At 45.4% G+C, this 72,089-nt stretch overlaps 1 long non-coding RNA gene across 1 annotated transcript; it reads left to right on the top strand.

Annotated features, from left to right (window-relative positions):
• Window positions 1-52,861: 52,861 nt before the first annotated feature.
• Window positions 52,862-70,941, top strand: LOC146871745 (uncharacterized). Its single transcript, XR_014959600.1, has 4 exons — window positions 52,862-52,893; window positions 54,968-55,009; window positions 69,763-69,987; window positions 70,511-70,941. It is a non-coding gene; the product is annotated as an uncharacterized LOC146871745 (long non-coding RNA).
• Window positions 70,942-72,089: the final 1,148 nt, after the last annotated feature.

The raw sequence follows: 72,089 nt of genomic DNA, 5'->3' as shown, positions 1-72,089 counted from the left end.
CGCAGCCGTGTCACGGGTGACGGATGGCACTGCAGTCCTTGTTTGATGGGCGCTGTGTACATATCCCTGCGCGCACCACTTAATAACCTGCAGACGCCTTTAATGTCCGAGCGCTGCGCGAGGACATGTGCCCCCTGCGCGAGGACATGTGCCCCCCCCTCCTAATACGCAAATAATGAGAGTGAGCTCAGCAGAAGATTACTGCGAAAGGTTACTGTAGTATACTGGTACTTGTTGTTTACTCAGTTACGTTTATTTTTGTCCTTCTTATTTGTAGGCAGGCAAGCGTTTCACAAATTCCAGAGTATGAAAGTGCAGGCAGTACTTACACGAAACAGGCGCCATGTGAGGTCGGCGTCTGCCTCGGTTCAGAAACAGGTTTTGCCAGGCGCTTGGCTTCGTCTATAAAGGGCCTCTTCTGGTGGCAAGGGCGAGTGAGGTCCTGGCGAAGGCGCAGAGACCCGGAGGAAGTGCGGAAGCGAACGAGGGGTTGGAAGCGGGCGAGGTGAGGGCCAGGAACACCACAGCCTTTCTCCGAGGCAGAGCAGAAATGCCTCGGAGAAACGCAGCGTCCTTTTCGGATTCGGGGGCGTGTTTTGCTGTTGTCTCCTCCTTGAGACTTCTCGCAAAAAACACACCCCCCGATCCGAAAAGGACGGGGCCTAATCAGAGTGACTGACCTCTTCTCCAGTGGCTGGCCAGCATTTACGAGGCCAGCCAATGGAGAACAGGGGAGAAGAGGGGCTGGTTCAAGCCCCTCTTCTCCAAGTCATTAAATCTCCGACTTCCGGTTCTGCCTTTCGGCAGACCGGTAGTCCTCGACCTAAAAAAGAAGGTGACGATCAGGAAAGTTACCTCTTGAATCATGTTAAACAGTGAAACTTACACCATAAAAGATGCAGGGAATTGAGAGACCAAAAGGAAGACATGCAGATCCCAGCTCCATATTTGAATGAAACAAACGCGAAAAATAACATGTGATGAGAGAAGTATTTGAGAAAAGTAGTGAAACATAAAATAACAAGGATAAATTGCAAACAAAAAAAATAAAGGATCGACTGTCACGTACCCGTACAACGAACATGTGTACCAGAATGGAAACAAACTACACAAAACAACTTGGATCCACTGAACAAGGGTACATGACAACATATCAAGAATACAATCAAGGAAATTCAAAGATGAATCTGTAAGAGAGAGATATGTGAAAATATTATAAACAGTCAAGATAGGAATGCAGAGAAGAGAAAAAAACAATGTTTTAAAAAGTTCAACAACAGCAGAACACAATTAAACAATTAAACAATGAAGTGAGCCCCAATATCCATATCATCTGTTCAATGTCTTAGTAGGACATCCTTTAAAACTGCAAGGCAAGTATAAGTTGTGGTCTTACCTCTGTAGGCAACCTTGAAGAAACAAGGATGCACTAGTCCATATCTGTATTCAAAACCCGACGTTGAGGTCTTAAGTCAAGAAATTGCTTCCATCTAGTAGCAGTAGCATTAGAGACATCCTGAGAAATAAAGACGGTATTACCTGAAGAGATTTTTGCAATTTTGCAGCTGTAACAATCTCCATGAGGTCATACAATTGAAGAAATAATACAATAATGCCTCCAGGTTTAGCTCTTGAAGTTGAAGTGTAGTTTGGACCCAGATGGTGAGCTCTCTGAATACTTAAAGTTTTCAGATTGCAAACAATTTTTGGGAAGTATCATGTCTATGCAGTGTACTCTCTCTGTAATACCATAAAGTCTGTGGTTGTTTCCATTTTCTAAGACTTTGGTGGTTTTCTTAAGCATATCTATATCTTTGGTATTTGCTCAGATATTAGTAGGCCTGGGGGGTAAAGTTTGCTCCACTCGCGGAGTGTGCAGAATTTGGAGCACAGAGTTCCTGAATTCCACCTTGCCCAGTGCAAAGAAGAGGTTTTTTTTCCATTTGCGTGCTCAAGATTTGTTTTGGTGGTTGCAAGCGAGCGCCATGATAATTTTGGGCTTCTATGAGCTCACGCTTGAGCAGCTTTTGTTCTCGAGACGCTGCTGAGAGACTTTTTGAGTGGATTTTCTTCGGAGTTGTTTTTTTGTGCGAGAAACCATGTTTATTTTTTTTAACTTTTTTTTTCCAACTGGAAAGAAGTGCCCCACAGAATCTAACTTCCTGTTCCTGTGCAGCAGGCTCCTCCCAGTGCTTTGTCCATCTCCTGTTCACTTTTCTTTTGGATTTGAAGCTGGAAGGATCACTCTCCTTGTCTGCTGCTGCATATGTACTATTGGATTTAAGGACTTTGTATTTGAGATTTAACAGGTACATTCAAGAACTCTTGCATAAGCGTGTTTTTTGTTTGATAGAGGGCATGCACCAGTATTTATTTGTGCTTTTATTACATTTTTCAAAGTTATTGTGATGGGTTGCCTGCATTTTTTCAGTACAGGCCTAGTTATATATTTGTATTTAATTTTTCTTCTTTTGTAAAGGAACTAAGTACCATAGTTTAGTACATTTTCTTCATGTTTGTTAAATTTGCAATATTTATTTATTTAACTGTATTGTGGAGAACGCACCTCTGCACTCCAGAAAATTCCACTCTTGTCCACATAAATCCAAAGGAGTACAGGTAGTCAGAGGTAAAACACATCAGTTTATTCACACTTAAGCAGTGCAAAACCAACAAGGAAAAGCCCTGTTCCATGAAGGTAATGAACAACTGAAACAATTCTCCTTTCATATTTATACTATACTTCAAACAAGTCTGCATACAGACTCCACTCCCCCCCCCATCCATTGGAAATTTCCTTCCAGTTATACATACAAAAAGAATAGCTGACCACACTACATTTTCAGGGTAAATAATCACAGACTATCACTAATTGCAAATTGAATGGAAAAAAACTGTGTGGCTTTCCATCTCAAAGAAGCACAAATGATTAACAAAGTGTAAATATTCTAGCAACCTTTTAGTACTTTTCCAAGGGCATGGAGAAGAAAAGAATTACAATGTCAGCACATACATGGAAAATGTCCTCAGACAGCGTTGTACAAAGGCAGGCGAATTTAAAAAAATGCCTGCACTCATGTTCATATTATATAACCTTTTCCTCAAATGGTCCTAGAACATGAGTTTAACATTTACAAATTAGCTGCTATCACTAACCTATGGAATCAGTAATAGATACTTTGGATTGGCCCCTCATAGTATGACAGTAGTTTATTTTCAGATATTCTCCATTATGGGGTTGGTAACAGAGAAAATAAGAAACAAATGGGCCTTTGTAAGAAAGCTAATCTGTGAGGGCATTAACACTAATGTTCATTAAATCCCATATTTCTTCTTCTTGCACGTTAAGCATATTCTGTTGTGGAACAGAAACTGGAGGTGGCTTGCAGGCTGCAAGAAGCATGCTGCAACACATGGGAAGACAATTCACATATAGACAGCACCCTAAAATAATCCCTCCTATAACCAAGGCTAACACTAATAGTTTGCAACCCCATGTGAGCAGTACTTCTCTAAACCAACCTGACCAAGTCCAGTCTCCAGTATCCTGAGGTATTTCAACAGCAATTGTGTAACGTTTTTGAATGGCCATATTCAAATTAAGAGCATTATCTGGGATATAGAAACAGCAGGAACTATCAATTAAGTTGCAAACCCCCCCTTCTCTGCTAAAAGAATGTCTAAAAGAATACGATTTTGAAGGGAAGCAAGATGGGTAGCTTGCATTTCTACAATAATGTTACTGAGTGCACCAGCATTCTTATTAATAACAGCTTCCACTACTCTGATCAATCAGTGCACCTGTACACTATTGGCCATAGGACCCCAGAAAGGCACTGGACCCTTCATTGCATCAATAAATGTCAGCATGGTGGTATCTCTATGGGCAACCTGTACTTCCTGTTTATTAAGTCGATGTGCCCTGTGATAATCAAATGGTGCAAGGTAAGTGGGAGGGCAAATAAATGCAATATAACATCTTCCTGACCATCCTTTAGGGAGCCAGACATAAGCCTGATTATCACAAACAAAATAGGTGTTTTGCGAAGCCACAAATGATGGAGAACTAGTATAATTTAATATCACTGTAAGGGAGCAAATACTATTCCCAACAGCAAGGGGCCCTTCTCCTTGAACACAAACGGGGGTGTTATGGGCATGCACAGGTATGGGTATCATAGCCACCTTGGACAGTTTTCTCTCATTAAAGGATAATAACATAGAGGAGTTATCATAGCCTGTAAGTTCCTCCCTCTCCTCCATAATGCAATAGATTTTAACAGCATTTGGCCAGCATAGATAATAAAGGTGATCCCTAAGCTGGCTCTGTACTGTTTCATTAGTAACTTTGATATAAGAAGCAAAATTCAATTCCCATCAGACACCACAAGACACATTATAGGATAAAGGTAGAGGAATAAGAGTGCCTTCCATTTGACTGAAGATGGCAGGAAGCCACATATCCAACAATCTGCATCATTATATCCAAGATGGGCATTATGTAAAACTTGAATGAATGTATTATTCACATATTGCAAGTGGTGTGCTTGCTTATGAGGGGCAAGGGTTATGTACTGATGCTCTAGTATTGGTGTGGTGACTGACGCCACTGATTTAGAAACTGGGTGGTTTTCTTCTAACCACCAGAACAACCCTAACATTCCTAATATTATTATCAGAAGACACGGAAGCACAGCAATTTTCACTTTCTTGGTCCAAAATTGTTTTATACCAGGCACTGGAGTCTTCTCCTCCTGCCATAAATCAGACGGTGATTTCCCAAACGGTCTCAGTTCAATACTCCTAGTCTTACCCATGTTGTAAGGAGCGAACGGCAGTTGCTTTTAAGAATTTTAAGGGCTGTTTGCAGGATATAGCGCTGTGGATGAATTCTAACAAATTAAAGCTCAATGCCGGGAAAACTGAAATTTTGTTCTTCGGTAAGGGCTCAGCGCCAGATCCAGAGTTGTGGTGGCCGCCAGAGATGGGGTCACCACCGCCTCCTGCCTCGCGTATCCGTAATTTAGGAGTAAAATGGGAGGCGGATCTCTCCTTTTCAGCTCAAATACAGCAGGTCTTGTCAAGCTGTTTTAGTACATTAAAAAACCTTCGGAAAGTCCTTCATTTCTTACCGGAGGATTACCGTAAACTAATAGTACATGCCACAGTCACATCCAGGCTTGACTATGCAAACAGCTTATACCTTGGTCTCCCCAAATATGCCATTGGTCATCTCCAAATGATACAGAATGCGGCTGCGAGACTGGTTCTACGTATCCCCTTCCGACACCATGTCTCTCCGCGGATCACTGACGAAATATCGAGAAGGAGAATATCGAATTGCCAAAATAACGAAGTAAAAATATAGAATGCCAAAATATCGAAGCCCTATCTCCTAACAGGTAAGTACAAAAATATAGAATCCGAAATATCGTTGTAAAAAATATAGTTAGTCAAAATATCTAATTTTTTAAATGTCTTAAAATTAATGTAAAATTAATGAAATAATACATATAATTAACTGAAACATACTTACAAATACTTAAATTACTTTAAAATTAATAAATAATTAATGTAAGTAAAAAAAAAAATTATACAGTTATATTAAAGTAATATTAATTTAAAATATGCAATATTTTTTGCGTAGGGTAGCGGGCGGGTAAAATTTACTATTACCACTCCAGTAAGTGCAATAGTAGGGAAAGCGTTGGATAGCGGGAGGGTAAAAATTACTATTCCCACTCCAGAGAGTGCAACAGTAGGGAAAGCGTTGGATAGCGGGAGGGTAAAAATTTGTATTCCCACTCCAGACAGTGCAATAATAGGGAAAGCATTGGACAGCGTAGGGGTAAAAATTAATATTCACACTCCAGAGAGTGCAACAGTAGGGAAAGCGTTGGATAGCGGGAGGGTAAAATTTACTATTCCCACTCCAGTGAGTGCAACAGTAGGGAAAGCGTTGGATAGCGTAGGGGTAAAAATGACTATTCCCACTCCAAAGAGTGCAACAGTAGGGAAAGCATTGGATAGAGTAGGGCTAAAAATTACTATGCCCACTCCAGAGACTGCAACAGTAGGGAAAGCGTTGAATAGCGTAGGGGTAAAAATTACTATTCCCACTCCAGAGAGTGCAACAGTAGGGAAAGCGTTGGATAGCGTAGGGGTAAAAATTACTATTCCCACTCCAGAGAGTGCAACAGTAGGGAAAGCGTTGGATAGCGGGAGGGTAAAATTTACTATTCCCACTCCAGTGAGTGCAACTGTAGGGTAAGCGTTGGATACCGTAGGGGTAAAAATTATTATTCCCACTCCAGTGAGTGCAATAGTAGGGAAAGCGTTGGATAGCGTAGGGGTGAAAATTACTATTCCCACGCCAGTGAGTGCAATAGTAGGGAAAATAATAATTTAATATTTTATTAAAAATAAATAAATTATTAATACCAAAAAAAGTATTAAAATTAATTACCAAGCACACAATATTTAATAATTAATTAATTATAAATACAATTTTATTTAATTAATTACCTATTAATAATTAATTAACAACCAATTAATTTTCGATACCAAAAATTAATAAATAAAATGAATACCAATTAATAATTAATTAAGATTAAATTAATTAGCAATATACAAAAATTATTTCAATAGTTAATTATTTACAAATAAATTAATTCCCACCATATTCCCCTATAAACCCACAACCCACTACAAATAATAAATTAATACATTTAACATAATTATCAATTAAACAATTAATACAAATTAATTACCAATTAATACAAATTATTTACCAATTAATAATTAATCAACAACCAATTAATTTTCAATACCAATTAATAATTACCTAATAACAATTAAATTACTTCCCACCCTATTCCCCTATAAATCCACAACCCGCTACAGAAGTAAAACGCAAAATTAAATTAAAAATAATTAATAATTCCTAAAACTTCTTATTTAATGTACTATAATTAAATTACTTCCCACCCTAATCCCCTATAAACCCTCAACCCGCTACGGAATTAAATTACACAAAAATTAAATAACATAAAATTCATTACTTTAAAAATATTCAAACATACATTCCAAAATTATTACATACTTTTAACACATATACTAACACTTAAAACACTATAAAAAAAATCGATATTTTTAACAACTATATTATGACTGTCGATATTACTTACTTCTATATTATTTAAATCGATATTTCTTACCTGATTTTCGATATTCTTCACCACTATATTTTGGCAATTTTGATATTCTGTCCATTCTATATTAAAAACTCGATATTCTGTCCTGGCGATATTTTTTATTAGATATTATGTCTGTTTACCCTCTCCGCACTTACAGAAGCTTCATTGGCTGAAAGTGGAGAAAAGAATTAAATTTAAGGCCTTGATTCTGGCTTACCGAGCCCTTAAGGGAAAATGCCCTGGTTACCTGAAGGATAGGCTGAGTTTATATAAGCAAAATCGCGTGCTGCGATCAAATTCTCAGATCTTGCTGCAGATCCCCCGCTTTGCGAAGGCTCGTCTAGGAGGGAGAACCTTCACAGTTGGTGCAGCCGCACTGTGGAATGCCCTACCAGATGCCCTGCGGCAGGCTAACACTGAATCCTGTTTTAGGAAAGCTTTAAAAACTTGGCTCTTCTAGGGCAGTTTAACTTGAACTATTGGTCCATTATTCTCTGGCCGTAATTCACCTGCTGGTTTTTTAGCGCCGGGACACCCCTATTTGGGGTAGCTGTCGCGCTCTATAAGCTCTCGTATTATTATTATTATTATTATTATTGTATTATTTGTGTGTGATGTACAAATACCTGTTCTTGATGAGTGATGCTTTTCCTAATATTTGTCTTTATACTCAGACCATTCTCCTTTTTTCTCTTTTTTACCCTTCCTTTCCTTGGATAGATATCCTTGTTTCTGCAGGCCTCTTCTTTTTTCTTTTCAAAAAGAGAAACAAATCAAACACACCTAACAGCCAAAAGCAAAGTAATGTGGCTAAGACCTCCTAAAAATCCCTATCTATTCTACCAAAGAACACCAAGAGTTCCCAGTGTCCTTTACTTCAAAGCCTCACTGGCAAGCTTAGGTCCAGACAAGCTTAGGTACAGACATTGGTGGTCTTGACCACCAGCATGGGTTGCTATCTCTCCAAAGATAGTTTTTTCATTCAAAGTCCATAGTTTTTGACAATCCTAGGTCTCAAATTATACCTGGGCAAATCACAATCCGGATGCTCAGATTGAGGTAGTGGTATCAATTTGGGCTCAACAGGAGTGGAGTTGATAAGTGGATGCGCTACTTCTTCTTCTTCAACCAGCTTACCATCATTAAAAGATACTTGCTGTGGAATGTGTTGACTTTCCAAATCAGGAATTCCTTGCTTCACACATTGATCATGGAACAAAGGCAATGGAGCTTTCTTAATGTGATTGGCATGAAGCCACTGTTTGTGTCCCATGCACTTAACAGCAGTCTTAGTGGCGAGTAGCACTTGCTCTGGTCCTTTCCAGCGTGGCTCAAGACTGGATTTCCTCTGAGAGTGCCAGGTGAAGACCCAGTCTCTAGGCTTCAGATTATGACCTGAACCTTCAAGACGAGGAGGGAGACTGGCCTTCACCTGTGAATGAATCGAACGCAAATCTTTAGTCAAATAGTCACAATAATTAACAAGCAGAGGATATTCAATTTCACAAAACATTTTCTTTAATGGTACACCCCATACATTTGCAGGCCTCCCCATGACTACCTGAAATGGAGATAAACCCATTTTCGAGTGTTCAGTATTGTGCATTGAAAACAAAGCTATGGGTAAAGCATCAGGCCATTTTAATTTTGTTTCAGCACATATCTTTCCCAGTTTTCCTTTCAAGATACCATTGTATCTTTCCACTAGGCCTGCAGCATGTGCATGGTGGGCAGCATGGAACGTGTTCCCTATCTGCAAGCCCTTGCAGACCAGGTCCATCACTTGGCCAACTAAGTGTGGCCCATTGTCACTCCAAAGAACTCTGGGCAAGCCAAATCTTGGGAAGTACTCCTTCAGGAGTACAGTACTTGGGGCTATGTTATCTCGTAGAGGGTAAGACTCCACCCACCTACTAAAGGTGCAAACCACCATTAAGACATACATAAGCTTGTCCACTCGTTCCATTTCTATGAAATCCATTTGCAGGACTTCAAAGGGCAAATTTGGGGGTGCAAAATGGCCTGTTGGGACTGGGATACCTTTTCCTAGATTATAAGGAGCGCATATCATGCATCTTTTGACATGGGAATCAGTCTGTGAACCATACATGGTTTAATGTTCTCACTATTCTTTTGGCACTAATGTGAGCCGGGCTATGTGCCATAGTAACAAGAGCGTTAAGATAACAATTAGGAAGCATCCATCTTTGTTTCTCTGATAGATCTATCCAACATCCGGTATCATCTAATCTACCATACATTTGCCATTTCTTTCTCTTCCATGATAGCTTCCTGTTGTATCTCTCTAACACATTCTAAGATATTGTTAAACATTGGTACTTCAGGGACCCATCTATCTGGTCCTGTAATCTCCATTAAAATATATTCTGATCTGGCTGTTTGCTTGGCTGTTTCATCTTCAAAGGCATATCCCTGACCTAACTCATCAATAACCTTTTTATGGGCACTGCATTTAACAATGGCAACTTTTATTGGTAACATCAGAGCATCCAATAACTTTACTAATAATTCCCCATGCTGTATTTTAGTACCATGTAAGATCTAAAAAACCTCTTTCTTTCCATAATCGCACAAATCAGTGGGCAACACCAAAGGCGTACTGACTGTCAGTATAAATATTTAAAGTCCGATCTTTATACAATTCACATGATTGTGTAAAAGCAATTACTTCTGCTGCTTGTGCTGACATTTGCGATATTTTACATGACTCTACCACTGTTTTCAAAGTTGTAATAGCATATGCAGCAGTGTTTGTACCATCGGGTAATTTGAAACATAAACCATCCACAAGCAACTCTCACTGTGGGTCAGATATGAGAGTATCTGTTAGGTCTACCTGTCCCTTGGTCACTTGTTCAGTGGTGAACACACAATCATGGTGTTCTTCCACTGAATCACTGGGGAGGGGTAGTACTGTGGCTGCGTTCAAAACATTTCATTGTTTCAGAATGATATTTGGAGCAAAAAATGTCAACTTATACCCTGGTAAGCGTGCACTGGTCATGTGCTGGTTCTGAGTTTTCTTTAGTAGCACATCCACAATGTGTGGTCCCATAACTGTCAAATTGTGACCTAGAATGTATATTTCAGATTGTCTGACTGCAGCAGCAGCAGCTGCTACTGAGCGCAAACAATTTGCCAAAGCCTTAGCTACATGATCCAATGTGGAGGCAAAATAGGCACAAGGTTTGTTCCTCCCCCCATGGGATTTTGTTAAAACAGATAGATCACAGCCATCTTTCTCATGGACAAACAAACAAAATTCCTTAGAATAATCAGGGCTAGAGCAAAAGCTGAAGGAGGTGTCATAAATGCACGCAGGTGTGGATGACAAAGTAGATGCATATTATTTGGCAGACACCTTAGTCGCTCGCTTATCAGGGCGGGCATATTATCAAGACAGGCGATAAAATTATCGCCGCTTTAGCAGCAGAAAACTGCCACTAAAACCGCGATAATGGGCTTGATAATATGCTCTATGGGATTCCAATTGAAGCTCATGTTAGATGTGAAGGACATCTAACATGGGCTTCAATTGGAATTCCATAGAGCATATTATCAAGCCCATTATCGCCGTTTTAGTGGCAGTTTTCTGCTGCTAAAGCGGCGATAATTTTATCGCCTGTCTTGATAATATGCCCCCCCTGTTGCTTCCTGTTTAGGTTCGTTCTATATAAATACCAATACATACCTTCCCATACGCACATCGGAGTACTGCTTGTTAAGAGGTGGACTGTAAGGTAGCTTGTGCCCAGGTGAACAACCAGGATTACACTATTTTAACAGCTCTGCGGGTCTGGAAGACATTCATGTAGGACTGAGATAAAGTATAAGAGTGACTGCAATGTGTGGGTAAGTGATTGAGGGCAGACTTGGTAAGTACAGAGTCTTTCCTGATTTGCCATTGAGGTGAACAGGACTGTACAAGGAGGTGGTTCAGACAGCAGACAAAAATCACTTCAGGCTAAAATAATCACGAACATACATTTTTTGTACAGTGTCATGGGTTCACTTTTATGTACTGTCACATTCACTTGAGCACTACGTCGTTTGCACTTTGTATATATTGAGTACACAGATGAATACTGAGATCTGTTGAGAGACTATATATCAGCAAAATAAACCCTTGCCAGACCTTTCTTGTTTGTGTTGTTCCTGAGAAATTTTCTCTGTATGTAGTAGTTATTACATTAATTGAGGGATCACTTACTGAGGATGTGATAACTACCTATTGAATGATGCTCACTGCACTCATCAAGAAGTATCATGTTTTAAACAGTACAAATGTGAGATGAACCTGTCACATCTATACCCTTTATTTGAATAATTTCTGACGTGTCATGCCAGATTAAGTGTCTTTGACCTATATGTTATACTCTGTTCCATGTTCTAAAAACATAATACGCAATAAAATGCTTTACACCCACCTTATGAAGGGATTAGCATTTTATCCATATTGTAGGGAGCCCGGCTCCAGGGTATAGACACACTTGATGACTTTAGGGCTGGTAAGTGAAATCCGAGTAATGGGATTACCAATAAATTGTCAAAGCATTCAACACTGATCCCATTGCTGCATTAGCATGCACACAGGAACTGAGCCACTTCACTATATCTGCACTCAGAAACTGAGCTATTACTGTGCCTAGCAACCAAGCTAGTCCTGCATATCTACACTGAGTAAAGTAGCCTGTGTAATGCATCTGCACTCATCAATGGATGATGCATCTGTGCTCTGAAACAGAGCCAGTTCAGTGTAACTGCATTCAGAAATGAAGTCAACTAGACACATCCATGTGTGTGTAGGAACTGAGCCAGCTTAGTGCATCTTCAATCAGAAACTGGGCCAGATCAGTGCATCTTCAAGTCTTCATGCAGAAACTGGGCCAGCTCAGTGCATCTTCATGCAGAACCAGGGCCAGCTCCGTGCATCTTTTTGCAGAAACTGGGCCAGCTCAGTGCAGCTTCATGCAGAACCAGGGCCAGCTCAGTGCATCTTCATGCAGAAACTGGGTGTAGGAGAGTAGGATCTGCTTCATATGGGTACCCCCACTTTTTGCTGGTGTATCACTGTTTTTCGACCTTAGTCTGGCTGTGGCCCTGCTAATCAGGACCCCAGCCTAGCTGCTTCCTCTCTAAAATGGTTTCCATGTACATTAGGTACTTTTCTAATTGGATTCTGGAGTGCCTTATAAGCCCCTAGTATATGGTATACTAGGTACCTAGGGCATAGGTACCTCAGAGGCCTACAAGGGGCTGAAGCATGTATTATGCCACCCCTGGGAAGCACTCCAAAATGACACCACAGGTCTGCTACTGCAGCCTGGGTAAGGTGGTGCTTGCACCCCTTACTGTGGTATAGGCTACCTATATCACTACCATTGCCCACACATATAAAACCTATAAGTCACTCCTATGGCAGGCCTTAACAATCCTGAAGGCAGAGTGCTTGGTTTTTATGTGAGAGGCTGACCCTGCATGAGCAGAGCCCCTCTGCAGCGTTCGGAGTACCTCCTCTGATGCTGTTTGTGGTGCAGCCTGACCATATACTCTTAAGTGCATTATAACCTGGCTGCACGGAAACATGTTGTGTTTGGTGTCAAACACTTTGGAATACTACCCCCCGCCAGTTCTGGCGGCGGGGGGTAGAATTCCACCCTTCTAGAGGGAGAGACATGTTCACACTGGTCTACCCGGTAAAGACTTTCTACAGCCCTGGCATCACAAAATGGATGCCACTGCCACAGACACGGGTCTGGCCTCCTGCTGCTGACCGTAAATCCGGCAGGGGAGGCCTGGACAATAGGTTTCCTGTCCCAGGGAGGTGTAACCACCTCCCCAGACAGGCAGATGAGTGTTGGGGCTGGGCGGTGGCACTCTCTGGTGGTTTGAGGTCCTGCACTGGGAGCACAATTGGTGTCCCTGTGCATAGTCCAGTTCAAACCGGTTGCAGGGGCTACCTGTCCCTGCTCTGGCGTGAAACTGGACAAAGGAAATAGGTGTAACCACCCCTCTTTCCAAGCCCTCCCATAGGTGGGTCCCTAGAGTATGTCCAACCCCCAAACTTTGTATAAGTATGGGAACCCAGTCCTTGCGACTTTAGATTACCCTGGACGAAACTCTGCAACATATATCCTGGACCTTCGACATTCTATTTCAACTAGAAGACTGAAGAAATCTCCCTTGGGGTCAAGGAGTGACTCCCCTGCTTGGCAGGCACCAAAGAAGCAACTGTCTGGTCTGCAATTCTGAAGCTCCCATCGGACGCCGAAGTCTCTGCATCCCCAGAGGTAGATTTCCAGACTTTCCCGAGGCTACCCTGAGCCCACAGCAAAGCTTAGGCCCGTGGCTATCGTGGGTGATGTGGAACCGTGACCCCTGGACACCAAGATCTTTTGCTGATTCATCATCTTCCTGGTCCTCCTCGAAGTTGTGCTTTAGGCTCCGAGTAGCCCCATCCTTGAGCACCTCCTGCACTAAAGATCTCTGTCCTCTACTCCACGAGTGACCCGTAGGCTGGTTTCAAGTGTGACCGCTTGAGGCTACTTTGCGATCGCTAGCCCATTGGCTAGTGGGTCCCCACAAAGGTGACTTCTCTTCTGATTGGGCTTTCCTGGTTGCTTCAGACATGCCCCGACTTACCCTTGCTGGGTGAGTCCCCCAGACCTTGCTGGTCTGCACCGACGTCCTTTCTCTGTTTCCAAGTGACTTGCCGTTGCCAAGGCTTGTTGGGTCCAATCTGGTCACTGACACCGTAGCACTCGACCAACTTTATGGGATAGCTCGAATCCAGCTCCTGGTCATCGTCGACACCTCCTGGACCTTGTGGCTGAAGAGTCAAGACACCCGTCAACTCACCTGAAGCACCCGACATCTGTGGGCATTGGACTATTGTGCCCTTGGTCACTGGTAAGTGACCCAGACTCTGTCTCCTCTGCTTTCAGGTTCCTTCCATCCTAGATCCAGGCTTGTATCTCTCCGGACGCTTCTCCTCTTCACGGCAGCAGCACTTCCTGAGCAGCTTCCATTGAAAACAGCGACGCGACCCGACACCATTTAACACCTATGCACCCAGCTTCCCTGGGTGAGGTAACTCAAGTACTCCGGTGCTCCCATGAGTGTTGGCCCTAGATACCTCTAAGTCCAAAAGGGTTCGCTCGTAGTCATCCTCTAAGTGTCCTTAAACTCTTTAATTTCCAACCGCGACTTTCCCCTAGAAGTTAATGGTGATTCGCGGCTGTGTTCTCACACTGCACGCGTCCCCCGTTGGTCTCCTGTGTCACTACCTTGGGTGGTTCCTTGTGGTCCAAGCACTTCTACAGGCACTAGGCCTTGTGTCTAGCTCAGTCGTGGTTCTTATACCACTTTATTGGTATATGGTTTGGTACGCCCCTAGGACTCAAACGTATATTCGTGCTTTTACTGTTGCATACTGACTTGTAACTTAAGTACTTCGAACTCCAGCCTCATAAAGAGACTAGAGGGGTATGTTTTATCTTAAATACTTATATTTTAAATATATTCCTTGTGTGGTTGTCTTTTCATTTGATCATTCAAGAGATTATAGACTGGTAAAGGTATCAGGGTCTCTTCCTCGAAACAAAAGAAAAGGAGACTTCCCTGTAGTGGTATGCGGAGCAAAACAATACACACACACCCTTTTTAAAACATCATCCTGCCAATTGAGCCCATTTGCTTTTGCTAAAGATACAGTTTCCTTCAAGACTCTATTAAACCTTTTAACAGTGCCATTGGATTCAGGGTGATACAAAGCACATCTTTTATGAATAATACCACAATCACTGAGAAAGATCTCCATGTCTCTAGAAACAAGTTGTACCCCATTATCTGTGAGTAAGGTCTCAGGAATACCTTCCCTGACAATGATGTCTTTTAAGCAATTAATAACCGTATTGGTATTTATATTCTTTACAAAAAATACTTCTGGCCACCTTGAGAATAAATCCATGACAACAATAATAAATGTGTCCGAACCTTCTCCATGAATAGGCCCTAAAATACCAAGAGCAGTGTCCTTCCAGGGGCCACACGGACGAGTTCTTTTCTCCATGGGCTGTGTCCTAGTTTTCAAAACCTTCTCGCTAAGAGACCATTGGACGCACTCCCTAACCAAATGTTCAATCTGTGTATCAAGTCCCGGCCACCAATAGCTAGAGCGTACTTTCTCCTTAGTTTTGGATATGCCTAAGTGTGCCTCATATGCTAAATCCAAAATCTCCTTCCTTAAAGAAACCAGAGGTACTAGCCTGTGCCATCTCAACAAAAAACCGTCCCAACTTGAAAGTTGATCCTTAACTAACCAGAAATCCCTCACAGAATCACCACCTTGTCCTTTATGGTGCCAACCTTCACAAATCAATTTAGAAACATCCTGAATGATAGAATCACTCTTGCAAGCATCCAACCACCGCTCACGAGAAATCACTTTATAATCTACTCCACAAACAAAATCCTGAGGATGATCAAAAGATGGATCTGAATTTGTGTCTATGTCTGGTTGATTAGCTGGAACTAACCTCGAAAGAGTATGTGCAATAATGTTATCTGAACCAGGATCATGTTTAACAATAAAATTAAACCCCTGTAAACCAACCACCCACTTTGATATTCTAGGAGATACAGAGTCAATGCCTTTATTAGTCAGTACCTCACAAAGAGGTTTGTGATCAGTTCTTATGACAAATGACGTGCCCCACAAGAATTTTTTTAATTTCTTGATAGCCCAATATACAGCAAGGGCTTCACGTTCAATTACAGAATATCGACAGTCAGCGCCCTTCAAACACCTAGAAATAAACATAATGGTGTTATCAGGCAAGACACCCCCTTGATACAGGACCGCACCAATCCCCTTCAGACTTGCATCTGTAGAAATGATAGAGCCTTTGCTTGGGTCAAAGTGCTTGAGATTAGGTGCATTCTGTAATTTCATTTTTATGTCATTAAATTCCCTGTCACACAAATTATCCCAAATAAATTTCTCTCCCTTCTTTAATAAATTTCTCATGTTGAACGTGACCTCAGCAAAATTCTTTATGAACTTATTGTAGTACTCGGCCATTCCTAAAAATCGCATGAGCTCCTCCTTGGAAGAGGGAACCACAAGGTCTTTAATGGTGTTTACAAGATCAGCTTTTGGAACAACTCCATCAGCACTTATGGTATGACCCAGATAATCAATTTTACTGAAACCAAATCTACATTTCTCTCATTTGATAGTTAAATTGTGAGTAGTAAGCCTATCCAGCACTTGTCTAACCCTTGTTTCATGTTCAGCCACACTAGGCCCATATATCAAAATGTCATCCTGGTACACACAAACCCCAGGGATGTTGACTAAAACCTTATCCATGACACGTTGAAAAACTGAGGCAGCAAAAACCAACCCAAACGGGAGTCTAATGAATCGAAATGTTCCAAACGGCGTGATAAAAGCAGTCAGATCCCTTGAGGACTCATCAAGCAAAATCTGGTGGTACGCTGATGTCAGATCAATGGTACTGAATTTTTTCACCTCCCCCACCATACTCAACAGTTCTGATATGTTTGGAAGGGGATACTTGTCCACCAGCACACATTTATTGAGCTGTCTGAGATCAACACAGAGCCTCAAAGAACCGTCAGGCTTCCTCGCGGCCAACCCCGGGGCGAGCCATGATGTTCCTTCTACCTCCTCAATAATTCCTTGGGACTTTAGTTTATTCAATTCTTTGAGCATATCTTCTTTGACAGTGAACTGAACATTACGGACTTTAGAGGATACTGGAATTGAACCAGGAGAAAGTTTAATCCTATGACAGTAGCCCTTAAGACAGCCAAGCTTATCGCCAAACACTTGTGGATATTCACTTATTAAAAGAGTTTGTAGCGAAGAACTCTCCACCACAGACTCTACGCTTTCTCTCTCTTTGATAATGATGGGAGGAGTACTGTTTGGGTCTAACATGACACCAAGATCTTTTTGGTGCCACTAGCTGATAATGCTATCACCTTTTTTAGAAACGTAAACTTTCCCAGGAGTGAAACGCTCTCCATACTCAATTAGCCCATTAAAATACCCCCTTAATTGAATGGGATCCCCACCATATATAGTGGGACGAATGTCTGGTTTTAATAATTTGACTTTCCCACACAATTTATCATCAAAGAATTTACTAGAAACAATGGTAATCTTAGCCCCAGAATCAAACAACACTTTAGTTTTGTGGCTTCCACAAAAATGAAATCAAGGGGTCCCTCACCACCAACCTGGACCACAATTTGTCCACACTCGAAATCATGGTGATCAGATAAGTTACCATCAGAAACTTCACTCACATTTTTTTAAAGAGTTTTGAACCTGCAAGCACTCACAAAATGCCCCTTCTTTTTACAATGAGAGCATGTAACATTTAAAGCAGGACACAACTTGTCATTGGCCCAGTGTGAAGTGCTATTGCACCTATAGCACTTGCCACCTTTGTTAAGATTGTTACGAGATTTACTAGCACTCTTCTCTTTAAATTGTGACTTCGCCTGAGAGTCACCACTACTTGTTTCTTTTTTTGAATTAATATTGGTATTGATTACCGACATCTCTTTATTGAGATCTTTTTTGATCACTTTTACACATTGAAGAGAGTGTTCTATTTTCTTTGCTACTACTAAAACCTCATCTAAAGATGGTTTGTCTTTCAGCCAGAGCTCATCACGTACGTTCTCAGATACACAACCAAGCATAAACTGATCTCGTATCCTTTCATCCACTAGGGCATCAAATTTACAAGTGGACGCCAAGCGTCTAAGCTCTGTTATGTAATTCTCTATGCTTTCCTCCTCTTTCTGCATACGCTTGCCAAAATGATAACGCTCCAAAATTGTGCTAACCTTTGGCAAGTAATGAGCATCAAGTTTATAAATACATTGTTCATACTCGTTAAGACCAGAACCAGTACCGTTGGGGACGTCAGGCAAATGGTCAAAGACATCTTGTCCCTCAGACCCAAGACAGTGCATCAATAAAGCTGTCTTCCTCTCAACACTTAGAGAGGTACCACAAACACGAGCATAGCGCTCGAAAACCTTCTTCCATTTGGACCATTTGATGGGAGGGTCACCTGGGGATTGCAGAAAGAACGGAGCTGCTGTGACGTTTTGCATGGTAAAATATTTGAAAAGTTTAGCAAAAATAAGACAAAATCAAATCAAACGAGTACAAAGAATTGCAGAAACAGCATTAAAAAAACCAGTATTAATGCACAAACCATATAAACCTATTATGCTGATTGAATGTATGTGCAATCAGAAAAACACACCTGAGTACCTCTGAATGTATCACAAGTACAAGTAAAACATACTATATTCTGTAACAGTCCATCAAAGTCGAATAAGTGTAAGAAAATTGTACTTTGTTCAAAGCTTTATGGGAAACAGCTGTGCGTGTCAGCGCTGTTAAGTAGAAGACAGTTGACATGCAAAACTTTATGAGGAATAGCTGTGTGTGACAGCGCTGTGCTGTGCGTGTCAGCGCTGTAGAGTAAATTGACAGTTGACATGCAAACTCTATGAGAAATGGCTGTGCATGTCAGCGCTGTAAGGTAGATGTCGATTGACCCGCTTGCAATAACAAAAACTTGAACTGTGCGTCAGTGATAAAACCATAAGTAAACATGCAGCGTTATTTCACTTGAGAACCCCAAAGAATTGACACACTTGAGCAAGGAAATTCAAAAGGTTATGTCCAAAAGTGAATAGGTATCTTTAAATCTAAGTCCGAGCATGTCAGCGTTAGATGCTCTGAAAAAAAATAAAGTTACAAAGAGCATTCAGCGCTGTTCCGCCTTTAGAGACACTGCGCGAATTGTTAGGGTAGTGTTGCCCAGCAACGGCCAAACTCCATTATTGCCGCGTTTACCATGCGCCTCAGCGAATCAGAATAAGGTGTGCCTGATAACTAGACTTCCAGCCAATCAGGGCAAAGCTTCTTCAGTATCCAATCAAGCACAAGCACAGAAAACGAGCAAAGATGCGTGCCATACCTCGTTGCAGTCACAATGCGTTCCAGATAAGCGTATCCTGGCAAGTGACGAGAGAGGCATTCAGGACGTTAGAGCGTCATGGCAACATCATGTAGGAGATCGCGCAGGAGAAAACGAAGATGCGCGCGTGGCAGTGCGAGGGCTAACGTGAGTTTTTCTTCTTCGCTTTTAAAAAAAAAAACGTGAAGATGTTACAAAAGGGGAAGCATGACACGCTACACGTTATACTCCCTTAATTCTATGATAGGAAAAGAAGAGAGAAAAAAAAATAACGCTACGGCAATTGTCTCATGAAGCGCAAAAGGTTCAATTCAGAGTTTGAAGGTAGCAGTCTGATCAATAAAGTATCAGGATAGGGTTAGAATAGTAGCGCTATGTAGAGCCGAAGCAGGAATAATGATAAATGTCTTTTTGAGCGAAATTTAAGTAAGGAAAGTTCTTACTTGATGTAATAGTCCCCGTGAAGGTAAAAGATGAACTTTGTTGATTTTACCAGAGAAAAATGAGAGTTGGAGTTGAGCTGATGATGATCCCATTTGTCGCCAGTGTTAAAAAGTGATTTCTTGAAGTGAAGTAGGATGCTGAGGCTTGAAGTAAGAAGTCTTAGGTTTATTCTTAGTTGTAGGTACAAACAGCTCATCCACCCAACTGTCAGCAGGTTAATGATATCACTGCCCTCTAACATTCTACAGCTGGCTTGGTCCTGACATTCCAGGACACCAAGCATCCCAAAGTGAAATATACAGATACACCTTAGCACAAAAGAAGAAAGCCATTACAACAGTTGTCTTTTCATTTGATCATTCAAGAGATTATAGACTGGTAAAACAAGCTGCTTTACATTCCTTCAAGACTTAGCCTGAAGGCTGCTCTCCATAGCTAACACTAGGATAGCTTTCAATAAACGTTGTCTTTAACCTATCACCATAAGGGGTTGTTTGGACTAATACAAGGTGCCCACTATAACTAGTGGACAGCATATATCAGTCCAACTTCTCACATTGGTGTGCAGCGTGTGGGATTCCAGCTTGCTATTGTTTTACCAGATAATCTCAATTGAATTGATCAACTGAAAACCACTAAAGGTACCTTAGGTACCTATAATATCAAGTTTAGTATATAGTAAGTTCTACTGAACTTAGAGTTGTGTGTTAAGGGATAGCACACCCTTTCTACAACTCAAGAGAGTTAAGTAGGCCACACTAGTGTAGGTAGTGCAATACACCACACCACACTAGTAATGTCTAATCAGCCAGGAAGCAGTGGGTCCTTGCCAGACGCCAGTGGGCTTCTCCCCTATAAATATGAGGATCTCACCTTTGCACAGCTTAGGGCCTTATGTTCCATTAGGAAGCTGAAGACAGGCAAAAGCCAAACCACCTAGCATATTTTACAGATACTCAGGCTGGATGATCTCTCAGGGCCTAGTGGGCCTGAAGGGGTTGGCAGAGTGGGTGGGGCAGCAGCTGAGGGTGGAACCCCCCCTGGCCCAAACTCTGCTGCTGACCAAACTGATGACAATGATCAGGATCTGGTGACCACAGCTCAACTGGAGGAGGATGATGAGGATGAGCCCAATGCTCCCCTCTTTGTCCCTCCAGGAAGTGTTGAAAGTAGGGTTAGAAGGAATAGATCTCTCTCAAGGGAGTCTGTTCAGTCTACCTAATCTGTAGGGACCTCTGTTTCTTCTCACAGAGGGAGGGAAACCTCCCAGGAGAGGAGAGAGAGACTGCTGAAGCATGAGCAAGATAAGTTTAACCTCAGAAAGCAGCAGATGGCCCTAGATAGGGAAGCCCTAGAGCTCTACAGAACTAGCAAAAAGAAGGGACTAGAGTCCCTTGGTGGCAGAAATTTCCCTAGAGATAGGGAGAGGTCTTATGACCATAGAAACTTAAGTAAGATTGTCCCTCCCTATCAGAGTGGGGATGACATCCACAAATGGATAACTTCCTTGGAGAGGGCCTCTAAAGTACAGAAGGTCCCCCAAGGGCAGTGGGCAGCAATCTTATGGCTCTCCTTTGCAGACAAAGGTAGAGACAAGCTCCTCACTGTAAGAGAAGAGGATGCTGATGATTACCAGGTCTTGAAAAGTGCACTGATAGATGGGTTTGGCCTAACCACTGAACAATACAGGTTAAAGTTCAGGGATACCCAAAAAGCACAAAATCAAGACCGGGTGGACTTTGTTGACTGTGCTGCTAAGGCTCTGGAAGGTTGGTTATTGGGCATCAAAGTGTGTGACTTCATAGGATTGTACAATCTGATAATAAGGGAGCAGATTCTTAATAACTGTCAAAATCAGCTGTTGCACCAGTACCTGGTAGACTCCGACCTGACCTCTCTCCAAGAATTGGGAAAGAAGGCAGACAAATGGGTCAGAACCAGAGTGAGGTAGAAGGTACAGAACCAAGGTGGTGACCCAAAGAAACAAGATTCTAAGAACTCTGACAAGGGTGGGGTCAAGGGTAAAGTCCAGAAGTCTTCTCAAGGGCCCCAACAATCTTCTTCAGGTGGGGATTCACAGCCCAACAAAGGGAAAGGCCAAAAGAAACCATGGTGCAAAGTCTCTAAGCAAAAGACACACTGGACCAGTGATTGCACCAAGCCCAAAGAGAATACTCCAGCCCCTACCAATGCCCCTAAGGCACCTGCTCCCCCTAGTGCAGTTACAATTGGTGGTGGGAATACACAAGCCAAGGGTATAGTAGGGCTAACCCTGGGTACTGAGTTGGGCTCTGGCCTAGTCAGAGAAACCACTCAGGCTGTTCTTGTCTGTGATGGGGGCATGGATATGACCCCCTCTGTGAGTTCCAGTAACTTGGGCAAGTACAGGCAACAGCCTTTAATCAATGGAGTAAAGGCTTTGGCATTCAGGGACACAAGAGCAAGTGTCTCTATGGTGACACAAGATCTTGTGGATCCTGGGAAGATCATACTTGGTGAAATGTACCAAGTGACCAATGCTAGCAATGTCAGAACAGACCATTCTCTGGCAGTTGTTAACTTCTCCTGGGGAGGGGTAACTGGCCTTAAGAAGGTTGTGGTGAGTGCAGACCTACCAGTCGAATGCTTGCTTGGCAATGATCTAGAGACTTCAGCTTGGGCAGAAGTAGAGCTCAGGACTCATGCAGAAATGCTGGGCATCCCTGCAGATGTGTTTGCTGTGACCAGGTCACAGGCCAAAATGTCTGAAACTGAACAGGCCTTGGATTCTGGAAGAATGGACCAAGTGCCATCCAAGAGGAGGAGCAGAAGGGTTAAGACAGAGCCTTCCCCCCTGACTCAGAAGGAGGATCAGTCTCTTGAGGGAGATGATCACAGTCCTGAAGAAGGAACTGTCCCAGAGGAGCTTGAGCCTGATCAGGTTGAGTTCCTGGGGACAGGGGGACCTTCCCGGGCAGATCTGGGCCGGGAGCAGCAGAGCTGCCCCTCTCTTGAACCCCTCAGACAGCTGCTGCTGAGGCTGCTGGGAGTGCTAGTGGTACCCATAAGGTATATTTGGATGATGGACTCCTGTACTCAGAGTGTAGAGACCCCAAGCCTGGTACGACCAGGAGGTTGGTTATACTCTGAAGTTCAGGGGCTTCCTATTGACCCTAGCCCATGATATCCCTTTAGCAGGTCACCTGGGCCAGAACAAGACTTGGGACAGATTTGTCCCTCACTTTCACTGGCCCCACATGTCTGAAGACGCAAAGGAGTTTTGTCGCTCCTGTGTAACCTGCCAAGCCAGTGGTAAAGCAGGTGGCACTACAAAGGCCCCGCTAATACCGCTACCTGTGGTGGGGGTGCCCTTTGAAAGGGTAGGGATTGACATTGTTGGTCCCATGGATCCCCAAACAACATCTGGGCACAGATGTATCCTGGTAGTAGTGGATCATGCTACCAGGTACCCAGAAGCTATTCCCCTTAGGACCACTACAGCACCTGTGGTGACAAGGGCCCTGTTGGGAGTTTTCTCAAGAGTGGGTTTTCCTAAGGAGGTGGTATCAGACAGAGGTACCAACTTCATGTCTGGTTACTTAAGGGCAATGTGGAAGGAGTGTGGAGTTACTTACAAATTCACCACACCCTATCACCCACAATGCAATGGTTTGGTTGAAAGGTTCAACAAAATCTTAAAGGGCATGATTAAAGGGCTCCTAGAAAAGCTTAGGCGAAGATGGGACATTGTTTTGCCATGCCTTTTGTTTGCATACAGGGAGGTGCCACAAAAGGGGGTTGGCTACAGCCCCTTTCAACTTTTGTTTGGTCACACTGTCAGGGGTCCATTGTGTTTGGTGAAGGAAGGATGGGAGATACCTCTCAAGCCCCCAAAGCAAGACAGAGTGGACTTTGTACTTGGTCTCCGCTCCAGGATGGCTGAGTACATGAAAAATGCAACTAAAAACCTTGAGGCTAGCCAGGAACTGCAAAAAGCCTGGCATGACCAAAAGGCTATACTGACTGTTTACCAGCCAGGACAGAAAGTGTGGGTGTTGGAGCCTGTGGCCCCAGCAGCTCTCCAGGACAAATGGAGTGGGCCCCACACTATTGTTGAGCAGAAGGGAGAGGTTGCCTACTTAGCAGACCTAGGAACTCCCAGGAGTCCCCGCAGGGTTCTCCATGTCAACAGGCTAAAGCCATATGTAGACAGGGCTGACATGGGCTTGCTCATGGCTACTGATGAGGGACAGGAGGAAGAGAGTGACCCACTCCCTGACCTCCTCTCACTGAACACTGATGATGGGTCAGTTGATGGTGTGGCCTTGGCAGGCAGCCTCACTGCCCAGCAGCAAACTGATTGCAGACAGGTGCTCAATCAGTTCAGAAACATGTTTTCACTGACTCCAAGTCAGACTACCTGGTGCACTCATGAAGTGGACACTGGGGACAGTCTGCCTATTAAAAATAAGATTTATAGGCAACCTGACCATGTCAGGGACTGTATCAGGACAGAAGTCCAGAAAATGTTGGATTTGGGAGTTGTTGAACCCTCAGAAAGCCCTTGGGCTAGTCCAGTGGTCCTTGTGCCAAAACCTCACACCAGTGGTGGGAAAAGAGAGATGAGGTTTTGTGTGGACTACAGGGGTCTCAATGCAGTCACTAGGACTGATGCCCGTCTAATTCCAAGGGCAGATGAGCTCATAGATACTTTGGCCTCAGCCAAGTACCTTAGCACATTTGACTTGACAGCTGGCTACTGGCAGATCAGACTAGCTGATGATGCAAAACCAAAAACAGAATTTATGACCTCAAGTGGGCACTACCAATTTGTGGTGATGCCCTTTGGTTTGAAGAATGCACCTGCCACCTACCAAAAGTTGGTGAATACAGTTCTCACAGGTCCGGAAGCTTACAGTGCAGCTTATCTAGATGATATTGCTGTCTTTAACTCCACCTGGGAGGATCACCTGGTCCACCAAAGGAATGTTTTGGAGGCCCTGCAAAAGGCAGGCCTCATTATCAAGGCCACCAAGGGCCAGATAGGGAAGAGTCAGGTTGTGTACCTGGGCCACCTTGTAGGTGGAGGCCCGGTTCAACCACCCACTGCAGAGCAAAATCCAGACCATCATGGACTGGGTTGCTCCAACCACTCAGACTCAGGTGAGAGCCTTCTTAGGCCTGACAGGGTACTATAGGAGATTTGTCAAGGGGTGTGGATCAATAGTGACACCCCTGAATGACTTAACTTCTAAGAAAATGCCCAAAAAGGTTCAGTGGACAGCTAACTGTCAAAGGCATTTGATGACCTGAAGCAGGCCATGTGCACTGCTCCCATTCTACAGAGTCCTGATTACTCCAAGAAGTTCATTGTCCAGACAGATGCATCTGAAATGGGGGTAGGAGCTGTACTGTCACAATTGAATGATGAAGGTCAGGATCAGCCAGTAGCTTTCATAAGCAGAAGGTTGACCCCTAGAGAGAAACGTTGGTCAGCCATTGAGAGGGAAGCCTTTGCTGTGGTTTGGGCTCTGAAGAAGTTGAGGCCATACTTGTTTGGTACTCACTTCCTGGTTCAGACAGACCATAAGCCCCTCTTATGGCTAAAACAAATGAAGGGTGAAAACCCCAAACTGCTTAGGTGGTCCATTGCCCTACAGGGGATGGACTTTACAGTGGAACATAGACCTGGGAGTAACCATGCCAATGTAGGTGGATTCTCTAAGTATTTCCACTTAGAACATGAAAACTCAAATGGTTAAGGTTAGTTTAATGTCCCGGCGTTGGGGGGGGGGGGGGGGGGGGTTGTGTAGGAGAGTATGATCTGCTCCATATGGGTAACCCCACTTTTTGTTGGTGTATCACTGTTTTTTTACCTTAGTCTGGCTGCGGCCCTGCTAATCAGGACCCCAGCCTAGCTGCTTCCTCTCTAAAATGATATCCATGTACATTAGGTACATTTATAATTGGATTCTAGAGTGCCTTATAAGCCCCTAGTATATGGTATACTAGGTACCTAGGGCATAGGTACCTCTGAGGCCTACCAGGGGCTGAAGCGTGTATTATGCTACCCCTGGGAAGCACTCCAAAATGACACCACAGGTCTGCTACTGCAGCCTGGGTAAGGTGGTGCTTGCACCCCTTACTGTGGTATAGGCTACCTATATCTCTACCATTGCACACACATATAAAACCTATAAGTCACTCCAATGGCAAGCTTTAACAATCTTGAAGGCAGAGTGCTTGGTTTTTATGTGAGAGGGTGCCCCTGCATGAGCAGAGCCCCTCTGCAGCGTTCGGAGTACCTCCTCTGATGCTGTTTGTGGTGCAGCTCGACCATATACTCTTAAGTGCATTATAACCTCGTGGTAAATGCTAACTTTGGACTGGCTGCATGGAAACATGTTGTGTTTGGTGTCAAACGCTTTGGAATACTACCCCCCCCCCCCGCCAGTTCTGGAAGCGGGGTAGCATTCCACCCTTCAGAGGGAGAGACATGTTCACACTGGTCTACCCGGTAAAGACTTTCTACAGCCCTGGCATCACAAAATGGATGCCACTGCCACAGACACGGGTCTGGCCTCCTGCTACTGACCGAAATGCTGGCAGGGTAGGCCTGACAATAGGTTTCCTGTTCCAGGGAGGTGTAACCACCTCCCCAGACAGGCAGATGTGTATTGGGGCTGGGCGGGAGCACTCTCTGGTGCTTTGAAGTCCTGCACTGGGGGCACAGTTCAAACAGGTTGCAGGGGCTACCTGCCCATGCTCTGGCGCGAAACTGGACAAAAGAAATGGGTGTAACTACCCCTCTTTCCAAACCCTCCCATAGGTGCGTCCCTAGAGTATGTCCAACCCCCAAACTTTGTATAAGTATGGGAACCCAGTCCTTGCGACTTTAGATTACCCTGGACTCTGCAACATATATCCTGGACCTTCGATGTTCTATTTCAACTAGAATCTGAAGAAATCTCCCTTTGGGTCATGGAGTGACTCCCCTGCTTGGCAGGCACCAAAGAAGCAACTGTCCGGTCTGCAATTCTGAAGCTCCCGCCAGACGCCGAAGTCTCTGCATCCCCAGAGGTGGATTTCCAGACTTCCCCGAGGCTACCCTGAGTCCACAGTAAAGCTGAGGCCCGTGGCTATCGTGGGTGACGTGGGACCGTGACCCCTGGACACAGAGATCTTTTGCTGATCCATCATTTTCCTGGTCCTCCTCAAAGTTGTGCTTAGGCTCCGAGTAGTTTCAGCCTTGAGCACCTCCTGCACCGAAGATCTCTGGCCTCCACTCCACGAGTGACCCGTGGGCCGGTTTCAAGTGCGACCGCTTGAGGCTCCTTCACAATCGCTAGCCGGTTGGCTAGTGGGTCCCCACGAAGGCGACTCCTCTTCTGATTGGGCTTTCCTGGTTGCTCCTGACGTGCCCCAACTTACCTTCACTGGGTGAGTCCCCCAGACCGTGCTGGTCTGCACCAACGTCCTTTCTCTGTTTCCAAGTGACTTGCCGTTGCCAAGGCTTGTTGGGTCCAATCTGGTCACCAACACCACAGCACTCGACAGACTTCATGGCATAGCTTGAATCCAGCTCCTGGTCATTGTCGACGCCTCCTGGACCTCGTGTCAAGACACCTGTCAACTCACCTGAAGCACCCGACATCTGTGGGCATTGGACTATCGTGCCCTTGGTCACTGGTAAGTGACCCAGACTCTGCCCCCTCTGCATTCAGGTTCCTTCCATCCTAGATCCTGGCTTGGATCTCTCCGGACGCTTCTCCTCTTCACGGCAGCAGCACTTCCTGAGCAGCTTCCATTGAAAACAGTGACGCGACCCGACACCATTTGACACCTATGCACCCGGCTTCCCTGGGTGAGGTAACTCGAGTACTCCAGTGCTCCCATGGGTGTTGACCCTAGACACCTCTAAGTCCAAAAGGGTTCGCTCGTAGTCATCCTCTAAGTGTCCTTAAACTCTTAATTTCCAACCGTGACTTTTCCCATAGAAGTTAACGGCGATTCGCGGCTGTGTTTTCATACTACACGCCTCAGCACGCGTCCCCCGTGGGTCTCCTGTGTCACTACCTTGGGTGGTTCCTTGTGGTCCAAGCACTTCTACAGGCTCTGGGCCTTGTGTCTGGCTCAGTCGTGGTTCTTATACCACTTTATTGGTATATGGTTTTGTACGCCCCTAGGGCCCAAACGTGTATTTGTGCTTTTACTGTTGAATACTGACTTGTAACTTAAGTACTTTGAACTCCAGCCTCATAAAGAGACTAGAGGGGTGTGTTTTATCTTAAATACATATATTTTAAATATATACCTTGAGTGGTTGTGTTTTCATTTGATCATTCAAGAGATTAAAGACTGGTAAAACAAGCTGCTTTACATTCCTTCAAGACTTAGCCTGAAGGCTGGTCTCCATAACTACCACTAGGATAGCTTTCAATAAAGATTGTCTTTAACCTATCACCATAAGGGGTTGTTTGGACTGGTGCAAGGTGCTAGATAACTAGTGGACAGCATATATCAGGCCAACTTCTCACACTGGGCCAGCTCAGTGCAGCTTCATGCAGAACCAGGTCCAGCTCTGTGCATCTTCATTCAGAAACTGGGCCAGCTCAGTGAATCATCATGCAGAAACTGGGCCAGCTCTGTGCATCTTCATTCAGAAACTGGGCCAGCTCAGTGCATTTTCATGGAGAAACAGGGCCTGCTCAGTGCATCTTTATGCAAAAACAGCGCCAGCTCAATGCAGCTCCATGCAGAAACTGGGCCTGCGTAGTGCATCTGTCTGCACACAGCAGCTCCGCCAAGTGCTACGCGTTATGGGGTTAATATGATGCATTTTAGAGTATGTCCCTTCATCATCCCACTAAAATACGCTGTCAGGCATATTTAGATTCTATTCGTTGCTCTAGATGCTTAACCCTAGATGCATAGCGCTTGGCAGGGCTGTGCATTGATCTCAGCGCACCATGTGCACAGCCAGTGCTGTAATGTGCCCCAGGATGTGTGAGCCAGGCCCAGAGAAGTGGTGGAACTGGTTGTAATGGAAACCAGCTGGGGGCCCAACACAGCTCGCTGTAGGTCCGATTAAACTCTCTGAGAAGAGCAGTGACTCAGCAAAAGCCCGACTGACACTCCCAGACTGCAGCAGGCACTTAGCCATTGCAGCTCAGATCAAGTTCTCAACAGTGACTGTAACCCCTCAAAGGTAATCCAGGTCAATGATGGAGTCAGAGTCCCATTTTACATTTCATCTTTTTCTGTATTGTTTTTAATCCGTGCAACATGTGGCTCCTAAACAGTACATCTTCTGAACTGAGTCACTGCTAAGTGTCTGGGTGAGGTTAGGTTGTGGGTGGTGCTTAAGGCTGAGTACGACTGACAGCTTTGAAGTTGAGGCTGGAGATAGTGAGAGTTTCTTACAGTGCTTGTCAGTGGGGTTTAAAAGTATTGAGACAACATGCTCATCCATTCCCTGGCCTCTCCGAGTGATGGTAGCATAAGTCAATTGTAAATACTATTTTATATGAAAGCGTGTGAAGAAGCTGCAATTGTTGTCATAATACTGTCAGTGCAAAAGGAAAAGAAAATGGTGTGTTTATAGGTTGAGGCTAGATGAAGTGGGTGGGTGTGAGGTCAAGGGAGTAATATCAGAATGTCCATCACGAGGGCAGAGTAAAAAGAAGGAGATGATGTGTGAGATATGCAGATCGAGAAATTCAGAAGGATGTGGTGAGCAAAAAGACATAAGTGGCTAACAGTCAGAAACTGCCGAGGAAAGGGGTTTGAAGGATACATTGCGAGTGACCGAGACACTCCAAAGATCAGTACCTCTTCCACATACCTGAATAATGTTAATTGCAAAGGGTAACACTTTCAAAATAGACATAGTTAGAATTCTAATTATTCACAACAAATCATTGTTCTTACTCATTTAGATAATACTGCTAACAAGCACTGACAACAACCAAATAGCTTGTATTTGGTGCAGATTAAGAAGTGTAAAAAATAAAAAATAAAAAGGAACTAGGACAGTTCTATTCATGCACCCAGAATCTAGAACAACATCCCCGTCCCCACAATAAGAGATGCTGCTCCATTTTAGAAAAGAGTTGAAGACGCATCTATTTAAAGACAACCACATCACAATGCAATAACAGTACACAAATCACTACTTCTCCTGTCACTCTTTGACTTTATGCTTGTCTGGACAACCTATACAGACTGGGTACAGCTTTGCGCTGTCTGTTGGCTAAGTTTGCACTATAGAATTTCTCTATACATATATACATAGATGTACATTGTTGTGGAATACCTTAGGATGCAATAGCAGAAAACTCACTGAGAGTCACCCAAATACAAGTGATTGCTTTAATTTGCTGGTGTGAAAGTATCACTCAAAGCACCACACATTTATCAGTAGAATGACACTCGTACGCACACTGAAACCTTAGAAATATTGCACATAAGATGTCTGAAAATCTGGCAGCTATGACACTGAGGATTAGACTCCTCAATACATCTTCACTAAGCCAGCTCAATTCATATTAATGCAGCCAGTGATAGAGCCTGCTTAGTGCATCTTCACTCAGGAACTGAGCCAGCACATTCCATCGGTGCCTAATAAATGAACAAGCTTAACTCCCCAGTGCTTAGCACCTGAACCTGTATAGCTTGTCTGCATGGAGGAGGAGTACTCCACCAGCATGCTCTCTGGAGCTTAGCTGTATTCAATCACAGGAGCTTAGCTCAGTGTAACTGTATTCAATCACATGAGCTCAGCGTACCTGTATTCAATCACAGAAGATCAGCTCAGTAAGCCTGTATTCAATCACAGGAGCTCTCTGTGCCTGTATTCAAGCACAGGAACTTGCTCAGTAAGCCTGTATTTAATCACAAGAGCTCAGCTCTGTATAATTGCATTGAATCACAAGAGCTCAGCTTAGTGTACCTATATTCAGTCTCAGGAGGTCAGCGTACCTGTATTCAATCAAAGAGTTCATCTCTGTGTATCTGCATTCAATCACAAGAGCCAGCTCAGTGTACCTGTATTCAATCACAAGAGCTCAGCTTGGTGTACCTGTATTCGATCACAGGAGCTCAGTATACCTGTATTCAATAACAGGAGCGAAGCTCAGTGTACCTGTATTCAATCACAGGAACTCAATGTTCCTGTATTCAATCACAGAAGCTCAGTTCAGTAAGCCTGACGTGCAGCGGGCACACTCAGCGGGCGTGTCGCTAGCATGCCAATGGCGCACCAAAGGCAGCATCGTCTATGCCCGTCCAAGCTGATCGGGACCAGGTTCCAGGGACCCTGTCCGTTCCAACTCAGACAAAATTGTCCTGATGCCTGATCAACTCAGAGCTCTAAGACCGGCCTGCTTAGAGGCATACCGGTCATCCAACAGCCCCTCTGTTGGTCATGATAGGTGCAATCACTGCCACTTCTCCTGTAGGTTGCCCAATTCCCTGGCCACCTCCATCGGCGCTCAGGCAGAACCCCAGCTAGAGGTTTTCCATGCACCGGCCCGGATAAAGAGCAGAAACCACAGCGACTTCTTTAGCTTTTTCAACATCAATTGCCGCTGTTTAGTGAGCAATAACTTACATATCCACGACCTTCTACTAGATACGGCCCTGGATGCTCTGTTTTTAACTGAGACCTGGCTAAATGAGGCTTCCTCACCAGACCTCATCATTGCTCTTCCCCCCAACTATCACATCCTCAGGAAAGACCATAAAGATAAGATGGGAGGTGGCATAGCGATTATCTGCAAAGACATCTTTCAGTGAAAAATCGAGGAGCTATCGCTCCCAGCATGTGAAGCCCTGCTCTTCTCCCTCCAATTTACACCCAGTTATACTATCTCCGGTATATTAATCTACTGCCCTCCTGGTACTCCACTGTTCTGGACGCAATCTCCCCCTGTGTACTAAAAAGCGCCAACTTTACTCTATTTTGAGAGTTCAACTTGCACTTAGAGGACTCCACTTGTATCCTTAGCCAAACCTTCACTGAGGACTTTGGTGCCTTGCTTCTCAAGCTAATCTATTTGTCTCTGACTCACAAAGCAGGTCACTTGCTAGACCCTATTTTTTCCAACATCCCTGGTCTTGCTACAGACTCACCTCTTCCGCTACTGTGGTCTGATCACCTGATGGTGCCCTTTCTCATACCCACTCCCCCTTCACCATCCTTAACGACAGTCAGGCCAAAGGTAATGATTAGAAACTGGGCAAATTCGGACATCACCAAGCTCAACGCCTGTCTACAAAGGACGTTATCCCAACTAACCCACAATACCAAACTAGATCAATACGTGATTGATAACTGGCTCCGAACCTCCTTAAACACAACACTACCAGCCCAACTAAAATCTTCGATTCTACACCATTCACCCCCACCCCCACCGGTTTGAGGAGACCCTACAAAAAGAAAATAAGTTCTGCAAGTGATTAGAGAGAGCCTGGAGGAAGCTATATGACTCTGACTTGAAACCAAATGTAAAACTGCCCTGAGCCAGACCCACCTACACTGTAGGAAGGCATGTGCCCTGTTTTACTCTGAAGAAATCTCCTGGCCTCAAAACTGCTCTAAAACTCTTTCCAAAGTGATCCAACACCTATCTGATCCGAATCATATTCCTCCTCCCCCTCACTGTCCCATGTTCAATGCAAGGAGCTTGCTGACTTTTTATTTTAAAAGTAAATGATATCCAGGCTGGTCTTGCTGATGCTAGAGCTGACATCACTAACTTAAAGCTCGGGAGACCCAGCCCTACTTCAATCCTGCCCTTTTCTAGGGGTATCATTGCCCCAGGGACATGCAAGTTTCCAGCAGGGTTGCAGTCCTTCACTCCGCTGGACCAACCCCGGCTGATAGACCTTCTGGCTTCTAATAAATCATCGTCACCCTTAGACCCTCTTCCCATAGCCAAACTGAGTACTCTAAGCTCGCAAGCATTACAGCCGGTACTGGAACTCCTGAATATCTCCCTTACTGATGGTCTGTTGCTCCAGGCTTGTAAGCATGCTATGGTCCTCACCTTGCTGAAAAAGCCTCACCTGGACTCTGCCATTCTGTTTAATGTCAGAACTATCTCATTACTCCCTATCTCCTCTAAAATACTCAAGAAACAGATTAATTCTCAGCTCACCTCATTTGTGGAAACCAAGGACACTCTCCACCCCTCTCAGTCCGGTATCTGAGCAGGGCACAGTACTGAAACTACCCTCCTGGGAGTTACTGAACAAATAAGATGACTTGTAGATTCTGGTAGCACAGCCACGCTGATCCCATTGAATCTTAGCGCAGCGTTCGACACTGTGTCCCATGCTATTCTCTTGGATAAATTGATCCTATTGGGCATCCAGGGCTCAGCTCTGGAATGGCTCTCCTCCTTCCTGTGAAACTGCACTTTCCAGGTCTTCTCAACCAATATAGCATTGAGATCTCTCCCCCTTTCCTCAGGCGTTCCCCAGGAATCTACCCTCATCCCTTTACTTTTTAACATCAATGTCGGCCGGCTGGCAGACCTGGTGGAAAGCTGCAGGTTGACTCTGTTTTTGTATGCTGATGACACCCAGATTATTTTCTCCTTGTCATCAGGACAAGCAGCCAAAATCAGAAGATCTCAACTCTTTCCTCAACCTGGCCGCCACCTGGATGAACACCAACTCCTTCAAGCTGAATGTCGCCAAGACTGAGATGATGATACTGGACAAGAACCACCGACTAGGGCCCTCAACACTGGCTAGCCATACTGGGAATTCCACCTATTTCCACCAAAAAAGTAAAGAACCGGGGTTTCTTGCTGAATTCCACCCTGTCTATGAAGCCGCAAGCCACTTTAGCTTCTAAGTGCTTTGCATCCTTGAAATGGCTAAGAAGATACTGTGGTTTCTACGATTGTTTGTACAAAGAACAGTCATTCAGGCCTTGATACTCTCTAGGCTTGACTATGGCAATGTTTTATACCTAGGGGCAGATAAGGCATCCCTAAGATGCCTGCAGGTGGTTCAGAATTCCGCTGCCAGGCACTTGTTTTGCCTTCCAAAAAATGTGTCTACATTTAGGCTTCTCTGGCAACTTCACTGGCTCCCAGTGACCGAGCGTGTCGATTTAAAAGCAATATGCTATATGTATAAGATCCGTGCCCGCTCAGGACCTGCAAAAACTGGCATGCCCATATTATCCGTCTCGCACCCTGAGCTCCAGCAGTGGTTTTCTGTTTGCTGTCCCAAGGGTCAGGTATGCTCGCATGGGTGGGCCATCTTTTTCTTTTCTTGGTCCCAGGCTTTGCAAAGCTCGTCCGGCGTCATTAAGATGCTGTACCTCCCTCACACCTTTCGCAAGGAACTAAAGACGTGGTTGTTTTAGCTCCAATTAGGCTGATCTACTGTTTCTCCAAGCACTGGGAAACCCTGTTAGGGTAGCCATGCGCTATACTCCATAATCAGGGCTTTAAGTGGGCCGGGTCTGTCTGGGTCTGAGCACCGGCAGTTATTTTCAGGGGGCCTCGAAACGGGTCTCTATCAGGCTCTATTTTTGAGCCTCACAAAGGTAGTCTGTTTTCTTTTTTTTTAATTGGACTGCAATGAGAGCATGCACGTCGCTTACTACTGAGAAGTGGAGACATCATGCCAGGTGAGCCGCGTTGTAGGGGAAGGGAAATCCTTTAAAGAGAGCCATTTTCTCTCAGGATTTCCCTTCTCTTTTTGCAGTGCAGGAGCAGCAACATCTTCATGGGATGATTACGAGAGAGATGACCAGGCGCGCAACGCCCATTACCCCAGGCTGAGACGGCTACCCGGGTGCGCACACACAGCCGCATCGAGTACTTCACAGGTCTATAAAAGACCATTTGCATGTAAATGAGGCTTTGTTGTTTTTCTCCCCTTTTTAGAGCCCCTGCATCTTCACTCTGCCTATTGCTGGAAGAACTAGCCTTCCCCAAAATTTGGCTCTAGTTGCGCCTCTGGAGACGACCACAGGCAGCCAACTCCAGCACGACGCTGCTCTGACCTTTCACAGTGTCTTGTTTTAGTGCTACGAAAACACACGCTTTGCCTGGCTCACTTAGTTCTCACACCCCCTCTTTAATATGAAGATAGTAGCGTTGGAATTACCTTTATATTCCTATACTGTGCTTCACATGGAAATATAGAAGGGCAGGTTCTCACCACCCCAAATTAGCTGTTTGGTATACTCTCTCAAATGTAAGAACTACAGGTATTCAGTATCTGTCAGTCACGGCCAATTTAAAGCAGTGTTCCTATATAGAAATGGACAAAAGGTTATGTTTCTGAATTAGCGTCTTACACTTAAAAGCTGGTTTACATTTCTTTCGCTGAATCAACCTTTCATTAAAACACCACCAGAGAAGGGGGGTGAACTATGGTCCCCAAGAGCAACTGAAAGCTTTCTTGTTCTTTATCAGAAACATCTGTCTGTCAATGGTTATCACAAGCCTTTTCGGCCCATTAAGAAGCTGGGTGGATGAGTATAATACGGAGTGTTTAGGATCGAGGGCGGAGGGTGCACAGAAAGAAGGACGGATAGGTGAATAAAGGGCGAGTGGATGGATGGCCAGATGGATGAATGGATAGCTATATGGATGGATGGATGAATGTCTGGATGGATGGAAAAATGAATGGATGCATGGACCAGTACTTAGGATAGGCGGGTGGGCTGATAGATGCTTAGGATAGGTCCAGGGACACATGTATGTATGTATGGATGATGTATGGCTGGATGGATGAATGAATGAAGGAATACATGGATTGCTGGCTGGATGAATGGATGAATGGATGGATGGATGGATGGATGGATGGATGGATGGATGGATGGATGGATGGATGGATGGATGGATGGATGGATGGAAGGATGAATGGATGAATGGACCAGTACTTAGGATAGGCGGGTGGGCTGATAGATGCTTAGGATAGGTGCAGGGACAGATGTATGCATGTATTTAGGTAGGAATGTATGGATGGATTGAAAGATGGTTGGATGGCGCAGTGCTTAGGATGGATGGATGCAGGGCTTTAAGAGGGCCGAGTCTGAGCACCGGCAGCTATTTACAGGGGGCCTCGAAACGGGTCTCTGTCGAGCTCTATTTTTGGGCCTCGCAAAGGTAGTCCGTTTTCTTTCTTTTTTTTATTGGACTGCAGTGAGAGCATGCACTTCAATGTGCTCATGCTCATTTTGCTCACTACTGAGGAGTGGAGACGTCATGCTAGGTGAGCCGCGTTGTAGGAGGAAGAGAAATCCTTTAAAGAGAGTGTTTTCCGAAGGTAGGTGTGAGAAGTTGGCCTGGTATATGCTGTTCACTAGTTCTAGTGACCACCTTGTACCATGCCAAGCAACCCTTATGGTGTGGTTGTAAGTCAACCTTTTTGGACTAGCTGCCCTAGTGGTAGCGTAGGCTAAGCAGTCTTTGAGGCTAAACTCGTGATGCGTGTTAAGCAAGCTGTTTTACCAATAGTAACCCCCTTTTATACCAATGAAAGGACACCACACAGATATATATTCAAAATATACATGTATTTATTTCTCAAAGTAACCCCTAGTCTCTTTATGAGCACAGGAGCACAAATCGTCAAACAAGATTATCACAGAATACACAGAAGTTGCACTTTATATGGATAGGCCCTGGTGGCCACTCGAACCATATACTAAAATAGTGGTATAAGTACCACGAACAGAAAAGGGAAAAGGCCTAGGGCCTCTAGAATCGCTGGGCCTACAAGGAGCTAACGTCAGTTAGTGACCAGGAGGTCCACGGGCGGCGTGTGCAGAGCAAATAGTCACACGCGGGCTCCCATAGGTTTCAATGGGTGCGTAAAAAGTACAAAGTTACTGCAAAAGGAATCTTCCGGATGACCTAGGAACTTAAGATTTGGAACACAGGCACTAGAGATGTATTACTACACATGGGCACCGGAGTGCCAGCTTTACCTCACCCACAGGAAGCGGGTGCATAGGCCTCAAAGTGCGTCGGGTTTCTTCTATCTGTTCCATTGAGCCTGGGACAAAGATGCTGCAGGCGGTCGGTCGGGAAGAGATGCAGTGGATCCAAGAGTGGATCGGAGATGTTGAAGACCTGTAAGCAGAGGGGACAGTGTTCACAGTCACTAGCCAGTGACCAGCGTGGCACCAGGTGGGTACCAGGCGATGTCGGGTGCAAACAGGTGATGAGGGGTAGCTTGTCTCCGCAGCCACGTGGTCCCTGAAGGTCGACGACGTCCAGGAGTCGGCTCACGAGCTGTCCCACGCAGGCTCTCGCTGTCGGCGGTGTCGGCGACTTGATCGAAGCAAACAAGCCTTGGCAAAAGCAATTGCAGGAGGATTCGGAAATCAGCTGTTGGTTCTGACCAGCAAGGTCAGAGGGATTGCTCCTTTGGAGGGGAGCAAGGGCCAGTCTGGAGCAACCAGACCAGCGGTGTTTGTCGTAGATTTCGTCGCCAAGATGGCCACTAGCCAGCGGGCCAGCAACCGGTTAGGCGCGTCGAGTGGCAAAATGCAGAAGGGCCCCACGCAGATCGTGGAGATGCTGGAGGGCTCACCTTTGGTGCAGATGCTGCTCGAGGGTTGGGCTTCTCAGGACCCAAAGCACAACTTGGAGGGAGCCTCGGTTGTTGCACTGGTCAGCTTGTCGTGGTCGTTTCAAGATGGCTGGCTCCACGTGTCTCGGTGCCTCCACGGGTCTCCTCTTTGCAGGGACTGTGGATCGGGCGGTGAGAGGTCTGGAGGTCCAGGTCTTGTCAGTCTCTGGGCTCGGGCTCCGGCGGGAGGCGGCGGCAAAGCAGACGTTGATTCGCTGGATGGTGCTTGCGTTAGCAAGGTGGTCACTCCCTGACCACAGGGGAGATTTTCTTCAGTCTTCTGTGCAGCAGAATGTCGAAGTTCCCGTCTTCTTCTTAGTTTCAAGTTGATTCCAGGATGTCTGAAGTCTTAGGACACAGCTCCTACCTTTATTCGGATTCTAGGGGCCGGACTACCTGCTAGGTCCCTCCCTATGGGTGGGACCAGGAAGGGGGGTGGTTACACCCCCAATCCTTTGTCCAGCTCGCCCCAGGCCCGGGACTGGTGTGCCCCAGGACCGGTTTGAACTGGCATATGCCCCGAGGCTCCTTGTGAGCCACAGGCATGTCTGGTTTCTTTCAAGCCCTACCTGACCAATACACAAAATCCTGTCTGGGGTGGTGCACGCACCTCCCCTGGCAGGAAACCCTTTGTCCACACCTCCCAAGCTGGAAGGACTCCCAGCAGCAGGAGGGCAGACTTGTGTCTGTGGTGGCAGCATCCATTTTGTGGAGCTGAGGCTATGTCTGATTTTACCCGGGTTTCAGGTACTGTACATGTCGTGTCCCTCTAGAAGGGTGGAATGCTAACCCCGTCGCCAGAATTGGCGAGGGGTTAGTATTCCAATTCGTATGACACCTTACTCGACATGTTTTGATAAAGCCAAACCAAAGATAGCATTTAACCGCGAGGTTCATAATGCACTTAAGAGTATATGGTATGACGATATCTGGAAACAGTAGAAGGAAGTTGTTCCGACCACTGCAGACAGGCTCAGCTCATGCCAGAGCACCATCTCACATGGAACCAAGCACTCTGCCTTCAGGATTGTTAAGGCCTGCCATAGGAGTGACTTATAGGTTACCAGGTGTCCCATTTAAGTTTAGGTATAGGTATACTACACCTAAGTAAGAGGTGATTACACCAACTTACCCCAGCTGAGTGATCAGCCAGTTGTGTCAGATTGTTAGGCCAAGCCTGGGGTGGCATAATACATGCTTCAGCCCCTGGCAGGCCTTGGATACACCAATGCCCTGGGTACCTAGTGTACACTGGTACAGGGGCTGACAGGGTGATCCAACCAATTGGGTATGTACCTAGGGTACATGGAGTCCATTTTACAGAGAGAGCAGATAGCCTGAGAGCCTGAATGGCAGGATCTCAGGCCAACTAAGTCGAAAAACCAGCTAGACACTAGGCAAAAATTTGGGGGTAACCATAGTCAGATATCCACCTTCCTACACAACCCCCCCCCAAACGAAGGGAGATAAGGCTGACCTTGACCAGGTAAGCCTATATTGCCCAAGTGGCCATATAAGGAGGAACCAGCACTGGCATGGTTACCCCCTGTCTCATGGTCCACTAAGCAATCCCTCACCCTAAGGGTATCAGAGGGTCTCCACCATAGGGAATCTCTACCTGTGGTGTGTCTTGGCAAAGTAAAAGGCTGGTGTTGAGATGGAGTACTGAAGTGAGTGTCCTCAAAGTGAGGCCTCAGCTTCCTCCAATCATCCTCCACCATGGATGCCTTTCTTTCTTTAACTGAGTTGCACTGTGCTCTCAGGGTCAGCCTCTGGCTACCTAAAGCTGGAGGCTGGGTCCCTTTTGTGGGCTTACTGGAGGGACAGGTCAGGTTTGGGGCCCTAAGGTCCCATGTTTGCCTGTGCCCAACAGAATCCCCCTGGGGGAGGTCCCTAACTACCTGTAAAGGAGATCCCTCAGGAATGTTTTTACCCATCACCTGACTAGGGCTACTAGCCAGGCAATCCTCATTCTTTTGATGGGGGGGTTCTTGTGGACAGGGGCCCTCTGGGGGTCCACTGGCCTCCCTGACCTCTGCAGCCCTGGGCTGACTGAGGCAGGGTAGAGAGAGGCAGGCTACCTGCACCAGACTGGATCCCACCTTGGAAGGGGCCACTGACATCAGAGGCTCTGCCAGGCCAGGCCTGGCTACCTCTGGGGCAGTTCCTTCACAAGGGGTGAGGTCAGATCCCTGAGGAGGCTGACCTTTTCCTAATGTCTGGGGAGAGGGAGACTTTTCTTCCTCCCCACTACTCTCAGTTTGTGTGGAGTGATCCATTGTTTCAGGCTTCACTACACCTATGTCAGTCTGAGTATAGGCTGAGACCATTACAGCCTTGCCAACCTTTTCAGGGGGGCACTCAGTTTGTGTTTGAGCTGTGACTGTCACAGCTCTGCCAGTCCCTACAGGGAAGTCTGTCTGTGCCTGGGCTGTGGCTACCACTGCCCTTCCAACCTTTTCAGGGAGGAAATCTATTTGGACAGGGGTTGTGAATGGCACAACCCCCCTACCCTTTTGTGAAAGGCCTACCATTTTAGAATGGGTGTCTTGTTCAACTCCAGCCCAAGCTGAGAGTTCTAAGTCATTCCCCAGTAAGCAGTCTACAGGCAAGGTTGGGGACACTGCTACCCTTTTAGGGCCAGTGACCCCTCCCCAGCTGAGACATACCTCTGCCATGGGATGACTGTTCTGTTTGCCATCAATGTTAGTCACCTGGTAGGAGAAACCGGGCAAAAGCTGCTCAGAGGGAACTAGCCAATGGGCCACCATTGTGATGCTAGCCCCAGTGTCTCTGTAGGCCTCAGCTTTTGTACCATTGATGTAGGGCTCCTGTCTGTACCTACCCAAAGTGTTGGGACAGGCAGTGAAGTTGGCAAACCCCATGCCACCATCACAGACAAGAGTGGTTGCTGTAGGGGAATTGGCTAAGCCAGGGTCCCCCTGTGTTCCCCAAGTAAACCCACCCAGATTTCTGGGGGCACTCCCACCACCTGGGGGATTACTGCTGACAGTAATAGGTGGTGTGACAGGAGTAATTGGAGGAACAGTTTTGTTTTTAGCCCTTGGGCAACCGCTGTCAGTTTTCCAATGCCCAGGAGTTTTACACTCATGGCAGTAGGGCTTTTTAGCTGTGGTAGAGGAGGGAGCTTGGGACCCACCACCCTGTGTGGAGTTTTGGGGCCCTGAGGAAGGTTTCTCTTTTTCTTTATCCCCACCCTTCTCTTGAGGCTTGGTGGTATCTTTCTTTTGGTCACCACCCTGGTTTTTAGGCCTGATCCTGGTCCTGACCCATTTATCTGCCCTCTTTCCCAATTCTTGGGGAGAGGTCAAATCTGAGTCTACCAGGTGTTGATGGAGAAGCTGGTTTTGACAATTACTTAAAATCTGCTCTCTCATCATCAAATTGTACAATCCTGTATAATCAGACACCTTACTTCCCAGCAACCAACCCTCCAAAGCCTTAGTGGCACATTCCACATATTCAGACCAGTCCTGAGTCTGTGTCTTCTGGGTGTCTCTGAACATTAACCTGTACTGTTCAGTGGTTAAGCCTAACCCATCAACTAGGACACTCTTCAGGACTCTGTAATTTCTGACATCCTCTTCTCTAACAGTGAGGAGTCTATCTCTGCCTCTCCCCTCAAAGGAGAGCCATAAGATTGCTGCCCACTGGTCTTCAGGAACCTGCTGCACTTTGCAGGCTCTCTCAAGAGCAGTCATCCATTTGTGGATGTCATCCCCACTTTTGTAGGGGGGCACAATCTTGGACAGGTTCCTATTGTCAAAGACCCTATCTTTGTCCCTAGGGACATTGCTGCCACCAGTGGGTATAGACCCACTCTCTCTATGCTGCCTAGCCTTGCTCAGTTTTTCTTCCATCAGGGCTACTTCTAGCTCCTGCTTCCTGATCCTCAGCTGAGCCTCTTGCATCTTGGCCTCATGTTCCCTCCTCTGAGGGGTGGTCATCCTTCTCCTGGAGTGACCTTGAGAGCCTCTAGAGCCATGGGAAGCATTGGAGTCACCTGAGCGATTCCTTTGCCTTCCAAGCCCTGGGTTAAGTCCACTGGGGAGATCCAGTGGGTTGACCCCACTGTCAGTCCCCAATAGCCTTGGTTTAGCTGGGCCAAGTATAACACTTGGCACTGGGCTAGTTCTCCCTTCATCCTCACTACTGTCAGTATCCTTTTCACTCTCATCCTCTGTGGTAGGCATCCCATCTAAGGGGTGACTATTGGGAAGGGGTACTTCAGTGGCATCTTCAGAAGGGGGGCCTCCTGTTCCTGACCCTAAGGGGGCTAACTGGGAAGCTTTCTTGAGTGCTCTCTGATTCTCATCATTCTGTAAGAGCTCTCTGAGCTCAGCAGAGTTTGGGTTCTTGGGCTGTTTAAGGCCTCTAAGAGTTGCCAAATGCCTGAGCTCATTCTGATTAAGGGTAGCAAAGCTGGATGGTGCCCTCTGGGGGTCACTCTCAACAGAGATGGGTACAGTGGACCCCTCTGCCCCGGCCATTGCTCTTAAGTGTGGGTGGATGTGTTGCAATCTACCTACACTTGGGTTTACCTACTAAACCTATCTAGTAGTTGTAGTCAGGGTGTGCTACTCCCTTTGCTCTACAACAACTAAGTTCAGTAGAACTTAAGTATATCTAATCTTGTTTTATATGTACCTACAGGTACCTATGTGATCTTTCAATTGGTAACCAAGAGATTACAATGGTAAAACACAGCAAGCTCAAATCCAACCGCTGCTCACCAATGTGAGAAGTTGGCCTGGTATATGCTGTTCACTAGTTCTAGTGACCACCTTGTACCATGCCAAGCAACCCTTATGGTGTGGTTGTAAGTCAACCTTTTTGGACTAGCTGCCCTAGTGGTAGCGTAGGCTAAGCAGTCTTTGAGGCTAAACTCGTGATGCGTGTTAAGCAAGCTGTTTTACCAATAGTAACCCCCTTTTATACCAATGAAAGGACACCACACAGATATATATTCAAAATATACATGTATTTATTTCTCAAAGTAACCCCTAGTCTCTTTATGAGCACAGGAGCACAAATCGTCAAACAAGATTATCACAGAATACACAGAAGTTGCACTTTATATGGATAGGCCCTGGTGGCCACTCGAACCATATACTAAAATAGTGGTATAAGTACCACGAACAGAAAAGGGAAAAGGCCTAGGGCCTCTAGAATCGCTAGGCCTACAAGGAGCTAACGTCAGTTAGTGACCAGGAGGTCCACGGGCGGCGTGTGCAGAGCAAATAGTCACACGCGGGCTCCCATAGGTTTCAATGGGTGCGTAAAAAGTACAAAGTTACTGCAAAAGGAATCTTCCGGATGACCTAGGAACTTAAGATTTGGAACACAGGCACTAGAGATGTATTACTACACATGGGCACCGGAGTGCCAGCTTTACCTCACCCACAGGAAGCGGGTGCATAGGCCTCAAAGTGCGTCGGGTTTCTTCTATCTGTTCCGTTGAGCCTGGGACAAAGATGCTGCAGGCGGTCGGTCGGGAAGAGATGCAGTGGATCCAAGAGTGGATCGGAGATGTTGAAGACCTGTAAGCAGAGGGGACAGTGTTCACAGTCACTAGCCAGTGACCAGCGTGGCACCAGGTGGGTACCAGGCGATGTCGGGTGCAAACAGGTGATGAGGGGTAGCTTGTCTCCGCAGCCACGTGGTCCCTGAAGGTCGACGACGTCCAGGAGTCGGCTCACGAGCTGTCCCACGCAGGCTCTCGCTGTCGGCGGTGTCGGCGACTTGATCGAAGCAAACAAGCCTTGGCAAAAGCAATTGCAGGAGGATTCGGAAATCAGCTGTTGGTTCTGACCAGCAAGGTCAGAGGGATTGCTCCTTTGGAGGGGAGCAAGGGCCAGTCTGGAGCAACCAGACCAGCGGTGTTTGTCGTAGATTTCGTCGCCAAGATGGCCACTAGCCAGCGGGCCAGCAACCGGTTAGGCGCGTCGAGTGGCAAAATGCAGAAGGGCCCCACGCAGATCGTGGAGATGCTGGAGGGCTCACCTTTGGTGCAGATGCTGCTCGAGGGTTGGGCTTCTCAGGACCCAAAGCACAACTTGGAGGGAGCCTCGGTTGTTGCACTGGTCAGCTTGTCGTGGTCGTTTCAAGATGGCTGGCTCCACGTGTCTCGGTGCCTCCACGGGTCTCCTCTTTGCAGGGACTGTGGATCGGGCGGTGAGAGGTCTGGAGGTCCAGGTCTTGTCAGTCTCTGGGCTCGGGCTCCGGCGGGAGGCGGCGGCAAAGCAGACGTTGATTCGCTGGATGGTGCTTGCGTTAGCAAGGTGGTCACTCCCTGACCACAGGGGAGATTTTCTTCAGTCTTCTGTGCAGCAGAATGTCGAAGTTCCCGTCTTCTTCTTAGTTTCAAGTTGATTCCAGGATGTCTGAAGTCTTAGGACACAGCTCCTACCTTTATTCGGATTCTAGGGGCCGGACTACCTGCTAGGTCCCTCCCTATGGGTGGGACCAGGAAGGGGGGTGGTTACACCCCCAATCCTTTGTCCAGCTCGCCCCAGGCCCGGGACTGGTGTGCCCCAGGACCGGTTTGAACTGGCATATGCCCCGAGGCTCCTTGTGAGCCACAGGCATGTCTGGTTTCTTTCAAGCCCTACCTGACCAATACACAAAATCCTGTCTGGGGTGATGCACGCACCTCCCCTGGCAGGAAACCCTTTGTCCACACCTCCCAAGCTGGAAGGACTCCCAGCAGCAGGAGGGCAGACTTGTGTCTGTGGTGGCAGCATCCATTTTGTGGAGCTGAGGCTATGTCTGATTTTACCCGGGTTTCAGGTACTGTACATGTCGTGTCCCTCTAGAAGGGTGGAATGCTAACCCCGTCGCCAGAATTGGCGAGGGGTTAGTATTCCAATTCGTATGACACCTTACTCGACATGTTTTGATAAAGCCAAACCAAAGGTAGCATTTAACCGCGAGGTTCATAATGCACTTAAGAGTATATGGTATGACGATATCTGGAAACAGTAGAAGGAAGTTGTTCCGACCACTGCAGACAGGCTCAGCTCATGCCAGAGCACCATCTCACATGGAACCAAGCACTCTGCCTTCAGGATTGTTAAGGCCTGCCATAGGAGTGACTTATAGGTTACCAGGTGTCCCATTTAAGTTTAGGTATAGGTATACTACACCTAAGTAAGAGGTGATTACACCAACTTACCCCAGCTGAGTGATCAGCCAGTTGTGTCAGATTGTTAGGCCAAGCCTGGGGTGGCATAATACATGCTTCAGCCCCTGGCAGGCCTTGGATACACCAATGCCCTGGGTACCTAGTGTACACTGGTACAGGGGCTGACAGGGTGATCCAACCAATTGGGTATGTACCTAGGGTACATGGAGTCCATTTTACAGAGAGAGCAGATAGCCTGAGAGCCTGAATGGCAGGATCTCAGGCCAACTAAGTCGAAAAACCAGCTAGACACTAGGCAAAAATTTGGGGGTAACCATAGTCAGATATCCACCTTCCTACAGTAGGATAATTGGAGGGGATTTTCTTAAGCACAAAATGCAAGTTATCTTGATTTAGACCACGCCCCTACTTGGATAGGCCACACCCCTTTAAGTGGTTTGCCCCGTCCCTTTTAGAGAACCCCCAGTTTTTTTTCCCACTTAAAGCCCCATCCATAATAACAATAATAATAGTGGCTGGTCTTGCGGCAGAGTGGCGTATGAGGGGTATGGACTGATGGGGTGGACAGACAAAAAATAAACAAAAAAAAGAAAATAACTTACCTGCTCCTCACCGATCGCTGCTCTGACCGTCTCCTTCATGCTGTGTACGTGCGGAGGCTCCTAGACTCCCCACAACCAATCCCAGTGCTTCTCTCTCTCATGCTGGTGCCAGCATGACACAAGTACTGGCATTGGTCCGAGCATGCTTGATTTCCGATCCGGGGTCTGGGAGCCCACGCTTGCAGTTCTCTCCAGCCCGCAATGGGTTGGGGAGATGTCAATGCGCATGACGGTTTGGCCATCCTAAGACGGTCGGCCAAACCATCATGATCACTGACAGCAGTGCTGCCCACCACTCCCCTTCCTTGCCTGTCATGGCATGGAAGGGGAGTCTCCGTCTAGAGGAAAAATAAAATGATAAGAATACTGTTTTCTTATCATTTTGTTTTTCCTTTCCCTTAGCTGGGCAGAAGGGAGGGGGGACGCTCCTCCGCCATAGCGAAGGAGCCGCTGCTGCTGAGTCTATTCAATCACAAAACTGATCCAGAAGTCTGGACGCCATCAATCAAAGTTTTACTCCATGGTAAATGTAGCCTAGGCTGTTTTTATGGTTTCTTCACTCCAAAAAATCTGTGCACTCTTAAAAAGAATTTGTGTGCACCTTGTTCCAAAATTCTTACTCAGAACTGTGCAAAATGAGTTTGATTTCCCTTTTTATTTTATAAAACCACGTGAATTGTATGCTGTGGTTATAGCGGAGGCATTTTGTTGAAGAAAAACACCATGTAAAAACTCTGCGAATTCTTACATGGCTCCTATTCCAGGGCGCGCGGAAGCTGAAGGTGTCACGTGCTTCAGGCCTGTGCGTGCACAGACAGGCCTGAGGCCTCTCCGTGCCGTCTGCATAGAAAATTATCTTATTCGCTAGATATTTCCCAGTCGGGCGTGGGAGTATTTCTATTATATTTGTGATTAGCACATACCTGGGCCCCTGTGTACCATAGAGCAGTAAAAACAACACATCACAATTTCAGCTTTTCACTGCACCCTGCAGTAAAAGAAGCAGGCAGGCAGGTCCCAGCGCTTATCCACTAAATGTAAACAGAGGTCACCGAGGACAGGGGCTTGGATGTCTGATGCTCATTATGTGTTATTACAATCTGCACGTTTTCAAGCGTTTGCCTCATTGTCAATGTTATCGTAAATCCATGTCAGGTATTCATGTTTTTTTGGTAGCTTAATCATAAGGCTAATGAGTTGACTTTCTCAGGCTTTCCTAGTGTGTCAGTAAAGAACAGACCTAAACTTTGGGAACGTAGGAACAGATTCACTAGAGTTTTGCCCTTGTGATGACCGTAAGAGACACAAACCAGTAGCTTCAAACAACTTCTTGTACAAAACTTTTTGCCCAGAAAGTTGACACGAATGAAGCACTAAATTGCCTTACATCCCACAGCGCAAAACCCTGATAATCCAGGCAAATGGTCATAAATAGGTGGAAATGGGGCAAAAGCCCAGAAAATGTGTGCAAATTCATGGAGTTTAAGGTGTCGCAAATAAAACCAGGTGCAAACAATGTGCTATTGCCGATCACATGACTTTTCTATGCAATATATGTATAATATTTTTCTATATTACAACATATTACACATATTATGTGATTTGGCCTTGGGTGGTCCGTTGCGTGAAGGTGTTTGTACTCAAAGGTAGCCTTGAGTTTAATGGTAACGCAAACTACCTTCCGGTATTAATTATTCTGCCTGTGCACCATTGTGTAGAACTAAATCCTGTTTAAAGTCACACGAGCATAAAACTATTAACTCATTAGTCACTAAAGACGTCATTGCTGTGCACCTCTTTGTAAGTGTGGGGCTGCTCTTTTTAATCATTTGTGCAGCGCTAAAGTGCTTTTTATGCAGCTTTGCTCTCTGCAGTGTAAGCTGATTATTCCAAGCCCATCATCCTCCCCCACATCTTCCTCCACCTCATGAGACAGGCAACCCACTTGCCTACTAACAAAAAGTTCTAAGGAAAAAACTCTGAAAAGTTTCTCTTCTATGATTGCTCCATAAAAGGGTTCGTTCCTCTCTCAACCTCCCATGTTGTCCTCCTAGACCTCCTATAAACAAATCTGCAAACTCCCACCAGGGATCAGGGCACATAACAGGACAAGGACGGCTCCTCCATTGGAGCGGAGTAGCATCGCCCACTTAAACCCTCCACCCCAAAGCCCTAGAGATGAAAAATAATGGTAATTTATTACCATTTTATTTTTTTGCCCCTTCCTAAACAGAGTGTCAGGACAGGGGTGGGGCCGCTGCTGAGTGACAGCAGCAGGGGGGAGGGTGGGCTGGCTGCACACTGTTTAAAGTGCACATGTTTTTTAGGTCGAGCCTGGACATGTCGCAAGACCTCTAGTAAATACAATATTGAGGGTAATTTCTTCTCCCGCCTGCCATTGGTTAACTGTGGCATTGCTTCAGTTAGCAGGCTTATGGTTGGCTGTGGATGCGTGTCGTACATTGAGTTAGCGGACTAGCTCCGCGGCGCCTGACGCAGTCTTTCCTCACTGTTTGCCTGCCCTCCTGACGTCATGGCCAATCGCATTTCGAGGTCGGCCGTGACGTCAGCGGGGCGCGGCGGATCGGCAGATCGGCGGATCGGCAGACGGGAGCGCGAATTCATTTCGAGCGGTTGTCTTCCCGCTCGCTCCCCGTGGGCCGTTGTTACCAGCATATTTACAGATATATAATAAAGTGTTGTTCTATCACCACTACGTCTCGCCTCCCTCACTCTGCCACTACAAATGGCGACGAGGGTGGGATGCTAGTCCCGGGGGCCGACGACCCCATAGTTCTGCGTGATGACTGGGTCGGCTATATACAAGCAAGCGCTGTGCATGGGGGATTGGCTGAGGTCATTGGTGAATTTGAGTCCGTTTTCAAGAATGAGGTGGGGCGTGTGAGAGGGTTTGTACACGCCATACAGTTGAAAGAAGGGGCAATTCCGATAAAGCATAAGGTCAGAAATGTCCCTCTCTCTGTCAGAGGGGAACTGAAGAAGGTTCTTGATAAACTGAAGCAGGATGGCGTGATAGAGGAGGCATGCGCATCAGAATGGGTGTCCGCGATAGTGGTGTCCAAGAAGAAGAGGACAGGGGACATTCGTCTATGTGTGGACCTGCGGTCCTTGAACAAAAATATCTTAGTGAACTGCCATCCGCTGCCCAATATCCAAGAAATCCTGTCGTCCACGTCAGGGTCCAAGTTCTTCACCCTGATAGACCTGAAGTCAGCGTACCACCAAGTGTGTCTCACGGAGGAGTCCAAAAAACTGACCACCTTCATTACCCCGTTCGGAGCGTACAGGTACGTCCGACTCCCTTTCGGCCTTGCATCGGCGTCAGGTGTCTTCCAGAAGTTGATGGACTTGCTTTTCTGCGACATGAAGGGCGTCGAAGCTTTCCAGGATGACATCCTGATCCACACGAAGGACGAGGAAGGACACCTGGAGCTGCTGGGCACGGTGCTAGGGATCCTGCGAGAGAAAGGGATGGCGGTCTCCAAAGACAAATGCAAGTTCATGGAGGGCAGGATAGACTACCTGGGGCACGTTTTGACTCCGGATGGTATTGCGCCCAAGGAGGATCTGGTGAAGGCCATTCGAGATGCCCCATGCCCTGGAGATAAGGATGCCTTGCGGTCGTTCCTGGGGCTCAGCGAGTACTACGCAAAGTTCATGCAGGGTTACGCACTCACAGTGGAGCCTCTTAGGAAACTGCTGCGGAAGAACGAAAAGTACGTATGGGCACAGGAACAACGAGCTGCGTTCGAAGCTGTTAAGATGGCCATTGTCGCGGCTCCAGTGTTACAGCCCTACAACAAGGATCACCGGAATGTCATCACCGTCGATGCCAGCGCCAAAGGGATCGGCGCAGTGTTCTGCCAATTCCAAGGGAAGAAGGAGAGCACTATCGCGTTCATATCCCGTTCGTTGAGCGACGCGGAGAAACACTATAGCACCATCGAGCGGGAGACGCTCGCCTGCGTCTGGGCAGTGGAGAAACTAAAGAATTATTTGTGGGGCAAAGAATTCGAGCTAGTCACGGACCACAAACCATTGATTTATATGATGGACGGCGAAGGCCGCGGTAATGGGAAAGCCAGCTCGAGACTCCTGCGGTTGCTGTCCAAATTGCAGGAATACCACTTCACTATCAGACACATCAAGGGTGGCCTCAACAGCAGGGCGGACTGCCTATCGCGCCTGCCCATCACCGGCGAGGAAGAAGGTTCCTTGGACGACACGGAGTGTGTGGTGGCGTTGGTAGACGCAACGGTGATTTGTGAGGGGTCTATCTCTGAGGAAGAATGGCTGGCTGCCCAGGAAAAGGACATGACCCTCCGAAGGGTAGTGGACCACATGACGACTCGTTGGCCTCCGGTCAGGAACTTGCACGGGGCGCTCAGATGTTTCCAGCAGATTAGTGCGGAGCTTACGATCGAAGACGGCTTCCTGAAAAGACATGAGTTGTTTGTGCCCCCGGAAGGTCTGAGGGACAAGCTGATCAGGATTGCCCACAGGGGTCACCCGGGGAGCACAGCCACAAAAAATCTCCTCAAGCAGTACTACTGGTGGCCGGGGATGTGCAGCGATGTCTGCGGTTTCATTGATAGATGCGGGCCGTGTTTGAGAGCCGACAAACATTGGAAGACGTCAAAAGGGGAACTGCAGATGGTGGACATTCCTGTCGGCCCATGGTGCAAGATTGCCATAGATTTCGCGGGCCCGTTTACCATACTGCCGGATGATTGCAGGCATCTCATCGTCCTCACGGACTACTTCTCCAAATGGATCCACTACAAGTTCGTTAGGGAGGTCACTGCGGACCGGGTGATCTCGGTACTGAAGAAAATCTTCGCGATGGAGGGGCAGCCGAAGATCATGGTTTCCGACAACGGTACCCAGTTGGTGTCCCGGCAGATGACGGATTTCCTGGCCAGGCTGGGAATCAAGCAGGAGAAGACCCCACTATACAGCCCAAAGAGCAATGGGCAGGTCGAGCGGATGAACAGGTTCCTCAAAGAAGGTATCCAACAGGCTGTTGCGTCTCAAATGAACGTGAAGGCGTTTTTGGCTGAGAAGGTGCACACTTTCCATAACACGCCTAATGAAGTCACAGGACATACGCCGTTCTATTTAATGAGAGGGAGACGGTGCATGAGCGAGCTTACCCCCAAATTCAATAAGTGGTATGACATGAGGGATGGAACGGAGGATGTACCGGAAGAGGGGTTGAGAGTCAAGGAACGCATAGTGGCCAAGCAGGAGAGCAACAAACTGTATGCTGACGTGGTCAACAGAGCCAAACCGAAGTACATTGCGCAGGGAGATTGGGTACTGGTGAAGAAGCCCTACAAAGTACTGAAAGGGGAATCCGTATTCCAAACCCCATTGCGAGTACACGATGCAACCAGAGGGGCAGTGTGTCTGGAAGGTGGGGGATGGCGTAGCAAGGATGACATAGTCAAGCTCAAAGCTGGACAAGAGGAAATCATCAGGAGGAGTGGTCGCATGCATGAATCCGAGAGCGATGATAGTGTGCTTGAGTGGCAAGACAATGAGATCACCGGGGGAAGTATGTGCGATGATGAGGTTGGGGGCAAATCCCCTGCACAAGGCTGGGCCGGAGGCAGAAGCGCACTTACGAGTGGGAGCACAGAGCATGGTACGGGAGGTGCTGAGAGGCAGATGGGCCCAGCCTCCAGACCAGGGAGGTATGGCAGTCACAGCACGGGGAGCCCGGGCCAAAGCGGCACAGGTGTTGGTGGGGTGGCACAAAACCCGTATGTTACTCCTAGCAGGCCGGCACGGCATGTTAGGGCACCTAAGAGATTTGAGGACTTTGTTATGAGATGATAATGTGTTTCACATGTTTTTTGTTGAAAAGGGAGATGTCGTACATTGAGTTAGCGGACTAGCTCCGCGGCGCCTGACGCAGTCTTTCCTCGCTGTTTGCCTGCCCTCCTGACGTCATGGCCAATCGCATTTCGAGGTCGGCCGTGACGTCAGCGGGGCGCGGCGGATCGGCAGACGGGAGCGCGAATTCATTACGAGCGGTTGTCTTCCCGCTCGCTCCCCGTGGGCCGTTGTTACCAGCATATTTACAGATATATAATAAAGTGTTGTTCTATCACCACTACGTCTCGCCTCCCTCACTCTGCCACTACAATGCGATAGGTCACTTCCGTGTTTGGAGGAAGCAGCACCGACCAACTACTGTTAAAATACGCTACAGGGTTGTATCTTTTAATTAAGGGACTACTTCCTTGTGTTTTCGCCATGGCGCCTGGTTCTCGCATACCTTTAATATATGCAAGGCCGCTTTCTTCGGTGATGTCACACCACCCACCCCTCGCTCCTTGTTTTAAAGTCCAACTCCGTATTCACTGCACTGACTGAAACCCCGCTGTCACGGCTAAGGATGGTTAGACGTTTTACTCTCGCGCTCACGTTAATTAAGTTATTTTCCGAGATATGAAAACATGTCTCCGCTAATCATTTGAGCTCCTGACATCTGGCTCACGCGTGCAAACGGAGCTTAAGTGGGAAAATGCATTTCTTGGCATCTGAGCATTATGGCCAAAGAAACCTTAGTAGGTCCTAATGACAACATTACAAGATCTGTGTTTTTTCACGCAGGGGAATTCACACTGCGGTTAGCAAAAAGCAAGTTTCACCACCTCTTGTGAAATGTTGTGGCGCCCAGGACGCAGCCATTAACCGTAGCTGACCCCTGTCAGCACCTAAAGTGTGAATAGGTAGGCTTGCTTCTGAAAGTAGCTGGCAGCAGACGGGGACTCGTAGCACAGAGAGTTCGACACTCACTGCTGACATCTTCTGTTACTGTAAGTGTAACCTCCTGGACATGAGGTCAAGTTCTGCCAAGCGCAAACTCAACTGTCTTTCCTTTGGTGGTTGCTAAAATAAGCGCGTAGAAACTGGATAATAGGTCTACATATTATTTACCCCCTCAGTGAATGTGAAATTGTACTTTTTTATTCAAACAACACAAAAAACAATTATTATTCAAATATTAGCTTCAAAAACTTTAGGCAGACAACGTTCATTGGTCACCCTGCGTAAAACAGAATAAACGTTTTGTGAGAAAATAAAATGCCCTTTCCACAGTTTTTCAGCATGCTTATCAAGAGTGGAGCAAACAGGGTATGCACATACAAATTCGAAGCAGGCAAAACTCAATAGAGCTCCATTTTTGGGGATTGTGTAAAAAATAAATTGAACGGATGTTATTTTCTCCTAATTTAAAATAAATGTATGTCAGGCAAAATCAGTTTCTCCCGTTTCTTACTATGGAATACGCGTTAAGAATACAAGGATAGCATGCTTCGTTCAGTCGTGTCATCGTTTTTCACTACAAACACCCGTAATAAGTCTGCCCCATATAAAACAAGCATTTGCAATGCAATAGGTCTCGCGTTTGTGAGAGTTTAAGCTATTAGCATTGTAAATGACAAAGCCTTTTATTTATGTTTTAAAAAACAAAACATAAATACAAGGCATTGTCATTTACGTCAATAGCGCAAATTCGCGTAAATGCGAGACCTGTTGCATTGCAAATGCTTGTTTGTCTTGCCATCTTGTGAGGGCCAGCCACATATGTGCCCTTTAAACATCTCCAACCCAGCTGTCTTCTGGGTTAGAGCAAGTCAAAATATCCAGAGCGCTGTGGAGCACCGAGTGAGGGTGTGCCCACCAATCCTAGGGCTGCTGTCAGGCTGGTGAGAGCAGCGCTAGGATTGGCCAAGGGAGTTGCTGCATCCTGTGCCAGTTCCTGCTAAAGAGGTCCGGACCAGAGAATATCGTGTTCGTGTAAGGTAAGGTTTTTTTTAAATATATTATTTGCGCGCATACTTGCCCTCCCCCTCACCATAGGTGCCAGCTGCTACTAGAGGTGTAAGCAGTGGCACAGTGAATTAATTTCCGGCAGGACCCTCATTATCATACCATGACCCTCTTGTACTTTGATGGCCATCAATGGCACCAGATGGGCAACCATGGTAGGATGGACCACTCCTTTGTCATAATGTATGTATGCCTTGCCTAAGGTGGTAACCATTGGCGTTTACAACAGACCCTTTGCATAATAATCATTTGTTACTATTACACAAATTATGGTACTTACTTTTTTTTAGTTTTTTTAACCCAGCCCTCCCGTAGTTATGGCAGAAGCAGGTAATGTGCCACGGGAGCAGGGGGTGGCTAACACTCACCGAAACATAATGATCAAGTGCAACATTTTTTCAGAGGTGGATGTAACTCCATTGGTGTTTTTTTGCACAGCGTCAGCTCCTGCTCGATTTGGTAGTAGGTGGGAGGCCCAGCAGGGTGTACGGTCTGGTGGGGCAGACCTTGTGCTAGGCGAGAGAGCGGTGCAGCATGCACCCTGGTCTCCCGCACCCAACTCATGCACCGCAGGGCTGACATCCTCGACTGAGAGCAGGGCCTCCTTGACATTGGGGTGGTGGAGACTGGTAACTGATATTCAAAATCATTAAATTGTATATGTATTACTTTTCAGGAGGCATTATTTACATCACAGTTAAGCGTAAGTGAATATATAGGTATATGTGTGTTTGTGACACATGTTTGTGTGAGAGCGGGTGAATGAGAAAAGGTCTAATCAGTCAATATAGGCATTTTGGAACAGAGCAAAAGTCCAAGACATGCACTCAGGATCTAGTGCCTTATTTAAAGTGCATAATTAATCAAAGTGGGACAGTAAGTCTGACAGATTTTGGTTATCTGGATATCTTTCTCATGGCCATGAGCACTTGGTCCTTAGTGTGTGTGTGTGTGTGTGTGTGTATATTATTGCATATATTATATGTATATAGGCATTGGTGTATATATACAAAATTAATTAGACATTAAATATGGTTTTGCACTGTGGCAAAAACACATTTAATGCTTACATAAACATAATTATATAGAATGTTGTATGTGTCTACATAAATAATATTATGCACTCCAAAATATGCTATGCATTAGGTCTTCTTGACTTTGTGTGTAGGTGGAAAGTGGGGTATACTTGGTACAGACTGAAACTAGTGTGGAATGTCATGGAGGGTGTCAGGAGGACTGGGAGTGAAGTGGACGTCAAATCATACTGCTATTGAGATTTAAAAATATTTGATTCTCAAATCTATGGTGAGCGGCGGTCACCTAGGATGTCAGCAGGTAGCATGGGAGCAGTGGCGGCTCGCCGAGGAAGTGCCGCGGGGCAGTGAGGCAGGGCAGGGGAGGGGAAGGTGGGGGTAGTAAACTCCGGCATACGGCTGAACGGAGTTAAGTAAATAAATAAAACAATTTACATTGCGCACGCTGCATCGACGTCGAGTTGGCTTTGCAGCGAGCGCAATGTAAATTGTTTTATTTATTTATTTACTTAACTCCGTTCCGCCATATGCAGGCGTTTACTATCCGCCACCACACCCCTCCCCCGCACCCCCACACCCCTACCGCCGCGCAGCACTCCCTCGGCGAGCCACCACTGCATGGGAGTCAGGAGTCAGGTATGTTTAGGCTGAGGTTGATGAGCCGGAAGTGGGAAGGACAGAGGGAAGATCTCAATGGTGGTGGGACTCCTCCATGACCCTCTTGTCACTGCACAATATTCTCTATGAGATGTAGCTCAATATTGTTGACTTTAACTGTGGTTTGCGTTTGTGTGCGGTTGCGAAAATGTATGACGGTAGCAAAAGAGGAATATCAGTTGTAATTGTAACTCATTTTAGACCAGAAAACTGTTTTTTGGAGGCCATAGGGGGGACATTGGGTCTGTTACTCAAGCAGTACATTTGTTTGCATGTAAATTCTTACTACATGCACATTAATTTTATTGTAGAAACCACTACATATATTAGTCTCATTTGTTTTTACTCCTTTTAGCAACATCAAAGAAGAGGAGGCCCTGGAAAAGGACGCCCTCTGGTAAGTCATGTATACATTTGAATTTACTCTTTTTGACTTCAATTAGCACTCGATCCTATAGTAAGGCAGCATGGTCTTCTGTTAAACTGTATTTTTCTTTTTTCTATTTTTCCTAGCTTTCCATTTATCTACTTTAGTTTGTGTCCAAAGACTAAAGACACATTCCAGTGTTTCCTGTTTATATTCCCTTCCATTTCCACAGCTTACTTCATCCTGTTTTTTTTGTTTTCTCTCCTTACTCCTTTGTCTTACTGCTGTATCATTAACCTCTCCCTTACCCTCTTACAGTTCTCATCACCATTCCATGCTTTTTCATTTAATCATTATTTTCCCTCATCCTTTCCTAGCCTTTTCCTTATTATTAAAAGATTTATATCGTTCTATTTTTGAGAACTTCATTTTTCAATAATAGAAGAATTACTTTCAAAGTGATTCTTTAAATAGCAATACATTCAGATTAGTTGGATAAGTGGTTGTTAGTGGCATTGATAAATAATTGGCTTATTTTCTGGAACCTTCCGAGGCAGATACCGAGTAGGAGGGCCATGGCAAAGATCAAAAGGAGGAGGAGGAGAAGCAAAAGGCTGCTGGGACAAGTAGTAAATCAGGGTCCCACTGTCTTCCCAATAACAACTGCTACATTTGTTGCATTTTGTTAGGGCATTCCTTTCCTACCTTAGCTGGATCCCCAATCCTTTTTAAGTTATCCACCTTCCTATGTTTTCGTCTCTGTCCCTCGTCCAATTAAAATAAAGAAAGCATTAGAGGCGTGTTCATGTTGCCCTTACCCAGTGCCCACTCATACCATACATAACAATTCCCATCTCCTCCCATCTTGATACTTGCTCCTAATTCCCCCTCAGCCTCTTCCCAAGTATCTTCCTGAAATCCCATCTAAAATCAATCCTCTACCTTCCATTAACCACCTAACCTGTCCATAGCTCAACCTAAACCCAGCCCAAGGCCTGGCCAAAAACATCAATCTTACCTAACACTCACTTGCTCCCTCACCCAGGAATAATATTTGTTGTATTGTTAATGATGTGAAGATGTGGTGTGAGCACTGGGTCTTGGGTGGTACTCAGGACTATGGAAAGAGTAGAGATACTGGAAATATTTATATGTGCGATTAGCTTGTTAAAAAATTACCACAAGTGGGGCTGCGCCAGGCAATGAAGTCCTGTAGACTGTGAGTAGTGTCCAAAAATCCTTTATTTCAAATTTCGTTTTTTTCATATGAGTAAACAACACGCAGCCAACGCGTTTCATTCCCTCAAGGGGAACTTCATCAGGGCTGGGAATGACATGTAGAAAGGATACAAATCAAAACATGGACATAGACCAAAAATCAACCAAAATTGTGTTAGGAAACAAACACATTGTGTACAAAAAAATAACAACGGCACAAAACTAAAACATAAACCCACCTTTACTAGAATGGGAGAGGTTAAACACATATACATAGATATATAAATCGACGATAAGTACTGTAGTACTCAAAGTTAAAACCACATTCCTATATACAATTAAAATGACCTAGCAACAATCATATAGTTTAAAACAAATCACCACACACTGCGCACATTGACGCAGTTTTAGCGTTTTAGTTTCCATGTTTGTACAGAGATAGATACATGAGAGATACAGGTCAGAGTCAGGAGACCCCATATTCTCACCTGCGAGAAGGTAAAGTGAACAAGAGGGTAGGTAGCGCATCATATGCTATACTTAGTCAATGATAGAGAGAAACGAAGAGAGGGGGGGGGCGGTGTATAAGCTATTTAGTCACAGAGGGGTAGACGGGTAATACATTACACCTGCATACCTTATAGGTTCGTCAAATGATATCCAAAGGTGAAATGTTCAAATAGTAATTTTCCATAAAGAAACTTTAGAGCTTTGGAATTTTCTCCAGTATATTGCACTGGAAGCCCTTGGAGTTATTGCAGGCATAATATGGCCAATAACTTGCAAATATGATGTCAACACAGCCTCCATGTAGGTAAAAAAAATTAAAACAATAAATATGTTGCACCCCTTCCATACCACACCCGTAGCCCCACACAGTAATATTAGGTAGAGATCTAATAGCGTGTTTCACATAGCCATGTGACAATGTGCATCGCTATCGCGATCTGATCCCTCAACGCTTTTCACCAGACATTAATAAATCAAAAAAGTCAACAGACTGTGAACCTATCTTGAAATGTCTCAGATGTGTGCCATGTCATATTGACCTGCTTTTATTTTCATGTACTACGTTACTGGGATGGCACCTTGAGAGCAATTTCAGCAGTGTTATTCAAATAGCGCGCAACTCACTTTAGGGACTAGCTGGTGTTTTTTGTTGTTTTTGTCGTTTGCCGTCCCGAATGTATGATGGCAAGTTATGTACATGTTTCTGCAGTTTGAGATTAATGAACTCAGAAAGTTTCTCTCTCGGTGATCCCACCCCCGATATAATCGGTTTCCCATTGTGGGAAGTCCCCTTTCTTGTGCACCTTTGGGAGTATATAGATGCAGGGAAATCTTGGATTCTCAACCCTAAGGTTCTCTTGGTCACTCAACAAGCATACATCCTTCCATCCAGTTAGTTTAAGGTTAATGTCCGAAATTAATTCCCAAATAGGATTGCCACCAATCTTTTCGTAGCATTGGCCATCATTCAACTGTCGGTTTATTTCCCCAACATAGTCAGAGGTAATCTTGACCACGACGTTGCCGCCCTTGTCGGCCTCCCTGATAACAATTTCCTTGTCACCCCGAAGTCTAATCAATGCCTTCTCCTCCATAGTGTGACACTATATTGTGACTTGCGTTTGAATTTGGTGGAAGCTTCCATTTTGTACAAACCCTCACTAACTCTTTCAGAATAGAGGTCGATGTTGCAATGGTATGTAGATGGGGTAAATTTAGACTTAGGTTGTAGGCCACTATTAATCGTCAAGTTTTCAGTTATGTTCATTTCTTCCATTAGTGATTGCATGTCCACCCCATCATTTTCCCCAAGTGAAAGGAGACAGTGTATGTTTTTCACATCAGCTATGGTGTGCTCAATGGGCCTGGCTGCATTGTTGGACATAGTCATAGGCGGTACTTTATCATTGAAGAAATGTAATGTTCTAACAAATTTAAAGAGATCCACATGAACATTAACCAATTCCCCATCCTGGGTCGGACAGAAGGTAAGACCCTTACAGAGTAAGAGCCATTCATCAGAGTCAAACAGTCTTTCAGATAGATTTATAATTTCCAGATCATTACCACCTGCCATTTCTACCTGCAACACATTTCTATCTAACACAGAAACTATCTTATGCTTAATATTGGCACCACCTTGGTCTTGAATATTAGTTTGACAATTTAAAGATGGCGACCGTGAGAGTCCCAACTCTGACTCATTTCCCGGAAGGAAGGGGTGGTACCTCATACTTGATAACCTCGGTATGGTGTTTGAACTTGATAGGCTCGGTTGGCAATGTGGGAGGTTCGATAAGTACTTTTTTTAAGTTCAAAAGATTTTATTAGACAAATAAAGGTGTCGATACAGAAGAAAACCTAAAGCATAACAGCAATATGAGCTATATAATAGAACATGACTGTGAAAATAAACATGAGACTGAGAGATAACAAATAATTGAGGCGAAATAACAAAAAGCAGTATTGGAGGTAATGTGCAATAAATGAATTATAAAAAATGCAAAGGAACAAAAAGGTCAATCAAGGAGGTTTAAAGACCTCCTGCTGAGAGGGAGGCAAGTGAGACAAGCGTTTAGCGCAAATATCAAGGTACAGGGTCACAGGGAGCCAAAGATCCTGTCGCTTTTTGGCCAGACTAAGGGGGTAAACAAAGACAGTATCTAGCCTGTGATTATGACATACATTGTACCACCATGCTCTAAAAGAAATATTAGCAAAAGTTTTCCAATTAACAGTAATTTGCTGGAATGCAACAGCTAGCAATAAGTCAACAATTTGCATATTAAAATCAGTGTCTGCCCAACAGGGAGAGAGACTTCCTAAAAATATATTAACAAAGGAGAAGGGAAATGCAGTATGAAATATGGCATTGATTTGGACCCAAACTTGTTTCCAAAAGTTGTACGTAGCAGTACAGGAAAAGAGCATGTGAAAAAGAGAAGCCTTAGGTGTCGAGCAGGACCAACAAAGGTCAGGTATTAGAGGAAACCTCTTATTCAACATGTGGGGTGAGAAGAGAAGTCTATTATAGATAAAAAAGAGGGTTTGCGTGAGAGAAGCAGCCCTAGACGACTTACGAAGTTTGGTCCACACATTATCCCAAAGAGAAATGGGCCAGGAGATGCCAAAATCAGACTCCCACTGTTCCTCTACCTTGGATTTTGACCTGGGTGCGAGAGTCTTGTGGAACGAGTGGTAAATTGAGGAGGCTGTGGGATAAGTATGTAGCAAGGAGTGGAGGTGCAGAGTAGGGCTGGGAAGGTCAGATTGAGGGGGAGAGTTAGAGAGTTGGGTGTAGGTGGACATAACTGCGTTCTTGAGTGTGAGATACTTACGGGTGAAAGAGTGAGGGAGATCAAACTTTTGGCTAAGAACGGAGAAAGGTAAGAAATCGGAACCGGAAAAGAGATGGGACACCCAAATCAAGCCCTTCTGTCTCCAAGATTTCCAATAAAAGGGTTTGTGGTTAATGAGGATACTATTATTATACCAAATGGTGGTATTGAGAAATTCAGCGACAGAAGAGGGGGTGCTTGGGGAAGCGGAAAGAAGAAGTTTGGTAGTGAACTTATGTATGGGAGTGGAAATAGCCTGGGGCTTACGAGAAAACGAGAGATACTCAGCAAAAGTAAAGGGGGATAAGGACAGACCCTCAATAACAAGCCATAAGGGGGAGGATTCAGCAGGATCCCGCAACCAAAGGGAGGCTTGTTGCAGAAGGAACGCTTTGTGATAAGTGGGGAAATCTGGAAAGTCAACCTCACCCTCTGATTTGGGAAGTCGTAGTCTGCACAAGGACATGCGCACTTTTTTGCCAGACCAGAGGAAAGAAGAGAGGACAGTATTGATTTTCCTAAAAAACTTAGCTGGAATAGGCACCGGAATATTGGAGATAGTGTATAGAACTATTGGGGAGAGCATCATTTTAATCGTGTCGAGGCGACCCCACCAGGAAAGGTAAAGTGGGTGCCATCTGGAGGTGAGATCGGACAGTTTCTGGGTGCATTTATTAAGGCACAACGAGACAGTGTCGGGGAGAGAAGGGGTAATATACAAACCAAGGTATTTAATATGTGAGGGACTCCAAGTGAAGTTGGACGCAGCAAAATCAGGTTTAAAGGTAAATTTTGTAAGGGGCAAGATTTCACATTTGTCATTATTCAACTTATAGCCAGAAATTTGGGAATATTCATGAACTTCAGTTAGAAATGTGGGGATAGAAATGGCAGGGTTGGACATAAAGAGTAGGATATCATCCGCATAAGCAGCAAGTTTGACGTTTGTTTGTGAGATTTGGGAACCATGCAAATTAGGATTTTGGCGGAGTTTTGAAAGGAAGGGTTCTAAGGCCAGGTTAAAAAGGAAAGGGGAGAGGGGACAACCCTGACGGACTCCTCTACCTAAGCTGAAAAAAGAAGAGACTAGACCATTAGCGCAAACCGCCGCTCTGGGACTGGAGTACAGAAAAGAAACAAAGGAGATAAAATTAGGACCAAACCCAAAACATCTGAGGGCGGAAAAAAGGAAAGTCCACTCTACCCTGTCAAACGCTTTTTCGGCGTCCAAAGCAATTGCCACTAGCGAATCCTGGAACCTTGAGGATCTGGACAGGACATTGAACAGAAGTCTAGTATTGTCTGTGATGAAACGACCCTTAACAAATCCAGATTGTTCCGGGCCCAGCAATTCAGGAAGAAAGGGATCTAATCTTATGGCAAGGGATTTAGCATATAGCTTGTAGTCAATGTTGACCAAGGAAATTGGTCTATAGTTCTTGCAATATTGGGTGTCTTTTCCTTCTTTGGGTATAATGCATAAATGGGCGTCTGAGAAAGTGCCAGAGGAAGTGCCACTGAGTATAAAAGAATCAATAAGATAATGCAATCTGGGTAATAGTAATTTGGAGAAGTGCAGATAAAATTCGACTGTAAATCCGTCCGGACCCGGGGCTTTATCCTTCTTGAGTGACTGAAGTGCAGTGTGTAATTCGGAGTTAGAGATGGGCAGTTCAAGAGTGGATAAGTCAACAGGAAAATTAGAAGGTGCCTTAATGCTAGAGAAAAAGGTGGTGAGAGATTGGGCAGTAGGGTGAGTTTCAGAAGAGTAAAGCGTGGAGTAAAAACGGGAAAATTCCTCTAAGATATCGAAATCTGTGTGCTTTAAAACAGAATTAACATCATAGACAGACTCAATGTTCAATTTATGTTGCTTAACTTTTAAACAATTGGCTAAGATCTTCCCCGCTTTGTTCTTTCCCCCATAACATTTTGAACTAGATTTCAACAAGTATAGCGATGCATCATCAGTGGATTGTTTGTTAAATTGCATCTTAGCCTTAATAAGAGTAGTCAAACTTTCCTGCGAATGAGAAGTATAGAAAGAATGTTCCAATTTTTTAATCGTGAGGAGGAGATCACTCGCGTGCTTGCGAGCGGTCTTACGCTTTCTGGCTACATAATCAATGATGAAACACTGGCTGCCTTAAAAGCGTCCCAAATAGCATGCTTGGGCAAAGTGGGTGTGTCATTAATGGCAAAAAATTCTTTAGTGAATTCAACAAAGCAGGTGGTGAATTTGGGATCAAGATGTAGAGTATTGTTGAAGCGCCATCGTTTTGGCCCAGTGGGCTTGGGTAGGATATCAATATTAACCAGTACAGGGGCATGATCAGAGAACAAGATGGGGCCAATGTCGGCATGAGTGAGGGACTGAGAAATATGATGGGAAAGGAAGATGTAATCAATGCGGGACTGTGATTGGTGGGATGGGGAGTAAAAGGTAAACTCTTTAGTAGTAGGGTTACATAAGCGCCAGGCATCAATGAGTTTGTGCTGGGATATTGCTTGAGCAAACAGTTTATGAGACTTATTAGGGATATAAGATGCTTTGGAATGTCGATCTAAAAAGGGATCGAGGGGTAGATTGCAATCTCCTGCCATAATAAAATTGTCATCAACGTATTCAGAAATACGAGAAGCCATTGTGCGCCAGAAGGCAGGGTCACCGCCAGTAGGTGCGTAAATGTTGAGAAGGGAGATGGGAATACCCTTCGAGGAAAGTTTGACGTACAACCATCTACCTTCAGGATCCGACTCAGAAGTCAAGAGCGAGTGAGAGAGAGATTTGCGAATTAACACAACCACACCATTTCTCTTACCATCACCAGGAGCAGAGAGCACATCGCCTACCCATCCCCTCTTAAGCTTAGCAGCTTCAATATCAGACAAATGAGTTTCTTGCAAGAAGGCAATGTCGACATTCAACTTAGCTAAATGAGAAAGAATTTTTTGCCTCTTAATAGGAGAGTGAAGACCTTTAACGTTCCAAGAAACAATGCGCACAGACATTAGGGATTATTGAAGGAGTAATGCAAAAAAAAATTAAAACATTGAGAGACAGCCTCGCAAAAAATAAGAACATAGGAAAAAGAAAGAAAGAGGTAAGAATAGAGAAGAAATTAAATGGACAAGAGAAAGAAGAATAAAAGAGGAGTAAGGGATATCATAAAGATAGAAAAAAGCCAGGGTGTTGCTGAGAACGATAAAGAGATAAAATGAAGTCCAGAGATGTTGATAAGTAAGGTCAAGTGAAAAAGCAAAAAGAAAATGCGCACAAGGACCAATGAACAAATAAGACACAAAAGAGGAGGATCAGAGGGAAAGGAACGTAAATATGAGTCATAGGAGAAATGATGTAGCGGGGTGATAAAATATATAAAGAGAGAGAAGCATGACCAAGGGAGCCAGTAAGCAACGAGGGTAAGGAAGGAGAGAAAGAGGAAAGAAGAGAACGAGCGCATAAAAGATATTGACACCAATAAACCTGAAAATATGAAGAGAAAGAACAAAGTAGGGAGAGACAAAACAAGAACAGACATGTCAAAAAAGGAATGAGGAATACTTACAAGGGGTAACTCAAGGAAGGTACGATCAGGAACAGGGACAAGCAAGGACGTACGTGGAGGTAGGGGGAGGGAGGTAGGGCCAACTGAAGAAGGCAGGACACTCGGGGTCAGTGGAACGTCCAACCAGAGAAACAGGGTGGAACGCACAACAATGATCTGTAAGGGAAGAAAGGTAACAAGGTTAGACAACGGCGGACGACAAGGGCAGAAAACATGCAATGAATAGAACAAACCAAGGAATCTCAACATCAATAACAAATACTACAGTGGAAAACATACACTCATCATGAGAACATGCATGTTTAAGAACAATTGAATTAGAAAAATCAGCAGACATAAAAAACTAGAGCATCATAATAAAACTTCAGAAAAAGTCACGGTGGAAGAGAAGAGGAAGGGCCAGAAAGCTCCATGTCAGCCTGGCCGCAGGAATTCAGGAAACTCCGAAGTCGCGTAGGCTCCTCATATGTCGTAGTCTTATTATTGTAGGTGACTTTGAATAAGCAAGGGTGGAAAAGACCATATCTAGCACCGATGGAGCGAAGATCAGGTCTCATGTCCAAGAAGGCCTTACGACGATTCGCAGTAGCTCTGGCATAATCCTGCGCAAAGAACAAGGTGGAACCCGACCGTGTGAGGCGAGGAGAAGCTCTGGCCGCAGAAAGAACTTTCAACAGATCAGTGTGCTCCCAAAAATACATTATTACACCTCTAGGCTTCATTGGTGTGGAGAGAGAGAAGGAAGCTCGACCAAGCCTATGGGCCCGTTGGATATTGAGTGGGGTATCCTCAGGCAAGTGTAAAAGCTTGGGAAGAAAAGACTTGAAGAAAGTGATGGGATCACTCCCCTCACAGCCTTCCACCAGGCCGTAAAGGCGAAGATTATTGTGTCTGTTTCGGTTTTCCAGGTCCTCCACCTGCTTCTGGAGAGAGGAAATCTGCGTATGCATGTGGGTGACCTTGGCTGCAGAATCTTGAAGAGAGGAGACATCACGTTCCACCGATGACATTCTTTCATCCATCAAAGCCCAATTGTCAGTAAGAACCTGCAACTTAGCATCGGTTTCCTCCATAAAAGGGTGCAAGGCCCGTATCTCTTCGAGGAGTAGCTCCAGTGAAATGGTCGAAGAAGATTTGGGAGGCGAAGGTGGATCCTTTTTTAACCTCTTAGGCGTCATTTTTACTGAAGACTGTGAAGAGGCTTCCATATTCGGCGTCGTCTCACTGGTAGAGGGAGACTGGGAAGCTTCTAAATGAGCCAGTTCCGTGAAAAGCTTGGAGTTTTTAATATAGTTGCGCTTATGAATCTTGCCGGAACCATCGGCCATCAACGCGCCTGTGAAGTGCAGGTTCACCCTGCTAGACTGAAGACAAAAACAAGTATTTTGCGGGTTCCGATGAACGTGGAGATTAAAAAGGAGCAAGCAAAAAGAGTTGACAAGAAGAAAAAAGAAAGGAAAAAAAAAAGAAAATAAATGCTAAGCCAGAGAAACTTGGATACCACAGAGCCAGGAGACGGAGATGAGTACTCAAAATGGCTGCCAAAGCTGAGGAGAGCAAAAAATATAAATTAAGTCCATGAAACAGCCGTAACAAGTAATAAAAAATCACCTAGCGATGTAGGACTGCGACATCCATGTTGGTAGTGCTGGGAGCATTGCAGGATCCATACAGCAGCCGGAGACACAAAGCGCGATAAAACGCGCTGCTGAAGGAGTTATGAGAGGAGACAAACAAAATGGCGGTCGCGGCCGATGCAGAGCCGCGACCAGGAATAAAAACGGGCAGCAAAGTCAGAGCAGGTCCGCCTCGGCATGGAAAGAGGGCTTAGGACATGCCTGACACCTTCCGACGATGAACGCTTCCCTTCATTGTTCGCCTGAAGAGCGCGAACCGCCGATGAACTCTGGCGCGGACGGAGCCCCTACGCCGGCGCCGCCATCTTCCTCCGGCGCCTAGCCACGCCCCTTCGATAAGTACTTGAACAACGAATTTGGCGTGCACATCAATTTTGGAGTTGACCGGACGAACGTCTTGATGGTAAGGTGATGGCAGCGGCTATTTTCTGTATGTGTGGATATTTGGTCTCAAGGACGGATGACCGCGTATGCTATTAGCAGTGCCTATGTTAGTAATGATAGCACCACGTATTTGGACGTCATTCCTTAAAGTGTGGCTCCTGTACAGTAACCGCACTTTACGGTTTGTGGTTTAGTGTGCAGGTCGGTTATGGTATCTCTGTGACCGGACGGGCACGTTACGGTCATGATCTGCATATTTAGATTATTGGTGACACGGGGTCTGGCTTTACGCCACTGGGGTGGTACCTTGTAAGCAACTTCGCCTCCGTTATTTAAAGGACGTGCAATCTACGTTAAAGGTTGGCTGGACGTTGTTTATTGTTGCGACCTGGAGGGACATGGTCGAGATGTATAGTGTTGATTAACACACATAAAGGAGCCAAGGATTATTCGATACATATTGATGGACCTTCTTTTATTTCAAGGATTGTTTGATACATATTGGTGGACCTGCTTTTATTTTCATGTACTACGTTACTGGGATGGCACCTTGAGAGCAATCTAATACAAAACGGTTGGGCACCGGAGGGTCAGAGGGAACAAGTTTAGAGACCGCACAGGATTGATTCCCCCATGGAAGTACATATAACACAAAAGAAATCCTGGGGTCTAATGGTAAAGAGAAATAGGTGGTATGTAGGGTGAGGAGGGAAAACCTAATGTACGTAGTGAAACTGGAGAAAGCTCCAAAACCATGGTCATACAATCACCGTGGGTAACTAACCCCATCACATGGGATTTTCATCCCAAAGAAAATCTCAAAATCTCAAGGGGCGACAGCGCCCTTGTGTGAGACGTGAGTACTTTGTGCTATGATTATTATGCACCAAGAAAGTGGAATAAATCCACAAATGAGCCTGAAGTGAGTGGGGATTGCAGTGCTGGTAGTAGTGAAAAGGGGAGTGTATTAAAACTAGTGACGGGACGGCCAGAGGACTTCTGTTAAACAATGCCGTACCGATATTAGATTAAAAAGAAGAGGGGGCAACACTAATCTGGTGTGATCAATGAAGCAACGTGAGAGAATGTGGTCGACATGTTTCAGCCATAGCGCCTATCTAGGCTAGGCTTTCATCAGGACCTTGAAGCTACTGCAAGGAAAAAACAACGTGACAAAGGATATGATGGGCACCCTCAACTTGATTGTAGAGTGCAAGTCTCCTCAGAGATACATACAGCACCTAGATAACAAAAGAAGGGGAGACAGTGTAAAAATGTGTGGAACTAATATGCTCAGTCATGACTAATAGGAAAAATATAAACTTGAAGCATGGTCCACTCACCCGTACAAACTGGGTGGTAAGAGGACCTCCACCTGGCAACCGCTCAGGAAGGAACACCGCTCTGAAAGGAAAATGTAAGGCTGCTGATGGGGGCTTACATATCAAGAGCAAGTGTAAAAGAAGTGGGAAAATCAACTGAAAACGAGGGAGAACTGCCGGAGGCAGTGTCTGCACACGAAAATGAGCTCGGTGAGATCATCGTGAAGATTAAAACGTGGCTAAATGCTGAGCAGATAGTCAGAGTAATGTGAGGTAATACAAGTCCGTACAGAGGCGAACCAAAGTTGAGGCAAAAAAGGCAACGCTCGAGGGTAGGCGCCTTCAAATTCAAGTAATCAAGTGAAACCCAGAGAGCGAAAAAGCCTACCTGTCCGTCGGGGAACCAGGCTGGAATGAGCCTGCAGCCGAAGGTCCCGTATGGTTGGACGGAGGCGAAAGAAATGACCTTGTTTCACATTTCTGAGAGGGGCACTCGTGATCCAGCCCGCACCACATCATTGCCTTGCCTACCCTCTGTATACACTGGCTTAAACACCTCTGGCCGTTGTATATATACATATATATTTTGTTCCCTAACCGTCTGCCCAATAATCCGTGGCCTCCCCGGGACATCCCACACCACCCATGCGAAAGTAGGTGTTTTACACATCTGCCCGTACTCTCCATGATGCCTCGCGCATTCCAGAGCAACACGTGCCTTGACAGCCTACCTTCTAACCTGACGGCGGCTTCCGCATTCTTTACGCTCCCGCGTCATCTCCCTGACTCTTCATGACGCTCGAGCCAGCGATTTTGACAGCGTCATTCTTGCCCTGTCATTCCCATCTCCCAGGTTACAGCCAGTTAGTTGAGACAGCGCTTCGTATTGGCTCCTACTCTTGCACGCATACATTACCTGTCGCGCGATTGGCCCTCCATCCGCCGGCAGTTTTTCATTTCTTTCGCCTCCGTCCAACCATACGGGACCTTCGGCTGCAGGCTCATTCCAGCCTGGTTCCCCGACGGACAGGTAGGCTTTTTCGCTCTCTGGGTTTCACTTGATTACTTGAATTTGAAGGCGCCTACCCTCGAGCGTTGCCTTTTTTGCCTCAACTTTGGTTCGCCTCTGTACGGACTTGTATTACCTCACATTACTCTGACTATCTGCTCAGCATTTAGCCACGTTTTAATCTTCACGATGATCTCACCGAGCTCATTTTCGTGTGCAGACACTGCCTCCGGCAGTTCTCCCTCGTTTTCAGTTGATTTTCCCACTTCTTTTACACTTGCTCTTGATATGTAAGCTCCCATCAGCAGCCTTACATTTTCCTTTCAGAGCGGTGTTCCTTCCTGAGCGGTTGCCAGGTGGAGGTCCTCTTACCACCCAGTTTGTACGGGTGAGTGGACCATGCTTCAAGTTTATATTTTTCCTATTAGTCATGACTGAGCATATTAGTTCCACACATTTTTACACTGTCTCCCCTTCTTTTGTTATCTAGGTGCTGTATGTATCTCTGAGGAGACTTGCACTCTACAATCAAGTTGAGGGTGCCCATCATATCCTTTGTCACGTTGTTTTTTCCTTGCAGTAGCTTCAAGGTCCTGATGAAAGCCTAGCCTAGATAGGCGCTATGGCTGAAACATGTCGACCACATTCTCTCACGTTGCTTCATTGATCACACCAGATTAGTGTTGCCCCCTCTTCTTTTTAATCTAATATCGGTACGGCATTGTTTAACAGAAGTCCTCTGGCCGTCCCGTCACTAGTTTTAATACACTCCCCTTTTCACTACTACCAGCACTGCAATCCCCACTCACTTCAGGCTCATTTGTGGATTTATTCCACTTTCTTGGTGCATAATAATCATAGCACAAAGTACTCACGTCTCACACAAGGGCGCTGTCGCCCCTTGAGATTTTGAGATTTTCTTTGGGATGAAAATCCCATGTGATGGGGTTAGTTACCCACGGTGATTGTATGACCATGGTTTTGGAGCTTTCTCCAGTTTCACTACGTACATTAGGTTTTCCCTCCTCACCCTACATACCACCTATTTCTCTTTACCATTAGACCTTGAGAGCAATTTCAGCAGTGTTATTCAAATAGAGCGCAACTCACTTTAGGGGCCAGCTGGTGTTTTTTTATTGTTGAGGTCAGAGGGACATGGTAGAAAGTAAACGTTTTGAATGGCGCAGATTAATGCACCAATGACTGTGAAATACAGATTAGGGGACATTCACCCTTTAGAGGCCATGCCATGCACTATGAGACTTAAGGCATTGTGGAGCCTGGGGATAGGGAGGCAGCTGCTCAGTATTTACCAACTGGCAGGTCCACTACGTCGGTCAAGGCGCATTATGGCGTGGCACGCATCTGAGACATTAGGTCTCAGATGCATGATAGGTCTGCAGTCTGTTGACTCTTTTGATTTATTAATGACTGGTGAAAAGCGTTGAGGGATCAGATCGCGATAGAGATGCACATTGTCACAAGGCTTGTAAAGCACGGTAGTAGATATCTACCTATTATTACTCTGTGTGGCTACGGGTGTTGTATGGAAGGGGTGCAACATATATATTGTTTTTATTTTTCATTGCCGACATGGACTCTGTGTTGACATCAGGTTTGCAACTTACGGGCCTTATTATGCATGCAATAACTCCAAGGGCTTCCAGTGCAATATACTGGATAAAATTCTAAAGTTTCTTTATGGAAAATTCCAATGTGAACAGTTCACCTTTGGATATCATTTGACGACCCTGTAAGGTATGCAGGTGTTATGTATTACATGTCTACCCCTTAGTGACATTAGCTAAATAGCTTATACACCGCCCCCCCCTCTCTGTTTGTCTCTTTGTCATTGACTAAGTATAGCATATGATGCGCTACCTACCCTCTGGTTCACTTTACCTTCTCCCGGGTGAGAATATGGGGTCTCCTGACTCTGACCTGTACCTCTCATGTATCTATTTCTGTGCAAACATGGGAACTTAAACGCTTAAACTACTTCAATGTGGGCAGTGTGTGACGCTTTGTTTTAAACTATGATTGTTGCTAGGTCTTTCTAATTGTATATAGGAATGTGGTTTTAACTTTGAGAACTACAGTACTTATCGTCAATTTATATATGTATGTATTTGACATGTGTTTAACCTCTCCAGTTCTAGTAAATGTAGGTTTGTGTTTTAGTCTTGTGCTATTTTTGTTTTTTTGTACACAATGTGTTTGTTTCCTAACACAATTTTGGTTGATTTTTGGTCTATGTCCATGTTTTGATTTGTGTCCTTTTTACATGTCATTCCCAGCCCTGAAGAAGTTCCCCTTGAGGGAATGAAACTCGTTGGCTGAGTGTTGTTTACACATATGAAAAAAACAAAATTTGAAATAAAGGATTTTTTCACACTACGCACATTCTACAGGACTTCATTGCCTGGCGCACCCCCACTTGTAATTGGTTTGGATTTGGAGCACAGAGGCGTCACGCAACAGCTGGCGGTGTGGAGTATTGCGCAGGATTTGATGGAACTAGGGTGAGGTGCAGAGCTAAGAGTCTGCCGTTGAAAGTGTAGCTTGTTCAAAAATGATCATATTGCTCTGCCAGGCTGGCTCTATTAGTGTTGCATGATATAGTAAAATAAATTGTGCTGCCTACATTTTAAAACACCACAGTTTTAGAATGGCAATATATCTTTCCTGTCTAATCATTTTTTAAACATGTACTTTCCAGTCTTGTTATTTTTTTTTTGCACATTACTAAAGTGTTGGGTCAAAGAAAGTGTCCCCCCCCCCACGAAATTATTTATATAAACTTTTCTATTTTTCATTTTCTTCCCTTTGACCACAATTTATTCTTGATTATGCAGTTGCTTGTAGTGGATTAATTAATGGAAAGTACTGCAAATAGCAACTATGTAAACAATGTGTAAGTCACAAGGTTACAGAATCACATAAAAAATTCCAGTGGTCCTAGAGAACCAGCACCCCATTGAGCATGACAAACGTGTTTGCAATGGATGCTACAATTTATGTTCTTTTTTTCTTTCCCCACAACAGTATACCTGCTATTCCCTTTGGAGGCCCATCGACGCACTCTACCTGTCCCACAAAGGAGGATGGGCGCCAGAGGGAGGTGGCCGCTCACCTGCGCCTACAACAAATGGAGGCAACTGTGGGGGCATATCACTGACTGATGATACTGGGGTGGGAGGAGGAGGCAGTAGTAGTCATTCACCTTCCAGTGCCCTGCTGATGCATACGAGGATAAAGCACCATCGCCCTAGCCACTGCATGTGCCGATAGGTTCTTTGTCCCACATAGCAGCCACCACCACTTACCCCTCAACTGCAGAATTTCTCCTCTGAAAGACCCTCATAGGCATTTACTAACTAAAGGAGAGCCAGAGGATGACTAAAAAACAGACAAACTTTTGGAGGGGAATTAGTAGGGACAAGAGTGAACCTATTGATGGTGGTGTGGTTGGGAAGTGGTAGGTTAGATGTAGTTTAGTTTCATTTTGTGTGTGTTTTTTGGATTTAAGGAGAGGCAATGAGTCTTTTAAGGGTGAAGTGGGTGGATTTATTTGTAAAAATAAACAGTTTATTTTTTCATACTTATGGGTGTTTTAACTAGTATTATTATTATTATTGGTTTTGTTGTCATTATTATTAGTTATTAGTTGTATAATTAGTTGTACTGTTTACTGTAACATCCATAATCAAGGATGCTCTACCTACCTACCATCAGAGTAGAGGTTGAGCCCCGAGCCTGGCCCATCATATGGTAGTTATCTAGTTGTCCACCCTCATCATCCTCTCTCTAGTCTACGCTCTACTTGCCACCAGGATAACGCCAGTGCAGGCCTCCAGTACAGCCTCCTGCAATCAGTGTTAGGAATCTGACTATGTATTACCTTTGTCTTTCCCCTTCATGACTTCATTTGATGTCACCTGAGAGTACTCACCCTCCCATCAGTCAGTAGTAGTAATATCTGTGTACTGACCTATCCTCCGCAACTAGTCCCCACTCACTACTAAGGAAGAAGACCACTTTCAACAACCAATGAATCCACAAAATGTGTTTATATTAAACGTACTGTGATGTCCTATTCAACCTCTAAACCAAACACTTCCTTCTTCAAGTTCTTACCTAAACAGAAATGTATTGTCTGCCACCCCCCCCCCCTAACACTTGCTGTTGATGCTGTGGATTTGCTAAAGGGACTAACTGCTGATGGTCCTAACACTATTGTCTTTAAGCTAGAGTAACCGGGCGAAGACTACAACTGGGGTATACCCAGGATGTTACCAATAGTGAATGGGGAATAACCACGATCGCTAAGATGAGGATTGAGTGGGACACGGGACCGCCAAAGAGACACTGGAGCGCCGACCACAGGGGAGGACTGTGTAATTGTTTGTGAATGTCGTATTCTTCCTTTGTGTGGGTAGCAATAAAAATAAAATACTTCTCTTTTTTTATAAAAGTGAGTATTTGGCTGGACAATGATTTATTGCTGCGCACATTTTGAGCTAAGAGCCTATGTTCACACCTCCCCTGCGGGAGTCTTTGACTGCTAAACCACACTTACCACTGAGTGTCCAGTGCAGAAAGGGGTACTTGGCTCAGTCGCTTG

Source organism: Triturus cristatus, chromosome 1_1 (assembly GCF_964204655.1).
Source record: "Triturus cristatus chromosome 1_1, aTriCri1.1, whole genome shotgun sequence".
NCBI lineage: Eukaryota > Metazoa > Chordata > Amphibia > Caudata > Salamandridae > Triturus > Triturus cristatus.
This window is presented reverse-complemented; position numbering and strand designations above follow the sequence as displayed.